Below are 72,089 nucleotides of genomic sequence, written 5' to 3'. Positions count from 1 at the left end.
TACCCTTTCTCCTCAGTCTCTAAGGAACAGGTGACCTCTCTTTCTTCCAAGCCGTTTCCACTTACCTCTTCAATGGATTCCAAAGTTACTTAGTCTCCTTAAGCTTCACCTGCGTTATCTTTAAAGCAAGTACAATTAAGCTTACCTATCTCAGTTTAACCTAGTTAAGCATTAAGAAAAAAATGAGGTCACGTACAGAAAAACATTTCTGGCCACATTAGTCAAGTGATACACAAATGTAAGCGGTTACTCTTGTGACGTTAAAACAGAATATATTTATCATAACCTAGAAACAATGTCCAGGTAGAAGATTCAAAAAAATATTTGCAAAGAAATATTCCACTTTGACATTACTGTTTTAATTTTGTATCATTTTTTTCCTTTTCAGTGATATCATTTATAAGTTTCTTGGTCTGTGAAGTGTTGAAAAACAGCATTATCATTGTACCAACCATCTTGCAGGCATTTTCTTCCTCTTTTGACTTCTGCCTGTGAGGGCTACCAAAGGGTGAGAGAGAGTTATTTTATGTCACTAGAACGCTCAGACCTCTGACGTGACTCCTCTGAGAAACAAATTTGCCTAATAGTCATTTGGGACTATCAGACTTCCATTGTAAAGAGAATGACATCATTTCTAATTTGAAGCTTTTGTGACTTATTAAGAACAGAAATAGCTTAGCTCCTCTGAAAAGTTCCCTAAATGATTAGCCTCAAAAATGAATATATGCACATGCGAGTACTATTTGTATTAAGGACAATCACAGAACTTTGAGGTGATGGTTTTTTTTTTTCCCTTCAGCTATTTATACAGAAAATTTATTTCACAATAGGTTTTAAATGTATTAAATTATTTGGTACATCTCCCATAGGATACCCTATTAAGTAGTAGAATAATGTGAAAAGTACAGATGTTTTAAAACCTGATGCTTGACAAATGATAGCAAGATGTGGTGGAAGGAACGAACACTGAGTGCAGTGAGCATGGGCAAGAAGTGGGTTAGAGTTTTTATCTATCCCAATTTTACTGAGTGACCTTGCAAGCCACGGCACTTCTGTGAGCATCTCCACAAGAAGTCTGGACCACGGTAGTGATGAGCAATCCACTGGCCCCAGACTGCCTATCTTGGCAGGTGCTTTCCAAAATGACCCATAATTTTGTCTACCATACATTTAATATTTATTGAGTACCCTTCCAGCCAGAGACTTAGCATTTTCTATGTAAGTTAACACTCCCAATTCTGTGAGGCAGTTAAAATAACCCCCATTTCACGGATAAGGAAACTAAGGCTCAGAGATACTGAGTCACATTGACATTGCCAGAAGAGGAAGAAACCAAAGATAGTTTATTTTAAACAAATGTTTCTTCTGTTCCATCAGACATTTCCCAAAAGAGAAAACTAAAATCTTAAAGAGGATAATTGTAAGAGAGAGTGCTAAAATAATAGAAAATAGATATTAGACGTAGACCATATGGATCCACATAGATGCTATGAGTTGAGGTTTCATGTTCTACATAAAATACAGATGTGCAATAAATGTACACATCTGAGAAGTTATCAACAGAGGGACGGGTGCCCAATCACATGATTCCAATGCCTCGTTTCCTTTTGGTACCTTTTCTTTCCTCAGCAACGTAACAGATAGCAGCTTGAAAAATATGATACTAATCTAGTTAGGGGAAATTTAGACACTCTAACTTGGCAAGGCATTAATAAATACTGGGAAATGTCTAGAGGGCCACAGGTGAGATCTTTCAGAAAATTTGTCAACAAAGAACTCCCTGAACACTCATACAACTGCTAAAAAGTCCTTCCAAAGGTAAATTCAGTGCTGGCAGGGAGGTGAAGGTTCTGAGTGATTTCTGGGGCCTCCAGCATTGCCTCTGTTATTATGGGTGATGCGGGGTCGGTGAGCCGAGGAGTCGAAAGAAAGATTTCTTAGACTCTCAAGATCTGGCAGTAGTGCTCTTTTATTTAGAGAATAGTGTGGAATAGCATGGGGACAGGACCCATGGGCAGTCAGAGCTTCTGCTGCCGCCGCTTCTGCTGCCCCCGCTGGCATGGGGACAGAGCCCATGGGCAGGCAGAGCTGCTGCTGCTGCCCCCGCTGGCATGGGGACAGGACCCATGGGCAGGCAGAGCTGGTGCGTGGGGACAGGACCCACGGGCAGTCAGAGCTCCTGCTGCTGCCCCGAGTTGAGGGTTAGGGCTAAATTTAAGGCATGGGTATGTGAGTCATCTCTTTACAAGACAAAGGAAAAAAGTTAAAATGGTACTTACTAGTGCCGGTAGGGTCCGGCCATTGGGCGGTCCCACAACTTTTAGATAAGAATCAAACCGGATTGAGTAAATGGCAGAAGTCACCGCTCAAATATTATCTTCAACTAAAGACAAAGGAGGATTTTGGGGTGGGGGGTCAGTTACATGAGGTTGCCAGACAGTAAGCGACTTAAGTTCTTGCCTTCCCCAGTAAGAGTTTCCAGAGATAAGGCCATCCCCCCTTCCTCCTGGCGCAGAGAGGGAGGCATGGAGATTTCCTTCACAAATGCAATTGTCTCTGATCAAAGGGCAAACAAATTCCACTCCTTGGAGCCTGCTTCTTATCTGTAGTTTTAAAAGTAACCAGCCTAAAAATCCTCATCAATGGGTACTGAGCTTATTTCTCTGTGGGGAAAACTAGAAAAAGCAATGAATTCAGACTCCTTGGTATCTAGAAACAGATTTGATGCCCACCCCACCTTGTTAGTGGCAGCATCTGTCTTAGGAAGGAAGGGTGTTGATTTACTCTGCCACTGAGATAAGGAAACACGAGCCATTTCAATTGGATACAGAGTATAATGAATTACTGAGTCTGAGAAAGTTTTGCTTCTCTGTGTAGTTTAGGAGAAGTTAGGTAGACTGGATTAAACCCAGTCTGGCCTCCCACCCACACTGGGGAGGTTTGGCATATCCAAGGCACAGCTGGGAACTGGGCAACATTAAGTCAATACTTAGAAGATGTAAATCAACTCTAGGTAAGACATGAAGACAATCAAGGAAGAGGGAGGAGAGTATATTCATGAAGAGATTTTATTTAGAGAGAGAGTTAGTCTGAATTTCATACCCAAATCCCAATATGGAAGGAAATATGGAATCTCCCAAGCTTATGCCTTGTGAAGTAGCTTTAGTGCGACCCTGAGAGAGCTCGATATGTGTCCTTGCAGTTGGGGAACAATTAGACTTGAGAAGGCTAAGGAAATCCACTGCAGCTGAGTTGAGGGCTGCATCTGATAACTAACTCTAGACCCATCTGTCCATAGATTAAATATGCCCAATACCCAGAGATCAAATACAGAGCATTGTGAAAGAACATAAGGTTGTAATTATGTTAAAAAGGATCTTGATCTTGGGAACTCTGTATTTCCTTCTGTTGCCTACCTTTCCCATCTGCCAATTTGGTATTTACCTCTTAATTATCACAATAATTTTCCAAAAAGCTAGGTCCCATCCAATGCCTCCCACCAAGAGCTGTAAACCCAGTGGCCACCAACCCAAACCCAGGTGGTGACCAAAAGGAAACAGGAACCAAGCTAACTGATTAGGAAGGAGAGGTCACTAGGAGGAAGGGATGGATTATCACATTCTAGAGGTTTTGGAGATGAGAATTCCGGCTATTTCACTCATCGTCTCTGGTTATTTCCCTGCCTTCCACCTCTCTCCCCTCCTCAGCTTCAGGAGGATGTGTTCACAGTATTATATCCATTTTCAGTTTCTGTTCCTACATCTGTGCTGAGCTCTCAATTGCCTTTGGAGGGCTCTGGCCTATTCTGTCAAATGGGAACCTTCCTTCCTCTCTTCACTTCCCTCCCACATTGGATTCCTTTCTCCCCTGGCCCAGAAAGAAGGGAAAAACAGACCTACCTCAGTCCCTTCACCTTCAGAAAGGCCCTCCCCAGCCCCTATCTTCCTTTGCCTACAGCTCCCCTCTCCCCGCCCCCACTAAAGGACCAGAAAAACAGCCTGATCAAAAGGAAAGGCGTTCATTGTCACTCATTGTGAAGAGAATATTCTCCAGGGGAAAGAAGACTGAGCACTCTCTATTATCCTTTTGTAATATTTCACCTCTTTGTTTCACTATTGCTTTTTTCCTGTCCTGGGTTTTATCTAATCTGCCTTCAAATTGCTGTTTTGTGGTGAATTTGTTATTCTTTTTTTCAGGTTGAAAGTGTGACATCGCCCCAGGAGCCAGAAATAAGCAGGAATTACCCAGGCAGACGATCTGCTAGGGCAAGAGGAGGCCCGCAGGCACAGAATGTGGGGTGCTGACCCCCCCACCCTACCACAGGGCAGAAGCTGCAGGGAGGGCAGGACTGGCCGGCAGGAAATGTCCACTGGAATTAAAAGGGGAATTATCAGAGAGGCCCGGGAAGTGAGTCTCCGAGTGCCTCTTCCATCCTGGCTTTTGGCAGGGTCGGAATCAGTACCCAGCCAACGCAAAGAAAGGTGAAGATAGAAAGAGAAAAGGACCATATGCTCCACCCCCACCTCAGTCCTCTATGGGTCGGGGGAATGACCTAATGATCAAGTTCCGTGCTTTGGTTAGAATTTGGAAGAGATCATTTTCACTTGCTAACATGAGATGGCAATTGTGGTTTAAAGTGACCATGAGACTTTCTGTTACCTAAGAGTGACTGGAAAAATCCTGGACTTTTTCCTTAAATTTCCTTCCAGAGGAAGAATCATTCCCACTGAATGCATTTTAAAAGGAGGGTAGGAAACAAAAATAAATGCATTTTCTGATGGCTTATCATAAATCTTTCTTGTTTAACACACTGGCTACAATGATTTCCAGGCCTGATTTATCTGGGTATTACCTACTAAAACATTTTTCTTCCTTTTTTGCACTTAGATTGGTTTAGATTTATAGATTGTTGATGTGGGAGGGGGCTGCGTTTGAAAACCATCTCTGGTTGATTCTAAGTTTACTTTAACAGAGTGTAAATTTGGCCCTTCATGAATACGCAGAGTGTTCTGCAGCTGGTGAATATTATGGGAGTTTCCTCAAAATGGTTCTGCCTACACAACTTGGCCCACAAATGAGCCCCCTCCCACCAGCCCCCTTTCCTCCTGCCATACACAGTGTGTACACATGCTCCCAGGCACAGAGAATTTCATATGCCCACAGCTTGGACTCCAGAAGAGCTCACAGTTTTGCAGGCATAATTGTTTGTGCTTTCCCACTCATTCCCTAGGACATCGGTAACCACAAAATCTGCATAGACTATGTCAAAACCAAAATGAAATTTCAGTTTCCTTTGGTTCATTTCAATCATCTTTTTACATATTTGGGGCTCCATTTTCCAAATAAAAAGTCCCTGTCCTCCATAAGTCATCAAATCCTCTCCTCGCCCTCTCTCCTGTAGCATGGATAGACTTTGGCCCCAAGGAGAAGGAGCTCTATGATGAGATAAACTATAGTCTCAAGGTCACAAAATAGGGTCATCATAAAAAAGAGAGGAATATATTTTTGTTGTTGTTTTTGCCTTGTATGTATAGGAGAAGTAAAGAGATTCTAGATAGAACAAGATGTAACCACAACTCTCTTTTCTTGGAACTATTTGATTCCTACCCTTTCCCTTCTCCTATGAAACTGGTTGGAGGGAGGCTGCCAGTGGCAGATGTGCCTACCCACCTCCTGCTCCCTATAGGCCAACAATAAAATAAAACAAAAAGCCAGGAATACTCCCAAAAAAGGGACACAGAACTTCTAGTACCAAATAGAGGCTTTTGAGTTTTGCCATAATTAAGCTCAGATCAGATAAGATGAAAATTTGGAACTGAAGCAATAAAGAGTGAAAGTTTTTCTAGAGTATTGTTTTTGCATGTGTTCCCTCACTGAGATAGCAGCAACCTTGGTAGGTGCCAGTCCAGCATTCAAAGTCAGGATGCTAGCTGTGTAATTACCCATAAGACAATTTGTCTGTATTGTTAGAGGCCTGGCCCATTTATTACCAAAACAAAATGGTTCCACATAATTGATGCCCAACGACTGTTAGTGATTATTTTGAGGGGAAAGGAACAGTCATGACAGAAAATAGAAATAGCACATAACATCCAGCTACTGTACAGTGCCACAGTGCTAACAGATTTGAAATGAATCTCATTTAATCCTTACAACTCTAATCCTGATCCTGTCTCCTTGATGTCTCAGTACCTGGTGAACTAAATGTATCAATCTGTAAGTTACTTGTTATTACTCTCATTTATCAGATAAAGTGAAAATTCAAAAAGTGTAAGTGACTTGTGGGAGGTTATACTTTGCTATCTTCATGAACTTGATCAATTATGTTTGCGTTATGTGAAAACTTCAGTCAAAATTCATTCTCTCCATGTATTGCTTCCTCAACAATTTGTCCAGTGAACAGGTCAAGGTGTAGAGGGAACAGACAACTGACACATTAAATTTTTCTTTATGTAACCTTTTATTGCAGTGTCACATACACAAGCAATGCCTGGTACATGACAGACAAAAAATACACAATTATCATTAATAACAGATAATACATCTGCATATGGTTGTCTGGATTTGACTGATAAGTCACAAAGAGTTCTCCCACATATACAATAGTCTTATAGGTCCTAGATTTTATTCTTTACCATAAAAACTGACCATTTTCTCAGGTGTATGAGCCCTGAGGTAGTTCAAATCTTGTCCATTATACTTTTGAAGAAAAAATGAATAAATATGCTAGTGTTAGAAGCTTTTACATAACAAGATAATGAGATTTTTTTCTTTTACTTTAGTTTTCTTCGCAACATATTCCTTTATTTTTTCCTTTCTCCATGACTTTTACAATTTTTTCTTCATGATCATTTTTTATCCTAAATAGTGTTTATCTTTGGGGCTCAAAAGAGGGATAATCTGGTTGATAGACCTTGAGAAGATGGACATTGAGATCAACATTCTCCACAAGAAGAGATGGAACTTCATGACCTACCTTCTCCTTTCCTTGAACTCCCTCATGTTTATATGTAAATTGTAGTTATTAGCCACAAAGCAAGGTGAAAGTAGATACACACCAAGATGCTCAATGGCAATGAATTCAACTCAGGGTAAAGACAAGATGGTACAGAGTACCCTGAAACACATGGTAGAGAGTCTGCAGAATTTGCAAATATTTAGGTACATATTGGCCAAGACATTCTTTCTCCAATCTTTCATCTCACTATTATCTCTCTGCAAATTAATAATACCCGATTATACCTGTTTGGAGTTCTACAATTTATATGACTCTTTATATATAATTACCAATTCGATCTTTAAAACGTCTAGTGAAATATTGACTATATTATTATTTCCATTCTATAAATAAAGGCACGAATACTCAAATAGATGAAATGATCTATCCAAGATTACATAGCAAGCTCTGAAGCTGGGACTCAACTTTAGTCCTGCTAGTCTGATGACTTGTCCAGAAGAGCAACAGCTAAGCATAATTCTCATACCAGAGATACTGTCTCTTATCTCTACACATACAAGCAAACTCTGGTGCCAACATCAATAAGCTCACAAAGGAAACACTCATTCATTAAAGTTCCGTATGAACAGTCCAAGTTCTAAGACACTTGACACAAAGTAAATGGAAAAAATGTGGCACGTGTCCTTAAGAAACTCATCAGTGAAGAAGAGAATTTTTGAAAGCCTCCTCCTGTGCCCGGTAACCTGAGGGAGCCCCAGAGAGATGGTCATCAGATAGTCAAACTTTTAAGGCTCCTGATTCTTAGAGTGAGGGGTCAGGCATTACAGGACTCAGGTATGCAGATATAGGACACCCATTAATCCTATAATGCATTCCTAAAAGACAGTTGCACTCTTATATTTCAAATATCGTGTATATCTAAGTCTTAGCTATTGCATTAACCTGTTTTATATTTAAGGGCTAGAGAGAGATTTTCTGATGACCCAAGGGAAAAAAGCATATTGCAAAGTGATGGATACATAAAGGATAGCTCTGAAAAGCAGGTCAGGATGCTCTAGGAAATCTTAGGAAAACAAGAGTTGGAGAAGTAATTGTTGCTTATGTCCTTCCAAGTTCTTTACCAGGATGACAGGATTGAGAAAGGCTAAGGCAGTACAGAAATGCAAAGAAGAGATGGATGTTTAGAGCACATGAAAACAATTATAATATTGGTTTAAGCAAGACAAAAACAAGGAAAATTAATTTTTAGTTGAAGCGGGCAGAAAATTAATTTTTACCAAGAGACTACTATTCTAAACACTTTATATAAACTTCTTTGAATATCATTTTTCCTTAGTTCACCACAAATAATAAGAACCCCTTTGCATTAATAATTACTTGCAGTTTCCAGTAATTAAACTCTAATTTATTTGTTTATTGAACTGCATTTAATGTATTCATTATGTTATGAGGAAAAGGTAAGCACAGGATTTCCTTGAAGAACTGATCAGAAAGAGGTAACTAAAAATAGTATACCCACAAACACAAAATTCAAGGTATTTACTCACTTAGGCATGTTCCAGTTGCCTTAAGTATTTGTGACATATCAAATAAGAAATACTTTTATATCACGAGTGATGAGAAATGTTTCTTCTTATATTCTTCTAAGCACTATGGTGCTGACAGTGATTCTCAAAGATCTCACTGTAACCCACCAAATTTCTATCTCCCTTTTTCCACTCCGCAAAGAGAAGGAAATCTCCAAGGGCTTGCAAATGACCTCATGCTCTTCTTTCTTCCAGTTTCTGCTGCAAACGTTGCCAGGCGAGGAATATGAATTCATCTAACACAATGTTTCCCCCTTTATTCTTAGCAGCTGAGGAGTTCTGAAACTGTAGAGAATTTTTTCCCCTGTGGGATTCCCCAGAGAAAATAGGAGCTGTCTTGAAGGATAGAGGTTATAACAGATTACATTTGGGCTATCCAGAGAAGGTCTGTACCAGTAAGATCCAATAAGGACAAGAGAAATGACTCAATATTTTAAATAGATAGAATGAAATTCATGGAATTGGTGGCACAGGTGGGTGAAAATAGGAGACAACGAGGAAGCTGGTGATTAAGGAAATCAGGAAGCCACAGGCACTTCTAGGATAAAGTGGGGTGGTGGAAATACCAGAACCCATGGGGTAGGTCATCCAAGGCAGACTGGGGCTCTGATGGGCTTGTCCGGCCTGATTTGGAGCCATGGGGGAGGTAAAGCCTGAGGCAGAAGGAAGGTAGAGATTTCCTGACTTCTCCCTTCTTCCCGTCCTCCAGTCTCTGGGAAACACATCCTAGGGGTTCAGCAGAGGAAGGGCAAGGAAGGGATCTAAGAGCAAACAGGTCCGCATCAGCAAAAGGCCTTAGAAACAGAACTATTTCATTATAATGAACTTCACATCTTATCTACTGGAATTGAGCTGCATGAGATGCAGATTTCAGTGTTGGCCCCACAAGGTGCAACACCATATTAGAAGCCCAGGCTAACCCTCTCCACAATGAGAAGCAGCTACAGGCCTGAAGTGGATACACAGAGAATTGTTCATGAACTCATGTTTGACACCTACAACATCCCCTTCCTACAGGGATTCTGGAAATCTCTGGGTGAGATTAGGCAGGGGTAGGGAAGAGACAGTGCTAAAGGTCCCCCAATACTCAAGAAGGCAAAGTCAGAGAAACTTCAATTATTCACATAAATAGGACCTGGATTACCTCTAGACTGACAATACCTGGGAAAATTTAGATTATTCTTGCACGTAAGCTAACCAAAACGATATACATCAAAGTGTCAGCAGTGATTATCGTCTGTACTTTCTGAAATTTCTGCAATGAGTATAACAGAAAGGTACATAATCCATTCTGTTTGAATACTTGCTGCTTTCTGTTTTCCTGGTTGGACCTTGACTCACATAGATCATTTCTGGGTAGCTAGCATCTGATCATCCATCTCAAGGCAGCTCAGCAAGGCCCCTGTTCAGAGTGCTGCTTGCCACGAGTCAAATTAATTGGCCTGCCTTGTCAAAACCAGGCATCCATGCTCTGACTCTCAAGTGCCTTTGAAATCCTCTGACCAAGATGGCTTTAACATTCCCCTCAGTGTGACTAAACTTAAGCAAGTTTCTCCCTGGTTACAGCCCCCTGTCCTCCCTTTTCTTAGAGCATTTACTTTAGAAAACTACCATTTGCAAATTCTTCCTCCAACCCCTCTGAAATGCATATACACTCCTTAGAAGCTTCTCACCGGAGTTAGGATCCAGGAAATGTCTTTCTCCAGGACCTGGGAACCATCTCTTTGAAATGTGAAAATGGAAAGAGAGAGCTCTCTATCCTCCACTCTGTGTGGGAGGAGCCTAACCTCAGAGGGGGCTTCCCTCCGGTCAAAAACTACCTCCTCCTGAAGACAGGGGAAACTTTACTTTTCCTTTGGATAAAGCCAACTAGCAAACATGGGTGACTACGACTGCCCCATCCCAGCTCTTAAAAACCCTCCAATGAGAAATGTCTGTGAATTTATGTTGGACACCTGCAACACCCCCTCTCCCACTGAATTCAATCTTTCTCCCCCATTGCAGTCATCCTGCATAGTCTTCCTTGCCTGTTTAACCTTTTCCAGTGCAATTCCTACTTTGACACCTCCCTGCTTCCTCCTGGGCTCATCCTATATTTATAAAGCATTAATGGCATTTTAACAAGGGGAAATGAAATTCTCAGTTGACTCCCTCATCTCTCTGGGAAGATCACTTAGGTTCCTCTTCGAAAAGGTCTTGCCTAAGTTAGGTTGCACCTTGTAAAACAAGTTTCCTTTACTCTCAAAAGGCCGCCAATTAAGAGAATGGTGTTAGGTTTCATTCTCTCTGCCCTCCTCTCTCCTCTCTCTACAAACACACACACACACACACACACACACACACATCTTTCTAGCTCATTTGAAAGAAGTGTGTACCTGTCTCATTTATTTAGGAAAGCAACTCTAGGCCTGGGATATGTGACGACAACCAGAACCCCCTGCAGTGCAGGACTTGCCACCCGGCTGCTGGGAGGGACCCTCGGTGGAAAGCCTTCAGCTGCCAGCCCCTTCAGTGACCGCCTCACTGTAGCGTGCTCTTCCCTAAGAATTCTTGTCCGCGGGACACAGAGCTTTCTCCTTCAATGACTGACAGATGTGGAGGGATAAACACCTCGGCCTCTTGGAGCAGCTCAGGACAATTCTTCAGCTTACCCGTCCAGCTCTGGAGCTCCCAAAGCTGTCATGGGGCCTGATCAGAGTTCACCTTCTCCCTCTGCCCCGTCCTGCTTCCTTCCGCCTCTCCCCTCAGTGTTGATCCCAAGAACACTTCATAATAAATATCTTGCCCACTAAATCATCTCAGAGTTGCTTCCCAGGAAATGCAACCTGCAGCAGGGTTGTTATGAGAATCAGATCAAATGTATGCGAAATTCCTGCAGTCCCAGAAGTGGTAACCAACTGAAAGGTAAAAATAATGATGACCACTTATTGAGCACTGTGTTAAGCACTTTAATAAATATTATTTAATTCTCCAAAAAACTACAAGGTAGATGTTTTCTCCTTTATTTTCAGGTGAGAAAACTAAAGCTCAGAGAGGTCAAAATTCTTGGCCCAGGTCACCCAGCTAGCTACTAAGTGGCAGTGACTGGTATTGGAGCTGAGGTCTCTGTGGTTCCCCTTCATCCTGCTGCCTCATAACCCGCCAGAACCTCATCTTAGTTGAGACCGCTTCTTGGCTGAGTGCTATCTATGGACTAAAAAGCTATAACTTTTAAAAAAAAATGGGAGTATTAAGATGGAATATAAAAGTGCCTCCAGGTGGGGAAAGTGTATTTGAGAACAACCAGTGAAAAGTTCAGCTGCCTCCTCCCCAGCAGCTCCAGGATGTGTTCCCTGTAGAGAACAGAGAAAGGTTGTCAGGTCTATTAACCTCAGCAAATGTAAATGGGGGACCCAGATGCTCTCATCTAAAATAAAATCCACCCCAGCAGATGGTCAGGTTTAACAAGTTGATATTCAGACTAAAGCTTCCAAACAGCTTATCTGTAAAACAGAAGAATCAAATGGAACCAAAAAATTTCAGCCAACTCATTTTCTGGGGCTTAGATATCAGTCCCAGGGATGACCAGCAGCTAAAAGTAGCATCTCTTACCAGTGCCAGTATCCGCATGGCAGAGCAGATTGTTTTATTATCTGATCAAAGGAGGCTTGAGTTGGTGACCAGGAGACTGTCTAATATGGGACAGTCCAGCAGAAAGAAATAATTTACCCCTTTGAACAATGTTTTTTGGGCAACTGTCATGTGCCAAGGACGGACTCTGTGGCTGGAGGTACCAGGGGATGAAGAGGCAGCACTTGCCATTAAGGAGGTCATGGGCCAGTGAGGATAAACAGCCAAGTAAATGGGCAATTTCAGTTCGTGTGATTCAAAAAGGCAGTAGAGATGGGCAAAGGTGCAGTGGGAGAACACAGAGGACATCTCCTGAGCAGCTTTTCTCAGTCAAGGACTCATTCCCAGAGGAGGAAGCTGAGAGACTGAGACTTGAATGATGAGTAGAAGTTAGCCAGAAAATGTTTGGAAGGGAGAAGGAGAACTCCTTATAGGCATAAGCAAGTGTTTTCCAAAGGTTCACAAAAAGAATAGCATATCTGGGACAATGTGGGTTCATTTCAGGGCCAAAAAAAAAATAAAATCACACCTAGAAGGACCTGCAACTGAGATATGCAACTATGTACCAGAGGGGATTTGAGGAGATAAAGCAGAAAAAGAAAAAAAAAAATTTCAGGGCCAAGTCCACACTCTACCAATTAAATCCGAATCTCTGGGGAAGAGACACAAGCACCAGTATTACCTAAATCCCAGGTGATTCTAATGTGCAGCCAAGTTTAAGAACCAGTGGACTAGAGCAGTGGTTCCCAAAGTTTAGCATGCATCAAAATCATAGAGGACTAATTGAGTAGGTCTGGGGTGGAGCTCAAGAATCTGCATTTCTAACAAGTTCACAGGTGATGCTGCTGCTGCTGATCCGGGGACCAGACTTGGAGAATCAGTGCACTACGGTACGGGAACTTATCTGTAGTTATTTCTCTCACCAGTAAAAGATAGCTTCCTAATAAACCTATGCGTTAATGATACTTCTCTACTTCAGTGACAGATTCCCCTTTTTAAGGACAAGAACTTAAAAAGTACTGTTGATTGTTACATTAAGCCTTCTTTGCTTGGAGAGTTTCCAGAGAGGAAAGCACCATGAAGAGATATGGAGATGGGCTCTCCTTTTCTTGGCAGCACCATACAGAGGTCAAGAGCAAGGACTCTGGAGCCACCTGGGCTCAGAGCACATTTCTGCCACCTACTAGCTTTGTGATCTCCAATAAGTTATGTATCTTTGTGTCTCAGTTTCTTCTGAAACTGTGAGGGTTGAAAATACCAATAAAGGGTTTGGAACAGAGCCTGGCCCAGGGAAGACTTACATAAGCGTTGGTTATTGCTACTCTACTCAAATCAGCCCAATGCTCTTCTTGTTTAGTTTGCGATAATATTGCAAACTACAAACATCCTCCTTTCTTTCTTAATGTTCCATGGTTCAGATATCAACCAGAGCTTTCAAAGATTGTACCAATGTGATAGCGCATCCTATGAAGAAACAGAACTCATGCTGAACACCAAGTTACAAATACCAATAACCTTTTATGGGTTCAGTAGGAGTTAACATGGATAAATAAGACGTAATATCTACCCTCAAGAACTTAATCCTGGTAGAAGAGACAAGGCATCTTTGCAAATAACTGTTTCCTAAAGTAGACTTTATAAGGATGTTAAGAGAAATGAGAATAAAGTTCTGTGGCTCAGAGAAGAGAGAGCAGACATCTGGTTGTAATGACAATGGCCCACAGCTGTAACTTCATGGAGAAAATGACAGCTGATTTGGGTCATGAAGGATGAATAGGAGTTCAATACACAGAGATGGTGATGGGAAGGGTACTCCAAGGAGAAGGGATAGAATGTGTGTAAGAATTGAGGCAAAAATACAACAGTCGATGTAATTCAGGAAAATGGAAAGCACATGCATCAAGAGCTAGAATCAATCTCACCGTGTTTATTTTACCCCTTACAGCCTGCAGAACCAGCCCTGGCTTGGTTCCTACTCTGGCAGGTGAATGAGTCCCCTTAATAATAAGGTATTGATGTATATTGATGGATAAAATTTCTATTCCTGCAATGAAAAAAATCAAAGGAACAAGCTATGTATGTGTATATATCCTGGAAGTCAGCCTAGCGGTGTTTGATTTTTATAAATGGGTTTTGGTACTTTTCCAAAGCAAATCTTAATTGGTCTCCACCTCTCCTAATTGTATACTTAGTGTACTGACAGAAAGTGCTGAGGGTGACTTGAATCAAATCACGAGGCTTTATAATTATTGAGCGTTTGGAAATTCTCACCCCGTGGGGATAAAAGCAATGACTGTCCCATACACTATTTTGCCTGGTGCTGCGCTGCTCAACTGCATTGTCCAGAGCCGATAGGGTCCTGGCTGTGTGCGAAAAAGAGAAGGAGGTGGAGCATCACGAAAGTCATAACTCTGCCTGGAATCTGGACCGGAGCATTTTACAGAGCCTCCAAACAGGCCACTCTTTGTGGAGGAGGTGGAGGGTCGGGGTGGTTGCGGAAGGTCCAAGAAAGGTCAGAAGGGCAGGGAATTAAATGTCCTGTCTTGAATGAAAGTCAAGGTCTCCCGCACTATTTCTGATTCTTCTCTCTGTGATAAACTGCACGTTGTCACTTCTGCTTTATGCTACTTGTTAAAAATAAGTCACTAAGTCTAGCCCACAATGAGGTAAGGGAAATTAGGCTCTATTTCTGGAAAGGAAGAGTATCAAAGAATTTGTGGTTGTTTTAAAACCACCACGTCAAGTTTGCTGTTTTGAAAATTTCATATGAATGGAATCATACAGTATGTTATCTTTTAATCTGGCTTCTTTCACTTAGCATAATGTTTTCGAGCTTCATCAAGTTGTCATAAGTATCAGTGATGGGTAGCTTTTTATTATTGAGTTGTATTCCATTGTAAACATGTGCCACATTTTGTTTAACTATCCATCAAAATGTGCTTATATTTTCAGGCACTTTTTTTATTGTTTTGACGAAAATTAGCCCTGAGCTAACATCTGCCGCCAATCCTCCTCGTTTTGCTGAGGAAAACTGGCCCTGAGCTAACATCCGTGCCCTAACATCTACTTTATATGTGGGATGCCTACCACAGCATGGGGTGCCAAGGGGTGCCATGTCTGCACCCGGGATCTGAACTGGTGAACCCCGGGCTGCCGAAGCTGAATGTGCGAACTTAACCACTGCACCACCGGGCCGGCCCCCAGGCACTTTTTAAGAGACATGTTTTGGGTTTTTTCTATCTGCAGAATCCACACATTCTCAAATATTAAACTACACATTGTCAAATACTAAAAAGACTTTTTGGGTTATGTAACAAACAATAAAGTGTATGGAACATAACTTTACTGCAAGGGCAATGACTTCAGCTTATATGTTCTGGAATGTGTAACACAGTTGCTGTTTGGGCAATCAGATGGCAAACAGTGTCACCTAATCAGCAACCTGTGGTTCTTTTATTAGACGCTGATCACATGTACAGAGTTTACCTCAAATAGCAGAATCTTCTGACTTTGTATTTGATGAAATTGTATTGAGATAAAAAGGAGAATTTTTGAGATACGTATTTTTCATAGTATACAGGGTTGGGAGCAATTCAGGCCATGTGAGAAAATTTACTTTCTATCGCTAAATTTCTAGAGTTTGGCTAATGAATGGACTTCCCAAACCAAATTTCTTCCCAGAATTTAACTTTAACATTATATCTTTAAGGGAAAAAAGATGAAGATTTTCACAAAGAGCTTGGATGGAATTTGGAAGGTTGTTTTCTATGCAGGAAATACTTTTATTTCTCCCTTGCATCTGCCAGGATCGACTACTCAAAGTCCTTCTCAGATCTGTAAAAGCATCATCTTGTACACAAGCTTAGACTCCCTCCCAGCTGATCTTTGTCAGTCAGAGGCGGCCACCTGAAAGCTCTCCAGTCTCGCTATCTCGTATCCACTGATGACAGAGCAAGGACTCAGTTTAAGTCTCAGGAGAATAGTCCAAACTGTAACCCAGTGATGTCTGAATCTCCTCCCAAGATTTAACCTGGATCAAAACTTCAGCAGCTGTTGAATAAATCAATGGTTATCTTAGCAGGTGCATTCACAGGGTATATGGCACAAAGAGAAATAACTTAGTAGCTCTGAATGTTGTGTGGAAAACTTGTTGTTGTGGAAAATTACCCTCATGCATTTTTAAATATTCAGGCTCTGGGCCATGAAGCTCAAACTCAAGAATAGGAGAAAAAGCTGCTGGCCTAGTTACCCACCTGATAAAGGGCAGGGGTCGGAATCCCTTGGTGATCTCTTACAGCTACACAGGATCACCCATCCCAAATTCATATGTAAACCTCCGGGTGGGATGAGGACTACTGCCATATGGAGTCACTTTTATCTAAAGGAGCGTGTTATAGGTTTCATCCGCAATGGGATATAGGGGAAAAAGGAGTTTGAGCATCTTTTCCAAAATTGCTTTGATTTACTTTTAGTCATTATTTATTTTATTTTTAAATGTCAATTAATATGAAAGCATGTTCCCTTTATCTTTTTCATAGGAAGAAAAAAGATTGGGAACCATAGTGTTGAATAATAACATATGAGCTATGAGAAGGGGGATGGAGAAGTTTAAAAGTGTTACACTTTTAAAGTATTAAGTTGAAGAATCATCAAATCGAGAGAATTTGGCAATTCTGGATACCAATCCAGAAATTAACTTTCCTTCCATAGGAAACAGAAGACTTCCTTCCACGTCCCTCAGTGTATGCATGCATGCATGAACCCTCTCATTGCCTCTTAAGTTTGCTTGGGACAGGAGCTCCCTTCTCATAAAGACTTCCCTTTCAGGGTCAGCCTGGTGATGCAGTAGTTAAATTCACACATTCTGCTTCAGTGGCTGGGGTTCGTCAGTTCGGATCCCAGGTGTGGACCTATGCTCCGCTTGGCAAGCCATGCTGTGGCAGGCATCCCACATATAAAGCAGAGGAAGATGGGCATGGATGTTAGCTCAGGACCAATCTTCCTCAGCAAAAGAGGAGGATTGGCAGTGGATGTTAGCTCAGGGCTAATCTTCTTCAAAAAAAAAATAAATAAAAGACTTCCCTTTACAAACACTTGTGCATTTGCTGCTCTCTCTGTTCCAGAACTCCCCTTCCAATCTCACCTGCGTGAGTAATGAATATTTCTATGATCCTCCCAAAGGATTATGGTCATGAGTTTACCATCTGAAACCAAACTTGGGAGGGAGCTTCTCCAATCACAGGGAGGTTGCTGCAATTCCTGTCTAGCTGTAGTTATATTAAGAAGGGAATTGACTGAACAAATATTTGCAGAGTGCCTACTATGTGTCAGACACAGTCCTAAGCACTGGGGTTGCAGCATAAACACAGAAGACAAGGCCCCTGACTTGAGAGAGCTTACATTCTCTAATCTGTATCAATGTTTGGACTATACGGACCCCACCTGACCAACACAGCCAACCTGAGATTTGTACACATTATTTTGCCCTAACTTTCTACTCCACCGTCTGGCCAGGTCTGCTCACACATACAGATCAAGAAGCAACACTGCCACAGGGCAGCTCTCTGTGACATGGGCTGCAGACATCAGCCCCAGTTGATGTGCAACCAATCTTACTCTCTGGAGCCAGCTACAGAATTCTTCCTAACAGTATTGGAACTCTGAAGTTTCTCCCTCTCTCTTTTTGTAATCACTTAAGTTTCCAGGATACGTCAGAATCAAATTCTCAGGGAGTGTTTCCATGGTTGTTATCTTTAAGGGAAGTTCTATCTAAGATACTGGGAAAGTAGTTAGAATTAAAAGGCTTCCTACTAGAGATAGTTGGAAGCATAAAAATCCTAAGAAATGGCCGAACAATTAGAGAAATTCATGGTTTAGACATCAAAAGATGTAGTCTAATTGCTTGAGCCAATTAGGCTCTGCTTGAGCCAGAGTCCAGAGAGAAGAATCAAGGTGAGAATCAGAGAGCCAGAAAGAAAGGGGTAGAGGGGGGCGGAGGTTAAGTGAGAGCAAATTGGTAATAATGAGCGACAGCAGGGACTCCAAGGCCGGTCCCTCAAGCCCCGGGGGACTCGTGACCTACTTCATGTACCTGAGGGAGTATAAAAGTCTCCCGAAGACCAAGGTAGAAAGTGAGCCAGCTCAATGTGAATGCTTTATCCATCTTAGGCTCCTGGTGTTCCTGCTTTTCATCACCAAGACTGATGTAAATTTGCCTTTAGAGCTTGAGCCATTTTCTATAGCTGTATTAACCATCTACACTTTAGAACACAAGGTTCTCACCGAATAATAGTACAATTAGAAATGAGAAGTAGTCAAATGTCCAAAATGTCCTTTGTCCTTAAACAAGTCAAACAGACTTGTTTAAACAAGAGATAACCTAGAAGCTTCTTGTGTATTGAGGACAGGGAGGGAAGAGAGCTGGGACTTGAAAAAGGGCAGGCTAAGGAAATGTTGCTGTTACATTACAACCTACAATTCTTGGAAGAGTGACAGAGTACTTTATAGTGTAGGATAAAAGATTTAAACACTCAATTTGTCAATAATGGGCTGAGAAGAGTAATACCTGAGTCACTGGGAGAATCTCCTTTATTATGCTCACGTCTGTTACTATGTAACCTGTGCTTGCATTCTCCACACAGGCAAAGAAAGGGAATGAATGAATGGATATATATTTATATTTATGTGCTAATGAAGGCCACTGAAATTGACAATCACCCTGAGTATCATTTAATCATTTCACTGAGCAACAGAAAAAGAAAGATGACAAAAAAGCAAATTCCTGTTAACATCTAGAAGGAAAACAAAAAGGTGCAACAGATGCATGAGAGCAAGTTTGTCTCTACAACCCAGTAATGTTTTAGATACTTCTCTCCAAAGCACAAATAAAACACAGGAAGTTATTCTGTCTCCTTTTCCAAAAGGAAATCAGTGTCTCCAAATATTCCAAAGCCAAGACTATATTTGAATACCTTAAATCAAGTAGGTACACGATGCAGGGTTTGCTAATACCTTGAAGCTATATGGTTCTTTATAGCTTAGCAAGTGCTTTCACACACCTTTTTTTTTAAATTCTTACAATCAATGAACAGAGGTTCACATTTTTTCTTTATTTGGCATATAAGAAAACTGAATCTCTGAAAGGTTAAGTGACCTACTGAGGCTCACAGCTATTCATTGCCAGATTCAAAGTGAGTTTTCTAATTTCAATTTAAGTATTGTTTTTATTATTTTAATCTGTCTTTTAAAATAAACTTTTAATATATTATATATATGTATCTATTCAATATTGTATATGATAATAGCTACTTAAAGAAAATTGCCCTTAATGTGTCTGTGTTAATGACGATATTATTTATCAAATTTGAGTTCCCAGAGCAGATGCAATAATCCACTTTGTTTCTTTCAGCTCCACAGCAATGCCTGCACTACTCACACATAGGCTGTTGGAAGATGTGTGATGAGAACAAGGAAGCCCTCAGTGATGCAAACAGTGAGGATGGTGTTAGTTGCCTGGTGTTTAATTTCGGTCATTATTTACCTTGATTAATTTCTCTTTGTTGCCTTGTTTATTTTGTTCCTTCTCTACTTTTAAAATTGGCAGGTAATTCATTTACTTTATTTTCTTCTTGTGAAGTAATAAATATGATTATAGAATGACCCACTGATAAATGCAATCATACGAGTGAACCTCAAAAACATTATACTGAGCAAATGAGGCAAGACTCAAATAAGTACACCCTGTGATTCCTTTTGTATGAAATTCTAGACAGGCAAAACCAATCTACACTGACCAAGAGAAAATCAGTGGTTACCTGGACCAGAGATTGGGTTATGAAATAACAACAAATGGGCACAAGGGAACTTTCTGAGGTAATGGAAATGTTCTGAATCTTGCTTCTGGTTGTAGTTACACAATTATATACCACATTTGTCAAAACACGTCAAACTGTATACGTTAAATTGGTGAATTATTGTACGTAAATTACACATCACTAAGTTTAGTTGATAAAAAAAGAAGAGACGAGTATCATTTTCAATAATAGTAATATTTATAATGAGGTTTTTATAATGTATTTATAACATGTGCATTAACATAATGTGTATTATGTAATACAATAATGCATTTACATAAAGGTTCTCATTTGAGCCTCATAATAATCCTATGAGGTTTATTATCAGCATCCCTATTTCACAAATATCCGAACTGAATTTCAAAGAGTTTAAATAATTTGCTAACAATCACACAGCTAGTAAAACATAAATTAAGATTTGAGTCCAGGTGTTTTGGATCCAATTTCTCAAAATTGAAATCCCATTACAAATCTTTCCCAAATAGAACTTTGTATGCAACCCCAGTAAGGATGGATAACACAACACAATCTAATTTTTGATAAAGTTATATGTAAATAGGAACACTGTAAAAGCACTTAGCCAGCATTTTAAAGCTGTATTGAAAATGTTTTTGAAAACAACTAGCTCCCTTTAATTTACCGGTGCTGTGGGTTTGCAGTTTTGCTTATATTTCAGGACTGCCCAGAGGCACAGTATGTCTTGACAGCATCTTGGTTTTTTGCATATCACATTCCCTCAGCCTGTAAATGCACATGCCCTCATGATCCCCAGACTTCCACTGCTCTGTCACTCACTGCCTGTGTTCCCACATCACGCCTCCTGTCTCACGCAGGCTCTCTATCATTCTGCTTCAAAATATCCACTGCCCTCAGAGGCTTACCTAAACTAGGTGTCAGTGGAAGAACAATATAATAGAACCCATCTACACTAAGGCCTTAATTGTTGATGGTCTGTTTTATTGTCTCGCAAACTTATATTTTAAGGATGACCACATTAAACTTAATGAATCTCTAATTGGTACAGTTTCAAGGAATGTGGCAGATTTAAAGGCAGATTCACCAAACACATTGTTTTCACTATAACATTTTTATTCGAAAGGATTCAATGTTATGCTTGCTAATATGGCAGCCATGACTCCTTTTCATCAATAGCAGATTATTCTACTTCTGGGTCAACAGAAGGGTTGTACTGCCTTGCCCCTCTTAAAGTTAGGCAACATGGCCCATGTGACTGACTTACCTTGGTCAATGAAACATGAATGGAAGTGAAATGTGTCAATTCTGGCCTTTGATTGCCAGTGCTATCAGGACCAAGAAGTTCTACATAACGAAGTCTCCGTTAGCCTGGATCTCTGAACGATGTGATGTACAGCAGAGTCCCCACTAACACTCAAAGCAAATGTGGCCTGCATATAAATTAATGAATTATATTAATTTATATAATGAATTTATATAATGAATTATAAGTTAAAAGTCTTTGATTTTTTGGTTGGTTAAAGCTCATTCTATTTTGCTGAGATTCTTTGTTATGACAGCATAATCTAACCTATCCTAAGTAATACAATTAAATCCCAATGTGTATGTTTCTCTTTCTTCACAATTTATTTAATGTTTCCTAAATTGGGACAAGTATAGAAATTGACATAAACATCGCTTTTAGGGTTTCTAACCACCCCACTCCTCAAAGGAAGTTATCAAATTGATGGTGCATCCTACAACCCACAGTGCTTAGAGATGGTATAGGAACCTGCACAACTCTTCCTTCATTTAGATGGCTCTTTTCTTCCGATACATTTTGCTATGTGTGTTCCAAGATCCAAAGCAAATTTTTTTTCTTCCAATTTCCATATCCTGGAAGCTCTCAAGAATCTCAGACCTTCACCCTATCTTTCTACCTCATAATGTCCCTACTATGACCCTCTGATATTTAATTTAAAGATGCATATTGTATACATAGAGGCAGTTTAGCTTTCCTCCCATTCTCTCTGTACTCTACTTACTTCCATTATTAAATGCTACACTCATTTTAAAGAAGATAGTCTTCCCTTAAAAGAAAGGACTGCATATTTGGTCAAGGACATCCCTGTAAGTAAGCCCTTCTCGTGTGTGTTTGTGTGTGTGAGGAATATTCACCCTGAGCTAACATCTGTCTTAACCTTCCTCTATTTTGCATGTAGGACACTGCCACAGCACGCCTGATGAGTGGTGTGTAGGCCTGCCCCCAGGATGTGAACCCCGAACCCAGGCCACCACAGCGGAGCGTGCAAACTTAACCACTACACCACCGGGGCAGCTCCCAAGCCTTCTTTTTTGACCCTAATTGAATGTCATTTTCCCCATGTTTATTCCATCTCCCTTGTACACTGCCTGTTCTCCAAGGACAGAATTATCCTATGCTTATTGGCATTCCCATAGTTTTCTACAGTGCTTTTATGTTAGTTAAATAAAATAACTTTAGTTAGTATTTTGGGAGATCTGTTTCGTGCAGAGCGGTTTTCTTATAAAGGAAGAGCTGGTCTTGTCGGGTTTTCTTCCCTCCTTGCTCTTCTCTCACCTTTTTTATTTCTTTGACCTCTAGCTCATGTCTATTCTTTTAGCACACAGACAACTAACAAAAACTTCCATTTCACTGTGTTTCTTATTTGAGATGGTGTTATCTGCCTGTCCCACTTGATGAGTCATCTCTTTCATTGCTCATGCAGAGGTCTCTCTATCTCTGGGTAATAATTCCTATAAAGGAGAGGACCCTCATCTAGAACCTAAATGCACCTTTGAAGGTAACTTGTACATTCACCTGACCCTTTGTACTCCAGGGGCATTCATGACATATTCATTGCTGTTATGGGCATTCTGATAACAAGACCTGTCCTTTGTCAACAGTCAGGATGAGCAAAGCCTGCCTCTTCTTCTGGCATTGCTCTTGCTTGCCTCTTTTTCCAGAGAGGCTGGCCACACTCCCCACTTCTCCTTTTCCTTGCATTGCCGGGTCTTAGCTGCTTACTTGTAAATTTTTTTTTAAGGTTATTCACAAGTGAGTTGAATAGAACACCAGCTCTGAATAACCCTATGACTGAGGTAAAGAAAATGATGTCAAATGAGACTAATTTTAGTTGTTTATATGACAAACAGTGGTAATTAGAGAAGAAGCATCATTCTGAGAATAGTTTTTCCTCAACTTCAAACTCTTCAGTGATGTTACACATAGGTTACATAAGTCTGTGTAGTTGGGATAAATAAACAATGCAGAATATAAAAGAGATTCTTCCCATAAGAAAGAGAAGAAGCAATTTCCACACTGAAATAGAGAAGAAGGTAGAAATTTGAGCCATATAACCTTGCATTTGAGTCCCAGCTCCCTTATTTACCAGTTTTACGGCTTTGGGTAAATCACTTAATCCTTCTGACCTCATAGTCCTTATCAGGAAAATGGGACTCATTCATAGCTACTTTGCGGAGAAATGCATAATGCATGCAATACACTGGCACAGGGCAATTCTTCAGTCAATGGCAGCTATGAGTGTTATGGTGCTGGATTTATAATACAAGGTAATAATAATACTATCCTCCAAGCTAAGCATTTTGCTTACATTATGCTATTTAATTCTGTCAAGAGTTCTATAGAGAAATGCTGTTAATATCATTTTAAAGATGAGAAAACTCAGGCTTATAGGGTGCAGTAACTTATCAAATGTCACAGAAATGAGAACTGGGATACTCAAGCAGATGTTCTGGGGAGTAGCTTCAAACAGTGATGTCAAACATTAACGTGCCCACGAATCACCTGCAGATTTTGTTAAAATGCTGATTCTGATTCAGTAAGCCTGGGATGGGGCTAGAAATTCTACTTCTCTAACAAGGACCCAGGTGATGCTAATGTTACTGGCCTACAGACAGCAGCGAGGATGTGAAATATGTTCACGGTGGCTGTTTAGAAATATGAAAGAATTGTGCTTCTCTCTGCCCCATGATTCACTCTTAGAGGGAATCAAGATAACTTGAGCAAATAAACAGACTCATAACTCCTCATATCAACTAGCCTCCACTCCACCCCACCACCATGATGACGTTAATGCTGACAAAATGCCAACGTTTAGAACTTCAGTGAGATAACAATTATTCATATACCTAGCTGGTAAAAAGAGGTGAAAGCTGCAAGTTTTTATCAATTTAGATACTTATAAACTTCTCAATATAACCCCGAGACAGAATTGACTAATTATTTTACTTCCAACTAGGTGAATATACTTTTCTCAGATGCCACAGCTATAGTTACTCATTGTTAAAAGTTTAGTTTTGTGTTATTGAAATCCACAAGAGTCCCAATTTCGCTCAACAGAGACCCTGTGGCCTTGGAGAAGATATACACCTGAAAAATACAACTGATTTCCCCTGAGTCTCTCCCACAAAGCTCTAGAAAACACCAACTGATTAGAAATTCTGCTGGCTATTTCAGACAGTAATAAAACAATATGATGAAAACCGAAGAGAAGGTCTTTAAATCATTAGCTTGAATAATGTGTCATGGTTATTTCAGCCCACATACGTGCTTCTGTTAGAGAGAACAACGAAAACTTATCTTCTATGCAGGGAAACAGACAGGCTCCTAGTCAGCTAGAGGGACTGGAAATTGGTAAAATCTTTCTGTAGCAATCATGCAATTCATATAAATAAACCTGAAAATAAACATATGTTCTACTTCTGGAAATTCATAGTAACAAATGATTGAAAGGGGCCCACAAATATTTATTCATCATGCATATTCATAATTTATTAAATACTCATTAACTTATTTATTTACACACAATATGTATTATGTATTATGTACCTATGATTTGTCATGTGCTACTCTGGGTAGTTTTCACCAAATTTACATTCATAATGGAAAAAAATGAAGATATAATCAAAAATATATTTTATTGGTTCAGTAAATTAAGGTCTATAGTCTAATAAATACTGCTATTAAAAAGTCTAGTATAGATAAATATTTATTAATATTGAGTGATAACAGCTAACATTTATCAAGTACATATATACTAGGTACTAACTTGATTATGTGCTTGACATAAGATGTCTCATTTAACCCTCATAACTCTTTAGAGTGGATATTTTTATTCTCCTCACTATACGGATAAGAAAAGTGAGGCTCAGAAAGGCTAAACCCAAGATTATCCAGTCAGTAAGAGGTGTATATAGGATACAAGCCCAGCCAGGGTCTCAATCCATATGTTGAACTACTGATGGAATAAGATATTGAATAAGATATTGTGTACTGGTAAGTTGAAAAAAATTATCAGGTTATGAACAGTAAGAACAATTTTTTAAGTTATGCAAAGATGAAAAGTGAATATTAGGAAGTGCTTTTCTCTGATGATGGAAATATTAGTGCTATAATTTGCTTCTTTTTATCTGTTTATTTTTTGTAGCATAAATAAATCTATGGTCCCTAGACCACTCACCTACAATTCAAATAATTGTAACTAAGAATAGGAATTTTCCTACTGAGAGAAAAAACTGATTACAAATACACTCTCAACAACCTTTTAATGACTTCACCATTAAGTTTCCAGAAAAGGGGGCTGGCCCCTTGGGCGAGTGGTTAAGTTCGCGCACTCCGCTGCAGGCGCCCAGTGTTTCGTTGGTTCGAATCCTGGGCACGGACATGGCACTGCTCATCAAAGCACGCTGAGGTAGCGTCCCACATGCCACAAGTAGAAGGACCCACAATGACCACAACGAAGAATATACAACTATGTACCGGGGGCCTTTGGGGAGAAAAAGGAAAAGAAATAAAATCTTTAAAAAAGAAAAAGTTTCCAGAAAAGACCAAGCAGTGGTATGAGCTATGACTGCTGGGAGCAAACCTGCTCTCTTCTGGCTAGAAGGGAGGACTCGCAGATTTTGATGGGCTTGAGGGAATGTGAGGCTGGTACAGTGGATGGGCCAGATTACAGCTCCAGTGAGACAGGGTGAAGTGATGTGGAACACTAAAAATATCTGCTTCAGGGGCTACACATTGAAGAAAGGGACATACCCAGAAATACACAGAGTTGGTGGGATTATTAAACATTGCCTCTGAGCTGATGTTAACTTCTGGGGACCTAGAATAAACACCACTAGGCCCACCAGTCAGAGTCATGGGGTTCATGTCACAAGTGGAGTTTTGACCTGCGTTTTTCTTTCAGTGGAACCAGTTGGTCCATAAGTCCACCTTGTGATATTTCTGAGTTCTTGAGGGCATAGTTGAACAGATGTACTCAGATATTGGCAGACCTCACATTGTTTTTCCAACATTGTGAACTGAGGGTTCTTATATAGAAAGTGCCAAGCTCCCCTCCACCAAAATTGAAAATCAATAGCAACACTGCATAGAGGAAGATCTCAGAGATTAGTGCCACCAGGAAAAAATTTTAAAGATGCCTAGGTACCAATCCTTGTAACATCCTCATTTAACACATCTGTTTGACTGTACAATAGACAGATGTACCGCCTTACCCCGGCAATCAAGGTTAACACCAACAGTGATGTCATGTTGAGAATTCAGACCCTCAATATGATATGATGAGAACAGCACTTCATTTCTGTGGCTTTCCTCCCCAAAACGCATTACCCCAATCCAACCGTGAAAAAAAATCAGACAAAGCCAAACTGAGGGATTCTACACATACCTGACCAATACTCCTTAAAACTATCAAGGTCATCGAAAACAAGGAAAGTCTGAGAAACTGTCACAGCAAAGAGGAGCCGAAGAAACAATATGGCTAAATATAATAAGCTATCCTGGATGGGATGCTGGAACAGAGAAAAAGAGCATTAGGTCATACACTAAAGAAATCTGAAATAAGTGCAGACTTTAATAATAATAATACGTAATATTGGTTCATTAATTGTGACAAACTATTGTAATAATGGAAGATGTATGTTGAGTAAATGCGAGCTCTGTATATACTACTTGCACAGGTTTTCTGTAAATTTAAAACTGTTCTAAAACTAAAAGTTCATTTAAAAAAAGAGTCTGAAAATGATTTATATCTTAATTAGGTGATGACTGAAGTTACCACTGCTGCTCGAAGTGCAGTGACATTACTGGAGCAAATTAGAATTATTCTTGACATCTGTGAACGTGATTTTTTTTATCCTAATAAGCAATTGTTTTTGTTGCTGTTTTGAAGTTACATATGAAAAGAAAGGCATCTATGGATGCTGAAGTGACTGATACAAAAGCTGGATGCACTCAATATCTTTTTCTGAAGTGCAAGAGCCATGAATTCATTTTAAGTAACAGATACTATAACAAATTATACTTCAAAATAATGCCATAAATTTAACAATAAAAATAATGTTCTGAAAACTCTATAATATGAAATGAAATTGCATTTTTTAAGAAAAACTCTCTATTTTCCAGAATCTCTTGAGGTTGAGGTTTCCAAATATTATTCAAGTTGCCCTGATAAGACACCCCATGAATTTCATGAATCTGGATTCAGAAACGTCTGAAGTGGAGAGGGGACAGTGGCATGCAAGGTATGCTCTGCTGATGGGGATCTAACAGGCGTGGCTTGGCCCTGAACTGGTAGCAGCCACCTTACCTCTGGATTTCAGCTAAGACAGTGTGGAGCTGTAGCCGACTGTCAAAGACTTCCCGATTCCCAGATCCCAGTGAGACTACATGATGCCTGTGCAGCAGGTGCCTCCTGGGTGTAGCAGCGGTACAGCTGGCCCCCAGTGGACTCAGTTCTGTGCTGTTGGCTTGCAGTCAATCCTGGAGAGCTGGTCTTTCAGATAGATGATGCTTTTGTCGACACAATTTCCTTATTAAATCACTTCCTTCTTAAAATGCTAGAGTAGTTTCTGTTATCTTTAACTGAGCAATGATTCATATAAGGGCCCAGAGAAGGAGCCATAAATAAGTGACTAGGACCTCATGTTGCATATTAAATACTTAAGAATATTTTTCAATTTTACAGAATAATATGATCTTCATCATTTTTTTTGAAATGGAGTATATTCTTGATCTATCTTTTGTTTCTCCTCTTTAATAGGCATGTTATAGAACTATCTCTCTACTAAGAGGATAAAGAACACTCTGCAAGCATGGTGCTAATTGGCATCTGATAATTGGCTTCAGTTTTGGGCATGTGTGGGGCATGGTGTGGACTGTGGAAAACTCACAATGGAACCATGAGATGAGAGGCTGTGACACTGGAGGATAAGGGAACCAGAGGAGGAAGAGGGAAGTTGACTGGAAAGTAGTATCCCAGACTGTGTCACACACAGCACAACCTCCTTCCCAGCACAGCAGGGAACAGTAGACCCCTTCCATCTCACGAGTGAGTATGGCATTGAATTGCATGAAGGAATGAAGCAGAATTCATAAATGGATGTCCTGCAGGCTAGACCTAAAACCCAACATCATTTAGTACTGCTAAAATCATATTTAAGAAATTTGAACCCACATTGCAAAATGAGAGTACACTCAAAAATATGGATTTCTAGTTTTGCTTGAAAAATCAGAAAATCTGACAACGCTGGGAACACCCTCTCACATGGCAATGAACAGCTGGAGCTAAATCCAAGGTTTAAATCCAAGTTTCTCATGACTCCATGCTCATCTTTATCACACAAATCATACGAGCTGTGATTGCCTCTTTGCTCACTGATCTTTCCCACTGGATTATGAGGTGAGACTGTTTCTTTTACACCTGTACCCCTCCCACCCTGACTTACACAGTATATGCCTCTTAAAATATTAGTAAGTGTTTATTGTGTGAGTAATGTTGGGAGTCTAGCTATCCGCTATTAATTCTGTTAAAAAAATATTTTTTGAATTCCCACTCTGTACCAGGCACTGAGCTGGGAGCTCTTCACACACCCTCTCATTCATGTCATAAACACAACGGCATTGGTACAAAGAAGTCAAGGACATCAAAGGAAATAAAGTTGACATTGACGAGACTCCTTCATAAATGATGTGAGATTTTAGTTAATCTTTAAAGGAAGGGTAAGATTTTAATAGACAAGGTAGGCATGGGGCAGGGTACTATTCTAGAGAGAAAAAGATAACCCTGATCCAAGGCACGCCTGAAGAATGAAGAACAGACCCATTGCTATAACAAAGATCCCAGAGGAGATAAAACTGGAGAGGAATGTAAGGGTTAAATGTTGGAACAAATAAAGGCCTAATTCCAAGATTCAGATCTGATCCTGTACACACTGGATGCCATTTAAGTGAATATGGTGAAAGGTAGGGCAGAAATATTCAGCTAACTACAATTTGTAGAAAGCATGACAGATGGAAAAACTGTGGCTTACAAAAGCAGGTGGTTTTCAAAGCGTCTACATGTGTAAACTCATCATTTTATACTTTAAATATGTGTAATGTATTGCTCCTCAATTATACTTCAATAAAGCCCAACAGACAGCAAGTGGGCCTTCATAAATATCTAATTTATATTCTCATGGGTAGCAAGGTTGCAGGGGCAGAAATGAGCTAACATTTATTAAAATCTTACCAAGAGCAAAGCATCATGCTAGGGACTTTATCCAAGCTATCTCAGGTAGTCAGCACAGCAGCCCTGCAGGTGAGACATTGTCATCTGTATTTATAGAAATTGAAACTCAAATATCAGCTCCAAAGTTCACAGAATTAGTAAGACATAGTTTAGATTTGAACTCAGGTCTATTTATCTTCAAAGCCCTCATATTCCAAGAGATCCCACACATATTAACATTGACCTTAGAATGGGGTTCATTCTCTACTCTGACGACAAATACCAGAGAAAGTTGGTGAGAGCATATCCATAACCCAAATTAAAGATTTAGACTTGCATTCATCAGAGATATTAGCTTATAGTTTTCTTTTCTTGTAGTGTTCTTGTCTGGCCATGGTATCAGGGTAATGCTAGCCTAATAAAATGGGTTTGGAAATATTCTCTCCTTTTCAGTTTCTTGGAAGGGTTTGAAAAGGATCGGTGTTAATTCTTCTTTAAAAATTTGGTGGAATTCACCAGTGAAGCCATCTGGTCCTGGGCTCTTCTTTAGTGGGAGATGTTTGATTACTGATTCAATCTCCTTCCTCCTTATTGGTCTGTTCAGATTCTCTATTTTTTAATGATTCAGCCTTAGTATGGGCTGGGGGATGGGGAGGAGAATGAGGAGATACTGGTCAAAGGGTACAAAGTCTGAGTTAGGTAGGACTAAGAAGTTCTGAAGATCTAATGTACAGCATGGTGACTGTAGTTAACAGCACTGTACTGCATCCTTGAAATTTGCTAAGAAAGTAGGTCTCAGATGTTCTCACAACAAAAACATATTGTAATTATGTGAGAGGATGGATTTGTTAATAGCTTGATTGTGGTAATCATTTCACAGTGTTTGCATATATCAAAACATCAGATTATACACCTCAAATATACGTAAATTTTATTTGTCAATTATACCTCAATAAAGCTGGAAAAGAAACAAATTAAAGACTTGGAAAATTTACTCCAAAAACATGTTTTACATTTTTTATAGACTTGTCAGATATTTAGATATTTTTAAACTGACTGGAAATTCAGTGAAATAGAGAGAGAAAGAGAGAAGAGAGAAAAGAGGGGAGGAGAAGGGAGGAAAGCAAGGAGAGGAGAGGAGAGAAGTGAAGAGAAAAAAAGAGAAGAGAGAAGGAGGGAGGGAGGGAAAGAGAGTGGAAGGGAAAAAAGTACAGGAAGAGGAAGATCATGTTTCTCTAGATTTTTATGTCCTATTCACACAGTATAGAGACTATTAAATGTCCTAGCCAATCCAATCCAATTATCATGAATATCACCAATTTCACCAATGAAAGCTCATTTACAACACCCATTATGCCAATTATGTAGAGTGCATACATAATATTTGGCTGCCCATCCTGAAGTATTTTAAAATAATCAAAAGTGTTTGGTACAAATTTTGGTTTATCTAAATTAAAAGGTGTCATAATTAAAATGTAAAACATATTGAATAACTCTGAGTATCAACATATTGTCACTGAGTTACAGAAGTTAGTATAGGCAGAAAGTCATTTTAATTATATAGCTATGATGAGTCAAATCCTGGATTTGGTTTGCTAACATTTCTGAATTTTAGAAAGCTAGTTCTTTCACTCGCTTTCATTTGCCCTCAGGTGGTTCAAATTGTTATTGTTTGTTGTGATTGATTTGTCAACAAATTATTGGCTTCTTGCATTTGAGAATTTTTGTTGATTCTCAATTTGGTACTATCCTTCTAGAATTTTTCTCTACTAAACTTCAACTTCACTGGAGCAAATGAGATACATTATGGTGTTGAAAATATTTTTTAATTTGGCTGTTCTTGTGTTATTATTAATCAAATATTATATGACTCAAAATCATTTATTTCTCAATTATCTCTTTAAATCAGCGTGAATTCCTTCCTATGATAGAGGAGATAATCATTGCTGCTTTGCTATTATGGAAAATGAGGCACAGATATATTAAGTGACTTCATTTTCCCCACTGAAAATGGAGAAGTGAGCATTGTGGTCTAGTGTGGAATGTCACATTAGGTAGGCAGTCTTGTCAAACATTAGGACAACGACTGAGATAACCTCTTAGTAATTTTAGTACATAGTAGAATCTTCTTCCCCATTCCCCATAGTTAATGTTCTATATCTTGTACTTAAAAATCTAGGAAGTGTGTCAGAAACCATTAAGATAATCTCAAAGAATATCACATCTAACCCATGCAGCTATAACACATTTGGTGGGGGAGGGGCACAGGCTACCAAATTGTACAGACGGTAAAATAATAGTAATTCTCATTCATGGCAGGTTTCTTCTTATAGCTCTCATTCCAAAAAATACTTCTCTTATATCATTCTTAAACAAAGGGGAAATGAAAACATGACATTTTCAAATTTCTACTTTATTCTCTCCTGAGACATTATTTTAGAGGCCCAAGGCTACCGTAAGATGGCAAAGAATTTGCACATTTTCTTTTAAATTAGCACCTTTTCAAGAAAGAAGATATATCAGTTTCCATTGTCATGACTGGAAATGAGATATCGAGAATGAAGATGAGTGGTGCAAGGGCTGATAAAAGAGTTGAATGATGGTCTAATTCTGAAACTGCTAAATAATTGATGGTGGTTTGTCCTTATTAGGGGCCGGTGTCAAAAATAACTCCCAAAATGTCATGAGAATATTGGTCAGAATTGAATTAATTTCCCAAAGAAAGAAGAACCCTATTTTGTCAATGTACAGTAATTTTGTCTTCTCATAAAACTTTTACCACAGTAAAAAGCATGTGTATCATTGCTAATGTTCCACTTTTGCCCAAGAGCTGAATAGATATTTTCCCTCTTATGCAACTGCTCCTATGCAGGATGTCCAGGGCGACTTGTCAATGTACTGAAAATTTCTTTTCCCCTACATTTTTACCATGGTATAAATTATGTATATTATGGCTAATGTTCACTATCTGAGAACTGCATAAATATTTCCCAAATTATACAGTTGTTCCATTTCAGAAGGTTATTTGTAGCTCAGATTTTGCAAGGTCTAAAAAATATATGCTTTGGGCCCAGTTCTGTGGCTGAGTGGTTTAAGTTCCATGCACTTTGTTTCGGTGGCCCAGGTTCACGGGTTTGAATCCTGGGTGTGGACCTACTCTGCTCACTAGCCATGCTGTGCTGGTGTCCCATGTACAAAGCGGAGGAAGACTGGCACAGATGTTAGCTCAGGGCTAATCTTCCTCAAGCAAAAGAAAGAGGAGGATTGGCAGTGGGTGTTAGCTCAGGGAGAATCTTTTTCAGGAAAAAAATAAAATAAAATTATATATATATACTTTATGTACTCAAAGTACATAATGATTCTGGCGTACAGAGTGGAAACTAAGAGAAAGTGAATGGGGATAAAATCTCCAGAAATCTTGGGAAGCTCAGAGAATTTCAGGGAGGAAGCTCAGGCCTGATCACCCCCTGTTCTTTTAGCAAGGAAGGGGAATTTTCAGGAACACGAGAGAAGCCACAGGATTTGGACACCACCCTCATTAAACTGGTCTTGACTTCTCTCTTAACTTGCAGGCTTGCACCATCTCCACAGTCCTGGACTTTAAAAATCACCAACGACTGGGAATAAGGTTTTCTTGTGTTACCTACTTGTTACTTGTAATCTCGCCTTCAGGCCTTCATTCACGCACCTGACAACTTTAATTTTCTGTGCATAATGCAGTATTGTCTGCCTCTAAAAAATAATAAGGCTTATAGAATAAATTGTACAGGATTTAATTCCTGTGCATCAAGAGCTTCCTGACCCAAGGAGCATTCGTTTAACTGCCAGGATAATGAGTATAGCTCAACACACACACATACACACACAACAATGCAACACACGAGCACACTTTTAGTTTTAGATTTGTGGCTGATAGATTTTAAAAATTGTATTTGGTGGATTTTTAAATCAGTCTGTGCAAAACATGAAGAGAAGAGCACGTTTTGAAATCATTTTGAAATTATGTTGATCGTTTAAACAATTGAACTTTGGCAACAATATTATTATGCAAAATGTTTAGCAATTGGCAAATATTTATCTACAAAATATCTATTGGACGATAGATCAACTAAAATTCAATGAATTACAGATTATTTTCATTGTCCAGGTTAGTCAAGAAAATATACAGTCAATGAATTAAACATACATTCATGTCTCAGTTGAGTGTTTTACTTTATTCTAAACAGTAAAATGACCCAGTCTTTTTTGTCAGCTGAACTAATATTCACACAAACATAACAATAACTGAACAACCCCTCTCCTTGTATTCTTAGATCTCTATGTTGGGGATATATGTCTGTCAAACTTGCCTACCATTTTGTCTTCCCTCCTGTAGAATAATAATCGAAACCAGCATTTCTCCCTCTCCGTCTAGTGTGGATCGCTATATCAGGGTTCACTCTGGGCTTGTGATTCCCCTCAGGCAATATAGACACATATATATCACCACTCTCCTGAAAATGTTTGGAAAAGGAGCTGAGAAAAGTGAATGCCTGGAACATGAACACTAGCACCGACTCTAGCATCAAATTTAATCCCAGTACTGATTCTAATCTTCACACCAACACTTGCTGAGTGTCAAACAACTAGTTATGTGGAGTACATGAAGTATCCCCTTCCTTGTAGGGGAAATAGCTCTTATTAATTTCACTTTTCAGATGAGGAAACTAAAATAATGAGGCCAAGTTCCCATAACCAGCAGGAGTGGAAGCTGATTTTGAGTCCCTATCTATCTGAATGTAAAAGACATACATTTCCACTCTATGTCAGACAAAACCAAGCAGTCTGTCACTTGTCATTTTCTATTGCATAATATTGGAAATATCGTTATTTTCATTTTAACGTGTTTCCTTAAACTCTTAGTTTTTTCTTTCAGTGCACTCTCTTGATATCAAGGATTTCTAGCTTAAAATATTTCTACCTTAAAAAAATAAACCTTTGCAATATTTCTTTATATTCTGTAAAACTTTACTGGTTTATATTCCCTGTTTTCATTTCTTTGTCTTTCATTCAAGATTTGTTCATCACTCCCCGGCTTGCTGTCTGCTGATATTTGTCAGTCACTGATTGTCACTATCCCAGTTATCTTCCTCATCACCTTGACCCCAGCCCACCTTTGTAATCATTTCTGTAGTGTACTATGTTTTTGGATTATCCAAAATACTGATGCTATTGCTTTTTGCTCTGACCAGAATGATGCTTGGTTTGATCAGTAAGAGATTTCTGAGATTGTTTTTAATAACTTCTGTCACATATATATATGACCTGGAGGGTTGTTATAATCCCCTCCTGTCTTTTCAGAAAGGACCCTCAATAACTAATCATATAATTAGAAGTTTAGTCGTGATCTGTCTAACAAACTCTCTTCCTGGGACACTCTCTAACATTGTGGATATCTTCAGCCTTCCCTGACTTCCCCCGGTCCTCTTTTCAGGGTGACAACAGCCACATGGAGCTTAAAGTGTGCTTGGTGAAACTTAGGACAGGATAGGGCAAATAAGCCCTCCTTCTTCTTATCATTCTGCACGTTTAGGCTCCATAAGCCCATCTGAGCGTATGAAAATCTCTTTACTGACAGGGTCAACTTCGGAAATAGTTAATAACATAAAAGGTTCTAAGTATAAAGTTGAAACCAGTTTGGACTTTCTCTTAGATCTCAGAAAGTGAAGGCTCACAAGGAGGGGGTCTCCTGGTGAATGGGAGCCAATAGGAGTGATAATCTCAGATTTGAACTTTCCTTTCAAATCTCATACTGAAAACTTCACTTCCTTACATCAAGAAAAGTCCCACGTGAAAAGATGCTCCAGGGGCCAGCCCCATGGCCAAGTGGTTAGGATTCTGCACACTCTGCTTCAGTAGCCCAGGTTCGTGGGTTTGGAACCAGAGTGCAGACCTACTCCACTCTTCAGCCATGCTGTGGAGGCATCCCATGTGCAGAGTGGAGGAAGACTGATGCCAATGTTGGCACTAGTCTTCCTCAAGCCAAAAAAAAAAGGAAGATTGGCAACTGATGTTAGCTTGGGGCAGATCTTCCTCACCAAAAAAAAAAAAAAGAAAGAAAGAAAGAAAAAAGATACTCCACATGATATGTCAATGGAGAAATGCAAATTAAAACAACAGTAAGATACCACTACACACCTATTAGAGTGGCTAAAATCCAGAACACTGACAACACCAAATCCTGACAAACATGTGGAGCAACAGGAACTCTCATTCATTGGTGGGGGGATGCAAAATGGTGCAGCCACTTTGGAAGAGAGTTTGACAGCTTCTTACAAAACTAAACAAACTCTTACCATATGATCCAGCAATTGCACTCCTTGGTACCTACCCAGAGGAGATGAAAACTTACATCTATACAAAAACCTGCACATGGATGTTTATAGCAGCTTTTTTCATAATTACCAAAATTTGGGAGCAACCAAGATATCTTTTAATAGATGAATGGATAAATAAACTATGGTACCTCCAGAGAATGGACTGTTCTTCAGTGCTAAAAGAAATGAACTATCAAGCCATGAAAAGACATGGAGAAACTTTAAATGCATATTACTAAGTGGAAGAAGCCAATCTGAAAGGCTAAGTACTATTTGATTCCAACTCTATGACATTCTGGAAAAGGCAAAACTACAGAGACAGCAAAATGTTTAATGATCACCAGGGGTTAGAGGGGAAGGCAGAGCATAGAGGATTTTCAGGGCAATGAAAATATTCCGTATGATACTATAATGGTAGGTATATGTCATTATACATTTGGACAAACCCACAGAATGTACAACATCCAGAGTGAACCCAGAGTGAACTATGGATTTTGGGTGATAACAACGTGTCAGTGTAGGTTCATTAGTTGTAGCACACGTACCGCTCTGTTGCAGGATGTTGCTAGTTGGGGAGGCTGTGCATGTGTAGGGGCAGGACATACATGGGAACTTCTGCACTTTCTACTAAATTTTGCTGTGAAGCAAAACTGCTCTAAAAAATAATAACATCTATTTCAAAGGAAAAGAAGTTAAGGACTGGCCCCACAGCATAGTGGTTAAATTCACACATTCTGCTTTGGTGGCCCGGGAGTTCATGAATTTGGATCCCAGCTGCGGACCCACACACTGCTCATCAAGCCATGCTATGGTGGCATCCCACAGACAAAATAGACGCAGATTGGCACAGATGTTAGCTCAGGGCCAATCTTCCTCACCAAAAAAAAAAAAGGAAAAAAATTAGAAAAGCCCCAGCTTTTTACTCCTGGGCTATTTTCTTTTCACTTTCTACCAGTGACAACTGAACCTGAGAGTTTCCTTATCAGAAAATCTCTAAGGTAGGAATACCATTCAAACACAAACAGCCTTATTGTTGTTTTTCAAACACACTCCAAGATAAGCCCATATAGAGGGCAGATTGTTTTCTCTATTAGCAAGTACTTACCTGCCCTTGGAGTCAAAGGGTCTCCATCATTATGCTTTTTAGGACTTTTTGTTCCTTTTCTTCTGCTGAAGTCCCAGAAGCTTTACTAGCCTTGAATGTCTGATCTTTGGATGCTTGGGGAAGGATATTAGTGTGGGATAAGCTCCTTTCATTCTGAGGGCCTCTTATGAAGCAAGTTGAGAATGAAGAATTTTTCCAGCCCTGCTTTATATTTTTAAACTAGATTTAATCCTTCTGCTAAGGGTGGCTTAATTTTATTCCCTTCTAATTTAACAGCAGCAACATTGAAAGAAGGGATGAAAGCAGTTCACCCAATTTTCAATCACTTTCTTTACACTACAAGATGTGTTTTACTGAAAAAAACAGCATTCGCTTAGAATACATGAGAATGTTAGTCCAAATTTACAATAGAACTATGTTAAGAATTACAAATCAAATACAATAAAAGTTGAATATAAGAGTTTCAAGGCCAAGCAAAGGCCATTTCTTGTTCAATATCAATATCTACCACCAATATCTAACTTTAATAGAAATTAGACTTAATTTACTAGAATTTGCTTTTTCAATAAAAACATGATTATTAGCAGTGGCTGGGAGTGATGGTAATAAAGGAAAGTCAAGAATCTAATTTAGACAACAGAGAAGAAAAGATAGACAGAATTCAGAAGAAAAGATAAATTTATAATGTAGTTTACAGTTAGTGTCTGGATGAAAAATGCCTCCTGGGGACTGAATGTAAGGTCCTTCATTTATCTACAGTCATAACAGTCACTTAGCAACAGGGCTCCGTCCTGAGAAATGCATTGTTAGGCAATTTCGTCATTGTGTGCACATCATAGCATATGCTTACACAAACCTAGATGGTATAGTCTACCACACAGCTAAGCTATATGGTACTAATCTTATGAGACCACTGTCATATATGCGGTCCATCACTGACTGAAAGGTCACTATGAGGCGCATGACTATGTATCAAATAATGGGAACTATTATGTATATGTATGTCAGTCTTTCATTTATTCGGTTAATCAGTCACTCCACAAAAATTTGTTGCAAGATACTGTACTGGATTGGGCGAGATATAAAAATATGTTTGAGACCCAGATTGCACCATCTTCCATGTTTTATCCAGTAGGCAACATAAAGCAAGTATACATATAATTCAATATAGGTTGATCAATGATATATGAACAGTAAAGTGCTCTAGTCTAAACCATTGCTACTCACAGTGTGGTCTACAGACGTAGGTGGGTCTGGAAAGTGCTTGTTATCATCATGGGCAACCATGATGAATAAAGTACAGAATCTGAGAGTAACTGTGTAGAAACGTTGATAGCATTTGACATTGCAGCAACATTCCATGTGATCAGTGGTCTTGAGTGTTGAATTTAATAGCAAAAATCAGGGGCTAATGTTTTATATGGTTTTTATTTTATTTTTCTAGTGCTTCATTTTTATTGTGTCAGTTACAAATGTATCAGTCTGCTGTGGATTGGGAAGGAAAAAACACTTGCCTCTCATTAATATTTTTTAGAAATACTGTGAAAAATAGAAGTTCAGAGGATAAGGAGAGCAGCTCCACCCCAAGGCAAAAATAAAGACTTAATGAAGGAACTGACATTTTGAAGGGGTCTTGGAGGATAGTGAGGACTTTAAGAGGTGGAGATAACGTTAGAAGATATATTTCAGGAAATAAAAATAGCTTGAATTTAAAATGTGCTTGAAAAGCAGCAGGTAAAAGACTTTGGCAGCAATGGAACAACCACAAAGATAACTGGGATGGTAGGTGAGGGTTTGAGGCTAGAATAAACAGACAGGAATCCGGATGCATTCTTAAGCTTTTTAACAAGTGGGATATCTAGGTAGTATAGTATTATAAGAGGAGTATCTTTCAGTGATATGCAAGATGGATTGGAAGTGTCACTCCTAGAATCCAGAAGTCCAATTAGGGAACTGTAGTAATAGCATGGAATTGGGTGAATGGGGCTTGATTTGAGGGCTGGCAGAGAGAATATGGCAAGGGTTGATGAATGCAAAGCTTTCAGGAAGACCTAAACTGCAATTCCTTTTCAGCACCATGAACAGCACATAAACAAGAAGAGACACCCACTACTGTTGCTTTGTTGACCTGGAGAGAAGAATTAGAATTCTAATAAAAATCAGGGCATGAGAAAAACAAAAAATGCCCAAAGGACTATCAGAAATTAGAAAATTTCTGATCTGAAATGAGGACAAGATGGGATCCATTTTAGACACGATCAAAGTCACACCTATTTGAAATATGGCATTAAGAGAAGAGATAGGGATGGAAATATCAAGAGTCAACTGTTGAAGTTTCAGTGGTGAAAACATAACATGTCTAAGGTAAAGAAAGTAGGGACAACAATAACGCTGAGAAAGACAGAATGCCAACCGGAGAGGTGAGAGGAGGGCAAGGACTTGTCAGTGGGGAGTCTGAAAGGTACAATGGTAATAAGGCAGAGCTGCAGGAATCAGGAACGAAACACTTCAGGAGCCGCCATCAACCACACTTTGTGGGGATCATGAGGTCTCTGGCTGGAAGATCATTGGCAAGTTTTGAGGGAGACGTTTTCTCAGTGTGGCAAGGGTTGAAACTGAATTGGAGCAGTTGTAGCAAGACTAAATAGTAAGAAAGGATATGCAGAGGTGACAGGTCGACATTTTTTTTTAAGTTGTGACATACACCTGGAGTGGGGAAGGCGGCAGGACTGAGGGAAGGTTGCAGGGGATGGAAGCAAGGAAGAAGGTAAGGAGGGGGCGCTATTTGGAAAGGGAAGCTAACTGAAGGAACAAGTGTTTGCAGGAAGAAAGAGGAGGAAGACTCAAGAGCAGAGCAGAGCTGGGAAGTGAGGATTAGGAAGGTGTCTTCTGAGGAAGGAAGAGGGCAGAAGAGCCATCTATACAGGTGGCCTTCTATAACCTGGAAAATACAAAGGAAAACAAAGGTTTGGTAATTTTTAAGAGAAAATTATTTAAGTGACTCAACTGGGGTGAAAGCCCCGATTCAGCTGGTACACATCAGGCTGCCCCTGCTGAGCAGGTGTCTCCCACACTGGAGCCTGGCCAAGGTTTACGGGACAGGAGGGGACAGCTGAGAAGCTGTCCTTGCGGTGGGGCATAGGATGCAGTTTGTTTAAGCAAAACTTGGGGTTGGAGAATCATTCCTGATTTTGTGCTCCTTGCCCAAGCTTCCATAAAACATGAGGAGAGTATTTTCCAAGAACTGTTTTTGCAAGCCTTGAGGCTTAGCAGCCAGTCAAAGTTCATGGAGCAGGAGAACTAGACAGCAAGAAAGAAAATAAAGGGAAGGGGAGCAGAATATGCCACCCCAAAACATGCCTCTGGCATATTGATTATTTTGAACTGGTTATTTTTAAGAAATAGCAGACACAGGAGAAGTTCTGAAAACTGAGCAATAGTACCCTGTTGTAAGAGAACTTTACATTTATAAGGGAAATCTCCATTTGTAAAAATGTCTCCCTCTCTGTACCAGGAAGAGAAGGATGACTCTAGATATCTAGAAATCCTTATCAATGGAGAATGCAAGGATTTAAACCTGCATAATAACCTTACCGTTGTTTACTGTGTTTTTCCTAGTAACCTCCCATAACTGGCCTCTCCCAACCCCCTCACATCTTCTTTTGTCTTTAGCTGAAGATGATACTTAAGATGGTGGCTTGGGTCATTTGGGGGAGTTACTCAGCTTTCCTGGGTCTCTCCCATGTATATAGGAGTTATACACGTTATGAAACTTCTGTTTGTTTTTCTCCTGTTAGCCTGCCTTTCATTACAGGGGGTCTCAAACAAGAAGCTAGAAAGGTAGAGGGAAAATATTCACCTCCCCAACAGAAGTTAGAAAGCAAAGGGAGAACTGAGGGCCCCTCCACCATGTTTGTTAAGCCCTTCTGCCTCTTTATTTCTTGTATTTCTTTCTTGTCCTCTCAGCTACTGACTTTATGATTAAAGACTGACATAAACAAGCTGAAGTCACCCTCTCCTTGAACAACCTCTCTCCTCACATCCCTGATCACCCCTCCCTACTGGTTGGGCAGTACACAACCCTGGCTGGGCTGTCCTGGACTTGCAAAGCCCAGTTGATCTTTTTCTCTCTCTGCTTTCCCTTTTCAATGACAGAAAAGCTCCATCCTTTTCTAGTTTAGCCACACCCTTACAGCCCATTAGCAAGGACAGTATCATCAAAACAGCATTCATTATTCATTGCCTTTGGAGTCAAACAAAATGGAAGCGTTACACGTTGTGTAACTGGACTAACGAGTAAATTAATTTCTCTGAGATTCAGCCTTTTCATCTTCAAAGTGTGGAAAATAATTCCTTCCTAAAATGTATCACAAAGATTAAATTAAATGAAATAACAGTGGTAAATTCCTTGTTACGCTGTAGAGAACACTAGAGAAATGATAGTCTTCATTATTCCTGCAGGCATATGGCTCATTTTATACATGCCAGTGTCCGTCTGCTGCTGCTCTGCCACAGTTAGCTATAATATTCATTGGACATATGCAGACACAGTTCTGTCCAGTCTTGGAATTAACTAGAGACAACCCTAAAAGGTCACTAGTAGCTTCCTCTTCAGTAGCAGATGCAATCTAGAAAGAGTTGACCACTGTCTTCACAATGTCCGACCACAAGGAGGTGAACAGACATAAGAGCATCTTACCATTCGTAGACATATCTCCCAGCATCCCTTTTCCCCCTAGGCCATGGCTGCCTGATTTTTCCACCTCTTCTCAGTGTAGCCACTGGTCTTTTTCCTCCAAACACTTTCTCTTTTTAATGTTTCTCCCTTCTTCTAGAATGTTCCCCTGCTTCCAGAGCCACATGGAAGACTTTAACATCACCCACACTGCTGGTGCTGAACTTAGCAGCAGCCTTTCGAGATGGCTTACAATAAACATTTATTGGGCACCTACTGTCTACTCAGGACACCCCTCCATATTAGCACATCCAGGCTTCCTTTTGGAAAGTCGAGGTCCCTCTTAGCTACTCAAACCACATCCTCCCATCCCTTCCATTACTCCCCTGCATTACTCAAATATATTTTGTTTCCTCTGGGGGATCCTAATGTACAGGTGCACACACAGCACACACACCACAAAGGAGTATACACAAAAAGGTACCATCAGTGAGAAATCCTGCAAGTGGAGACAAATGTCGACACCCCACTCGCCTCCATCCCAGGGGCCTCAGTCAGGATGGGCAAGCCCAGATGTACAGAACAGAAGGAGCCTTTTCTCCAACATCAATACTTGACACAGAGCAAGAAAAGCCACACACAGGGTCTCCTGATGGCAAGGCTGAGACATTAAATCATTGGTGTCCAACAGCTTGGAGGCTCAGGCTCAGCAACACATGCCCTCTGACTCCCAGGCTCTGCCTCTGTATAATTCTCCCCCATTCACATCATTGAACCCAGAGGTTGCAAATTAAACTAGCTGCTCAGATGCTAAATCTAGTCAGCAGATGGCCAGAAGGATGTAATAATGTGTTTTGGATTAGTTGCTAAAAAGAAGAAGATTAAACACGAAAATCTGAAATTCCAGATTCCCTCCTCAGTCATTTCAACATGCCTAGCCCCAGGATGCACTGGGCCTTGCAACCCCAATGTCAAACCAGGCTGCTTCCTAAAGAGAGCTCCTCTTTTTATGCGCCCTCACTTGGGGTACTGGGAATCTCCAAACAAAACTCTCTCCCAGTAACCCTCTTAATGGCAGAGACTTCCTCTGGCTGACAACTCACTGCAAAACGTTTATCACACATGATTCCCTCTTTCCCCAAGTCCACAGATCCACCTGGCCCTTTTGTCAGAGCATGACAAAGAGGGTAGGAGGCAGCCACCCAGGCTTTCACAGGAAGCAGGAACCAGAGGGAGCCAGGCCTCCTTGCTCTAAACGGCTTCATTAAATAATTCATTTAACAACTGCTGCCAAGACCCTGTTGCTGCTTAATTACTTGCTTGCTTTCTTCTTCTTCTTTTCAACTTTCTTTTAATTGAAAATCCAAGCCAGGCTTGTCGCAGCCTGGGAAGTCAGATCGCTTGGAGACATCTTCTGATTCTGTCTCATTAGGTGTCCAGCCACTGAAAAATGTATGATGGTTGGAGAAAAGGATGCAGGAGCAAACAAATGCAAAAAAGCAGATTTACCAACAACGTCTAACGAGGGAACCAACACTTTGAAACACAATTTGGCTTTCTATTTAACAAGCAAAGCAATAAACGGCAGTCACACAAATGAACGGGGAGCTGAAGAATGATTTCTGGCAAATGATGGTTGGAATCAGTAATAGGGAAAACAAACAGCAGGGAGTGGACACAGTGCGGAAATCATTGTTGTCTTAAAGGGATGTGAGACCAAATGGGGAGTCTCAAATCTCCGCTGAAGAACAGAGACGGGGGGCCCATCAGAGCAATTAAATCAGAAATAGGAGCTCAGCGTTGTGGTAGAGGAGAGAATACTTGGGATTAGATCCAAATTCATGGGTGTCAGGCTGGGTTCTCAAGATGCCCAGGCCAGGTTGGAAAGCCAGAAGCGGCTGAAATAAATCCTCTGGATCCCGCAGTCCTATAGCATGCTTCCTATATAGAGTACCATGAAAAATTTGTTTTTCAAAATAAGCTGTTCATTCTAAAACCGCAAAAATAAAAAAGTTTGGAAACAAATGCAAGCTCTTTGAATATAAATCGATCTGGAATCTGGTGACCCGGCTCTAGTCCCCCGACTCACTTTTCTTTTTTCCATGAAAGCCTACGTATTATTTCCCAAGAGACTGCTGTTTCCTCAGCATAAAATGGACAGTTGGGAGAAAGTGAAAGGTGTGCGGGAGGTCTGTCTCCTGGAGTTCACACAGGGCAAGGCGTCTGGTTGGCTGAGCAGAAGTTCCATACGTCCGATATTTAGAGGTTATGCCCTTTTAGCTCCCAAGGCAAAATTGTTACGGTGAACAAGAAAATATAGGTTGACACAATTAAATTAAAAGCAATCGTCTTTGGGCTGAGAACCGCTTGACGGTGGATGGAAGCGTCTGGGAGCAGCCCGCCTTGGGTGGCCGCTGTGAAAATGAATGACGGTGGAGACTGTGGGCAGAGGTCCCTCCTCCAGTGCCGCAGCACCACCCAGCCCTCACCGCCTCCCAGCAACAGTTCAGTAAGAATGAATTTCAGAAGCAACACATGGTACGGTACGCGCAAAGTGGAAAAATGAAATAGTGCAGATTGGCTTATCATAAAAAGCAACAATCTCATTTCCAGGACTACCTTTACTTTTACCTCTTTCCCTAGTTTTTCTGGTGATTGCTGCCGTAATGCTAAAGATTACATTTTATACTGCTATTCTTGATCCACCTACTTTAGACATTGTTGACTTCTCTGTTTTAAAAGACAAGATTTGGGTGTCTTTACACTCGCCTTCCAGCTGCCCTCTTTCAATTTTTTGGTAGTTTTATTATAACTATTCGATGGGTTTATTTTTGGTAAATTTGTTTTTCTCTCTTTCTCATGTTAAATGAGATATCTTAATCTACACCCTCTTCTGTCACTTCTAGACACTGTCTTGATTCCCTCCCACCCATGTAGGCTGTTGTGATTGGTACCTTATCTTCCCCTCCACTTCCCAGCTTTTTCCTTCAACTTTCATCATCTTATATTTCAGCTTTTACATTAAGTATGATAACAAACAATCTATGCTGTTTTGTATCGAGTCTTCAAAATCCTGTATGCATTTAATAATTACAGCACTTTGGACCAGCCACGTTTCAAGCACTCAACAGCCACATGTAGGTAAAGCCTCCCATTTGACAGCACAAATCTAGAGCCTGTATCTTTTCTTTCCTATTTTCTATTTGACTATTTTCTCTACATTACGGCAGAGCACCTCAGCTTTATCTTCCAACCCTCCTTCTGGATGTTTTAGTCCTGCAATCACTTAGAATTTCCCAGAAACTTTTTGTTCTCTTACTATTTTTGAGTGAAAAAAATTGATAGAAGACATCTAGCTATTGTTTAATAAATCTTATATCTTCTCGCATCTGTGTGCACTGATGGAGAGATTTTGTTGTCTTGTTTTGCTTTCCGTTTCTTCTGTTCCAGTTGTCTTTCCACTGGAGTCAGTTTTTGTGTTTGTTTACTTTGGCCTTCATGTGCCTGGTGGTCTGTGTATGTTCATATTTAAAAGTAAAGGACTCCATTGATTAATCTAGGAAGGAGATGTGGGTTCTTTTGTCCGGCATATACAAGTGGGCAAGTTGCTGGCTATTAATCTGAGGAACAAGGGGAATTTGAAGGGCTCTACCATGGCCACATTGTTTAAGGATGAGTCTTGTGGTTTTTGGCTGGGGCAAAAGGCTACGCTACCTAACTCTATGGTGGAGGATATGTGTTGGGGTAGGGGAGGCACTACCTCACAGCTTTTCCAAATTCAGACTTTCTATTAGCCCCCCTACACGCACACTTCTTGCTCTTCTCCTGCCAACCTTGAGCCCCAGCCTCTCTACATGGATGGCTTCTGCCCTTTTTTATTTATCAGTAAACTTTCTCTCTCTGAGAAGCTTATTAGAAACTCTCATCCACTGAAGCCCTGGACAACAGTGCCTCTCACATACTGTTTGTTCACTGTTACAGGTTGTCTTGGTTTGGGGACCCCAGAAGGAGGGCCTGAGATGGGAATTCTTACGCAAGTGACTTATTGGGAGAATGGTCTCTGAAGAGGAGAGTGAGGGTAGCAGCATTAGGGTAAGACAAGGAGCTAAGTAGGATGAGATCTTAGCTGGAGCCTAGCTTCAGCTTGACCCCCCCTAGGGAGCTCTGGAGCAGGAGTTGGCTTGGAGAAGTTGTGGGCCTTTAACACACACACAGCAGCTGGGGGAAGAGTGCACCTCTGGTTAAGGTGATCTGGGAAGGTCACCAATAACCACAGCATGTGATTTCTCCATTTAAAAAAATTCCTTTTTGTTATTTGAATGTAATCTTAAGAGTAAGGGGAGACAGATACATGTCTTTAGTGTTCAATCTTGAACCAATAGTCCCTTGATAATGTTTTGGGAAGCTTCGCTCTTACTAAGAAAAAAAAAATCCTTGAATACTATGCACAAAGCTGTTATCAGGGAAAAAGATCTAAATTTGAAAATATCCCAATTTTTCTAGGAAAGAAAGTAATTGTAATGCAGATTCAACATTTATTGACTACGTACAGTCGTGTTGGCCTTTTTCCAATATATGATGTCATTTAGTCCCACATCACTATCTTCATTTATTCCTAACAAAGAGCAAACGGAGACCCAATAAGTGTCTCCCTCAAAACAGGACTTTTATCCTTTACCCTTTATCCTATTTGACACCATACCATCAGCCTCTCTGATAAGAGAATAAGAAACTGCACCTTGACTTAGTAGCGGCTGTGTGAGCTGAAATTCCAACAGAGAGGCTTTCTCTCTGACCGAAGAATTATTTGTCTCCATCGTCCTATTTTATTTTAAAAGGAAAACAGGGAGAATCCTCATCTTAGGTCACATGCTATGCATTTGCATATAGTCTCATTTAATTCTCTAAACAATCGTATAAATTACTAATTTTTATGTTAGAAAATTTCAAATTCTGAAAGACTAAGTAATTTGCCTAGAGTAAAACAAGCAGTGAATATTGGAGCTAGAATTTAAAACCCACACTTTCTAATCCCAAACTGATGTTGTTTATTAACAATCAGTAGGCACTAATTTAAGAGGTTGAAAATCCCCTTGGTGTTTGATGGATCTAATTAAGTCCAGACACAGCACCAAATCAAATCAGTTCATTAAATTTGTTTTTTTCAAATTTTGTAATTGACAGAATAATGTCCAATCACAATTATTGAAATGTAAGCAGTTTAATGATTCATATTCGTCATGAGGGTATTATTCTTGGCAGTTATCTATAGTCTATTAGCAAAACAGAAACAAATCCAACCACTGTCATCTATCTTCCAGGGAACTAACAATGGGGATAGTAGTAGGATTTTCTGTTTACTTTCTGCACCATTTTCCTATTAGTGAACACAATTTATCTACCCCCACAATACTTCTCTCTGTGCCACATGGATCAATCATCAGCCACTCCCATTAATCTCTCATCAAGTTTGGAAAGATCACCATAAGAGATGGTTTCTAATATACTCTTAGTTTGGGCATGTCTCTGATAAAATATTTTCCTCCAAGAATTACCTGGGTAGATGATTACCCAAATCCTCTCATTTGCACCTTGCTTCCAAATAAATTCAATTCAAAAAATAAACAATCAAAACCTTTACATCTTTTCCAGACTTTAGACTTGAAGTATTTCAGAATGTATCAATAACTCTTTTCACAAGCCCATGAGGATCTAACCCTCTTTACATTCTTCATGATTAATACGTTTGCCACAGGAGCAGGTCTCTAAGTGGTCTTTAAATCCTAGAGGAAGGTAAGAAACTCCTAAAATAAAATAATAGCTCCCGGGTTTTCATAGGCTAGAACACTTGTTCCAGAGAATGGCACGAAAATGATAAAATGGTATCCTTCAGCAAATTTCAGTGATGGCATCAGAAGAAGAGCAAAAACTGACTCAAATCTGTTGACGGGTAAAGTGAAATTTGATCTAATTGAGAGATTACAGCTTTCTGTACCCAGGGAGCTGAGAAATCGGTATGGGCGCCACGCTTCAGTAGCAGAACACAGCAGCGACTGAACGAAGAGATGTTTTGGGGTTTCCAGAGGGTCCTGTTGGCATTTGCTTTCATATGAAAGTTCCAAGAATAAATAAAGAATGTTAGTAAGTTTACTGAGGGGAAAACTCATCAGAGGCAAACAGTAATAGAACAGGCAATATAATCAAAAGTGCTGTTCTCATTAAGCACCCTGCCGCTTTCTGCAGGACGTTTTCAACAGCTACGTGCACTTCATATATTAAAAGTAAGACCTAGGGGCTGGCTCCGTGGCCGAGTGGTTAAGTTCTTGCACTCTACTGCGGCAGCCCAGGGTTCGGATCCTGGGTGCAGACATGGCACTGCTTGTCAGGCCACGTTGAGGTGGCGTCCCACATCCCACAACTAGAAGGACCTGCAACTAACATATATAATTATGTATGGGGGAGTTTGAGGAGATAAAGCAGAAAATTAAAAAAAGGAAGATTGGCAACAGTTGTTAGCTCAGGTGCCAATCTTTAAAAAAAAAAAAAAGTAAGACTTAGCTAATAACAAGAGAAGTGATAACTGAAACCATTATATACACGGTACTGGGACTGAGTGGATATACTTCCTTACCCCTGTAGTAAACAATACTGGGACCGAGCAAAAATGACTTAGCTGCTTGTTCCAGGAAATATCGGCACCTGGAAGTTAAGGCTGTTAGCCAAGCAAGCAGCTAACTCATCAAAACTAACAGCTTGCTCATCAAGACTTGCTTCAAGACCTTCATCTCACTGTTATCACCAAGCTAAATGTGCTGCGTCATAAACTCTGCTCAGTCCTAACAGTTACTGCCTGCAAGACCTACCTTAAAGTCACCGCCCCCCAGACCCTAAAGCCCTGTATATACCCTGTCCTAATTTCCCATGACTTTCTCAAGGCGGTGTTGTCCCTCGATGCGGTAAATCTGATCAATTTGGCTTTGCTGATCAACAGGTTTTTTTGGCCGTCGGTAGTCAACAGTAGCTACAGCCTTGTTGATTGGGAGTGTACGATGTACCAGGTTCCAGCTTTGTTCATTGAGAGTCTACGATGTACCAGGTACCATGCATTGTGCTTTGTATACATCATTTCTAATCCTTACTACAAGCTGCAAGGTAATGTTATTTCTAATGTCCCAAAAGGAAATTGAGACTCAGGGAGGCTGGTAAACTGCCCCACTACGCAAATAGGAAATGGCAGATCCAGATGGCAATCTGAGTCTGTCTGGCTCCAAAAGCTTTTGACCCACCAGATAAGTCACAAGTCATTTGAAAATATAGCATGGAGAAAATATAGCATCCTTACCTCATTCCTTACGCTACAATTGATTTCAAATGCGCCAATGATTGAATCGTGGAAAATGAGTTTATTATTCCATCCTTTCATTAGATTTTAGTTATATATTCTCTTACTACTTTTATGGTAAATACAGATGACACCATGTGTTTTTGACTTTTATAGTGTTATATAATTTTAAATTTCCCAGAAACACACAAAAACTCCAGATATCTTCAATTCTACTTATTTCCACCTACTTTATGCACTATTATTGTCATGAATATTAATTCTACAGTTTAAACTACATAAGACTTAATATTACCGTTCTATATGGCCAATATTTCTTTTTATTCACTTGCATATTTAACCTTATCAGTAATCTTTCTTTCCTGCAATTTTGAGCTTCCATCTGGGATAATTTTTCTCTTACTTGAAAAATTCTCTAGTGTTTTCTTTGCTGTCAGTCTGCTGATGACACATTCTCTGTTTTGTGTTTAAAAACTCCTTTGTTTTACCTTAATTTGAAGGAAATTCTCACTTGATGTACAGTTTAAGGTTAGCAGTTGTGTTCTTTTATCAATTTGGAGACATCATTTCATTGTCATCTTTATTTCTGTAGCGAAGTGAGCAGAAATCAGAAGTCTTATTTTTGCTGTTTTGGAGAAAATCTGTCCTTTTCCTCTCTGTTTTAAGTATTTTTTTCTTTGTCTTTGGTTTCCAGCAGTTTTACTATAATGTACTTAGCTGTGGTTTACTTTTTATTTATTTTGCTTGGAGTTCACTCTTTCTCTTACAACTGAGGCTTGGTTTTTCGGTGGTTTTTTTTTTAGCCATGGGAAAATTTTGACCATGATCTCTTCAGTTATTGCTTCTGACAAATTCTCTCTCCATTATTTTTGGTATTCCAACTGCATGTCCCATGAGTCTCATAGATATTTTTTATACTTTCCGTCTTTCACTTCTTTGTTCTTTACCTTGAACATTTTCTTCTGACTTAACTTCTAGTTAACAAGTTTTCTTATCAGCTGTGAATCTTATATTCAATGCATCATTTGAGTTTGTAATTTCCATTATTGCATTTTTTATTTATAGAATTTCCATTTGATTTTTTTATAATTTATAAATTTTTCCTCAGCAATGCCTTCTAATTTTCTGGACATGTTGATCATAGTTATTTTAAAGTCCACATCTGCCAACTTTATCATCTGAATCAACTGTTGTTATTTCCTTTATTTTCTCTTGATTTCTAGTCAACTCTTCTCTCTCTGTATACCTGGTTATTTATTTATTTTTGTTGAGTTCTGGAATATATTTAAAATGTATAGAGAAAACGTGAGTGTGGATATTAACTTCCTCTAGAGAGGATTTCCTTTTTGTTTTGGCCACAAGGAAAAGACTGTCTTAATCCAATCAGTAATTGACTTGATTGGCTTCAATCCTTGCGTAGGCTAGTCTGTTTCCGGTTCCTTCTTACTCCTAGTATGGAACCCTTTGGAATGCTAAATAATTTCTTGTGTCTTGAAACTCTAATTTTCATAACTTCATGCCTGAGGGGTCACCGAAACTCTGTTCAGCTTAACTTTTCAGCACCCTTCTTCAGCATGAGCAATGGTTTTGAGGGCTGCCAAATACTGGATTTGCTTTCCAAATTTTTAGTTGTTCTCAGAATGAGGAGTGTTCCAGGACAACCTAGTTCAGCATTCCTATGAGGAACTCCCCTTTTCCCCCTTTCTTAAAAAAAGTAAACTTATTTCTTATTTTTCTATATAAAATTAAGACCAGGATTTGAGTAAGTCTAAAATGCTTATATATTTTAAAATATTAAAGTTCTTCAAAGAGTAAAAATAAATCTAAAATAATATCTGGGGGAAGCCATATTTGTTTCCCAGGTAAAATGGGAAGGAATCTGCCGGCAAGTTTTCTTCTCTTTCTAATAATAATATACACCCAAGCATGATTGTGACTGTGTTTTCTCAGTCTATGCAACCATTCCAAACAACACATTCATCTACCTATCGTTTGATGATGATCCCCTGTCGTCCTCCACCTCACATTGAATCCTTATAACTAGTCATCTGAGAGAGTAACAGGTGTAGGAGTTCACTACATAGGAGGAGGGGACCAGAGGAGAATTATTTTTGCTGTTATTTTTCAGAATGTCTTGCAAATGAACTGACTTGGGATCACTTAAATGGCAATACTGATGGCAGGTATGGGTTCAAATAAACTTCTAGAAGGTAGTTTAGACAACTCCCCACTTATGCTTTAGGCATCCCTTCCACTGCCTCAGACTTCCTCTACTGTCTGAAGTGTTGATCTCTCAGCGGATCAACTTTTAGCCAATTATCTTCTTATCCTAATGTGACATGAGTTAATTATGTTTACTTGGCCCACGTATTGTCATTTTAAATGTGGGACTCATAAATGCTAGGGAACTGAAAAGTGGTGGGATTTTAGTAACTTTGACAGATTCTGAGCATAAGTCATGGGAGGTGACATTCCTGCTTTGTGGCACCTCACAGAACATGTAAGTGGCTATCTACATTGTTTCCTCATTTAACTGATCTTGTTAATTTTTATTTATTTGGTTGCCCAAATTCATTGGTAGTTAATGCCTGGATCTGCTCTTCTTTTCACAAATTAATGACTGATGAAGTGTTAAACTTGCATTCATTGTAGAGAAGGTCAAAGAAAGTACCATTTTGTGAGTGTCAGGCATTATAACAGGGGGTTTTATCAGTTTCATTTAATTTGATATTATTCTCTCATTGGTTATGAAAGATAAGCATTAGACTTTCTATTTTCAGTTTAGGAAACTAAGACTCCAAGAGATTGAGTACCTGGGACAAAGCTAATCGTAAGTTATGGAACTAGTATTCAACCTTGGCCTATCTCACCCAAGGACACTCTCTACTAATTCCTATAATGCCATTGGTCTACTGAATTTTCTCTTTTGAATATAGCAGAATAAAACATTCTGAGCATGCTTATTCTTTTGTTATCAAGAAGAAGAAAAGAGGTTTTTAAAAACCAGTTGGGTGGGGGCTGTCCCCGTGGCCGAGTGGTTAAGTTCGCGCGCTCCGCTGCAGGCGGCCCAGTGTTTCGTCGGTTCGAATCCTGGGCGCGGACATGGCACTGCTCGTCAGACCACGCTGAGGCGGCGTCCCACATGCCACAACTAGAGGAACCCACAACGAAGAATACACAACTATGTACCGGGGGGCTTTGGGGAGAAAAAGGAAAAAATAAAATCTTTAAAAAAAAAAAAAACCAGTTGGGTGATTCAAAATATGGATGGTTAAATAAACAAACCATTGGATAGAAGTATCAGTAAGGGATTCCAGCAGTGACATTAAACTACTGTGCAGCAGAGATGCACCATGGGGAATGCAGAGGTTAGATTTCATATTTGTCTGTATTTTAGGACTTAATTTTTATCATTTGGGTTTTTTTCCCAAAATTAAATGGCTGATAAATGTTCTGATTATATAAATTATGGATTCATTGTGTAAAGAAATATTAAGCAATATAAAAGCTGATAAGGAAGAAAATCATCAGAAATCTCACCATCCTGACATAATCATCATTATATTTCGAAGAACACATGTCATAAATATGTGTTATTCTAGAAAATTGGACTTCTAGAAAATTGGACTGTTATAATATACATGCTATGAAATATGCTTTTGGAACTCCACAATGTGATGCACAGTTTTCCATTACTATGGGGTTACCAATTGCATATGAGTACTATGATTTTTTCAACCTGTCTTCTATTGATGAAAACTGTTTCTAATTTCTTAGAATTATAAATAATCCCCAATTCAACATTTTCCACACTCTTGTCCATTATCCCCTTGAATAACTTCTTAGAAATGGATTTGAAGGTAGATCAAAAAGTATCCACGTTTAAAATTTATATATATAGATTATGAAACTAACTTTCATAAAATCTGCATATATTTACATGTAACCCAAATTGTTTGATCTATAAGGGAAGGCTTCTTCCCCTCCCCTAATATTTCCTTCCAGCTGAGGGAGCTCAATGAGTATAACACTGTTGGCCTCTATCTTCTCTGTTTTATTCTATCCTGGGGGAGATTGAGTAATTTATATGACTGATGACTTTGAAAAGAATCAACTGGACCTGCTCAGATTTTCTGCACCCTTTTTCATCTTGGAAGTCAGTTTGTTCACAGAAAGTACACATTTCCCTTGCTCCTCCATGCTGTAATTCACACGTAGAGGCAAGCGCTGGTCAGGCAGTGCATGTGTCTGGGTGGGTGAGTCAGTTTAGTTCTGGGATTTGGCATCAGGAAGGTCATTTGCTTCACATACTAAGCTACGTCCTCCAGCTTAAACTTTGTTAGAAACAATGGTAATTATTTAGTCTTCACGTGTCTTACTTTTATTTTTCAATTTGTTCAGAACCCGGATGGGGAAGATATGTGCTATTTATTGGAGCTTCTTAAAAGCCCCAACATTAGAAATTCCCATTTCCCACATCCATACCAAACCAGGTTATTAATAATGTTTTTAATTCTTGCTAGTTTTATAGGCAAATAATAATATCTCATTATTTTAATAAGCCACTTTTTGATTACTAGTGTGATGCACATCTTTTCAAATATTTGTTGAATACTTTTAACTACTCATGTCATTTTCCATGTTACTATTGAGATGTACATCTTTTTGTTATTGCTTTACAAGAATTCTTTGTAATTAAAACTACCAACACTGTCATATATTACCATTGCAGTCTAGGCTTCTAGATTAACTCAAATAATGTATAACAAATTTATTTCAACTCTTCCTAGGATACCTTTATATTTCCACCATGATTAGGGGGATGCTGCAACTGGCCTTGCATTCATCCTTTTTGGATGATACCCTGAGACTCTATCCTAGTCTTCCTTCTTGTTGGTATAGCAGGTTGGTCCATGGTTCAAAAGACAATATTGAACCATTCACTATAATTTCCATCTATCTCAAGGAAAAAAATACTGGTCTGTAAATTTATCCAACCCACATACGCAAGTATACATGAGAAATGAGGTACAGATAATTGGTTTAATTTTTTTTATAAAGATTTTTTTTTATTTTTTCCTTTTTCTCCCCAAAGCCCCCCAGTACATAGTTGTTTATATTCTTCGTTGTGGGTCCTTCTAGTTGTGGCATGTGGGACGCTGCCTCAGCGTGGTTTGATGAGCAGTGCCATGTCCGTGCCCAGGATTCAAACCAACGAAACACTGGGTCGACTGCAGCGGAGTGGGCAAACTTAACCACTCGGCCATGGGGCCAACCCCAATTGGTTTAATTTTTTTATTCACACTACCAAAGTAAATGGGACTCCTTTAAAAATCCCTGACATAAATCATGCTCCAATTCTTTAAAATGGAGCAGGGATAATTTTATTTCTATATTTCTAGATTTTCTTAATTTTATTTTAATGTGACTTTTATTGAAGTATAGCATTATACACAGATAAATGAACAAATCATAAGTGTAAAGATCAATGAATTTTAACAACGTGAACACATGCATCTGTGTAATCAGCACCCAAATCAAGAACAGAACATTTCTTCACTACCAGAAGATCACATGTGCTCCCTTTTAGTCATTCTCCCCAAAAGTAAGACAATCCTGATTCCTAACACAATAGATGAGTTTTGACTGTTTGTGACTTTATATGAAGAGAATCACTGAAAATGTACTTTTTAATATCTACCTTCTTTCCCTCAATATTTTGTTTGTGAGTTTATCAATCTTATTTGTGGTTCATAGTCAGCTGTGACCTAATTCAGTGTGCCCAAAGCTTCAGACATGTGTTTATATTTTATTTTTGTCACATCCACATACTAATGGTTCTATTATTTGTTTAATATGTTTTCTTCAAAATGATTCAGTTTTTTAACATAACCTAATTCTTTAACTCTGAAATCTATGAAACAATGAGCTTTCTTCTGCTAGTTATATTTTTCTAACACATTTAAAATAAACACAAACTATTAAGTTTAAAAATATTTTTACATGAAATATTTAAAATAACCTCATACCACAGTTTGTACCAACTGGCCAAGAGGTTCAGTTGCAAAAGAATTTCTCTAAAAAGTGCATTTTCTAAACAATTCATTATATTCCAAGGCAGATCTTTGCCTGGCTCAGAAACTCACAAATTCAGATCTTGTCAGTATCCCCCAGTTGCTCAAATCCTAAGAAGCTTAATCAAACTGACAAGTCTTACAAGACAACTGTAGAAAGCCAGAATGCCAATTTGAAAAAATGCAATGAAAAGTACAACTGCCAGCCTGCCTGGGAGCTCACATCAGTATGACCAAAACACTCTCTCCCTATAGACAAGCTACTCCTGGAGCTAACTAACAACCTGAAGGTTTCCTCCTGAGTGTGGAATCAGAAGAAGGAGGCTTAGTAATGATAGTCAAGGCTCACTGGACTGGAAGCAAGAACTCCTGTCTCTCTGGGGTGACTTGTAAATCACTTCTTCAGCACATATAAAGTCCACTCCATATCTGTTCTCAGCCACCAATACCATTTCCAAGTAGGGGGGTCGGGAGGATGAAATACTTTATAATTGATTTCATTCACTTTTGGGGGAAAGCGATACTCAAAGAAGGTCATTAATTATACCCTAATAAATGGTGAGGCCACAGTTCTTTCACAGGTATGTCTAATTATAAAGTGTATGGTTTTTCCATTATATTATGTCTTCACTAACTAGCGAGGCCAACTTCTCCAATCCATTTCAGTTCTCTGGAATTCAGTTTCTAAAGCTGTAGAAAGGTGTGGGTTTTTTTGTTTTTGTTTTTGTTTTTACTTGCAGCATCTCTTGTTTAGCAGCTGTAAAAACTGAATCCTTGAGAAATCAGAGTTCCAACATGGAGGCGTGAACTCATTACAGCCCATCTTTTCTGCTGATTACAACTAAAAGTTCTGAACAAACTACCCAGGGATGCTGAAAAATAAACAAAAGCCGATGGATTGAGGATGGATGTCAAAACTTCGAGAAATGATTAGACAGAGTGAGTTTCCCTGTTTTCTTTTTTCTTTCAACAGCTTCACCCTAAGAGTGAGTTCTCAGCGCAGAGCTGTGAGATGGTGGCAGCAGCACAAGTAGCTAATATTTATATAAAAACTCTGTATTTCAAGCCAGAAAAAGCAGGGAAAGGAGATTTTAGTAGCCACAGAATGACTGGAGGATTCCGGAGTGAGGAAAGCCAGAGGGGGCATCTCCCAATTCTGTATACAAACTCGCTCAAGTCCTCAGCCTCACTCTTGAGCTACACAGCACTGGTCAGACACAAACCAGCATGGCAAGGCATAGAGATCTGAACTGGAATTTAAACTGCCTCCCACAGAAGGCATGCCAGAACTTTCAGATTCAATCTAGCCACATTGATTGTCTGCTAAAACAAAAGCATCAACATTCCCCAGAAGATTGTAACAGGACCTAGAATCTAAACATCAAACTATCAAAATGTTCAAGATACAGTCCAAAGTTACTCAGTATGCAACGACACACACACACACACACACAAAGCAGTAAATAGAAGCCAGCCCCTAGAAGACCTAGATGTTGGAATTATTGTTAAAGCAACTATTACAACTATACTCTATGAGACAAAGGAAAGCATACCTGAAGCAAACAGAAAAATGTGTGCTCTTGGCAGAGAAATAGAAATTATAAAAAGACACAAGTGGAGATTTTAGAACTGAAAAATGGAATATCTGAAATTTTTTTGAAAAATCGCTGGCTGGGCTTAAGAATCAAGATGAAAAAAGAATCAGTGAAGTAAGATATATAAATAAGATTATTCAATCTGAAAAATAGAGACATTTTTTCTAAAAGAAAACAGATCCTCAGAGACCAGTGAGATAATACCAAAACATATCACATATGAGTTATTCGACTCTCAGAAGGAGAGGAGAAAGGGATGGTGGAAAGAAAATATCTGAAGAGATAATGGCCAAATACTTCCCAACTTTGGTGAAAGATATAAATGTACAGATTCAAGAAGGTGTGTCATCCAAAATAGGATAAATTCAGGCAAAACCACGGATAGAAAAATCGTAATCAAACTGCTGTAAAACAAAGATAAAAAAAATATCTTGAGGGAGCTACAGAAAAATGACATTGCATACAGGGAAGCAATGATTTAAATGACTGTGGATTTCTCATCAGAAAATATGGAGGCAAGAATATAGTGGAATAATACCTTAGAAGAGTTGAAAGACATGAATACTCAACTCAGAAATCTATATCCTGTGAAAATACTTTTCAGGAATGATGATGAAAGAAAGACAATCTCAGGTAAAGAAACTAAGAGAATTTGTCACCAGCAGAGGAGTTCTAAATGCTTAAGGGAGTTCTTCATGCCAAAGGGAAATGATATCAAGGGGGAACTTGGACCTTCAGGAATGAAAGAAAAGCAACAGAAATGGTAAATATCTGGGTAAATATAAAATATAACATATATGACTATTGAAGGTAAAAATCATATCATTGTCTGATGGGGTTTTCAATGCATATAGATATAATCCGACTGTAACATAAAGGTCAACTGCAGAGCACTAAGCGGACCTATATGGTTACAACATGTCTACATTTCACTTGAAGTGGTACAGTAGTAACTCTAAGTAGATGCTGAAATTTAGCTATGTATCCTGCATCCCTAAATAAATACACATGGAGAGAGTCAAAACGTCAAAAGATAAATTAAAATGGAATACTGAAAATTATTCAAACATTCTAAATAAAGGCAAGAAGGAAAACAGAAACAAGAATCAGGAGTAAGAAAAAAAGGAATATGATAGATCTAAATTGAACTATATTGATAATTTCATTAAATATAAATTATCTAAGCAGGACAATTAAAAGATAAATCATCAAATTGGATAAATAATGAAGACCCAATTAAATGCTGTCTACAGGAAATCTACTTTAAAGATAATACATAGATTAAAAGTGAAAGGTCAAAAATGACATAACATGCAAGTGTTAATTAAAAGAGAGATGCACTGACTGTAAATACCAGACAAAGCAAACTTCAAAATGAGCAACACTATGAGGCACAAGGAAGGACAGTTAAACAAAAATAATTAAATGTCTTGGCTCTGGGGCTGGCACAGTGGGGTAGACATTAAGTTCGTGGGCTCTTCTTTGGCAGCCCGGGTTTTATGGGTTCAGATCCTGGACCCAGACCTACACACTGTTCAAGTCATGCTGTGGTGGTATCCCACACATGAAATAGAGGAAGATTGGCACAGACGTTAGCTCAGGGCTGATCTTCCTCATCAAAAAAGATAAAATAAAATAAGAAATAAAGCAAATTTTAAAAACATAAAAGTCTGCCTCTATATGCACTTCAACAGAGGCTTAAGTAAAATGGAATAGGAAACTGACAGAAGTAAAATGATAAATAGAGACCAATCTACAATTATAGTTGGAGATTTCGACATTCTTCTCTGAGCAATCAATATAACATGTGGACAGAAAATCAGTAAAGATAATAGAGGACTTGAACAACATTAGCAACCAACTTAACCTGATTGATATTTATGTTACACACTACCAAACAAATGCAGAATATGCATTCTTTTCGAGTGCACATGAAGCAATAACCAAGACAGACAATGTTCTGGACCAGAACACAAACCATAACAAATTTAAAACAATTAAAATCAGACAAAGTACATCCTCTAACCATAACAGAATTAAAGTTGGAACCAATAACAGAATACATCGGGAAAATCTCCCAAATAATTGGAAACTAAAGGATTCTAAAAAACACAGGGTTTAAATAGGAATTCACAAGGAAAATCAGAAAATATTTTTAATTGAAAGAACATGAAAACACAACATACAAAATTTGTGGGATATAGCTAAAAAAAAAAAAAGTGCAGAGAAACTTACCGAAGTTCAAATTGATTATTGAATCAATAAGTTAAATTTCACCTTATCAAACTAACAGAAGTAGAGCAAATTAAACCCAAAGCAAACAGAAGAAGGAAATAATACAGATGAGTAGAAATCAATGGAATTGAAAACAGAAAAATAACAGAATAAATTAATGAAAACAAAATCTGATTTTTTGAAAAGATAGGAAATTCGATGTTCTTCTAGACAGATTTAACAGAAAAAAAGAGAAGGAATGTAAGAGGGTTCATCACTACTCACCCTACAGACATTAAAAGGATAATAATGGAATGTTATGGAAGACTTTGTGCCCATCAATTTGAAACTAAGATGAAATGGATAACCTGAATAGCTCTAAATAAATTAAAGAAATTGAATTCATAGTTAAAACCATTCTAGAAAGAAAATATCAGCCCTTTTGAAAATGCTACCATACATTGGGGAAAAAAATGCCGGCTCAACACTAACTCTTCCACAAAGCAGAAGTGAACATTTCCCAACTCATTTTATGATTCCAGGATCATCCTGATACCAAATCTAGGCAAAGTAATTACAAGGGAAAAAATAATTCTACAAAAAAGATAATATCATGATCAAGCAGTGTTCATCTCATGAATGCAAGATTTGTTCAATATTTTAAAACCAATTAGAATGGCCAAAATCTTTGCAATAAATAAATAAATAACTAGCAATACCAACCAGAACTTGTGTATGTCACTGATGAGAATGCAAAATGGTATTTCTACCTTGGAAAACAGTTTGTTTGTCATAATGTTAAACATGTAGTTGTTATGTGATACAACAATTGTTGGCTAACACTCCTTGGTACCCTAAAGATATGAAAATCCATATTCATGAGCAGATGTTTATAGCAATTTCATTAATAATCTACAGAAACTGGAAACAACTCAAATGTCCTCAAACTTGTGAAAGGATAAACAAACTTACCTGTGGTCTATCCATCCAACAGTATACCAGTTGGCAGTAAAAAAGAATGACGTGGGTGTGTAACAGCATAGAGGATCTCAAATGCATTATTTCAACTAATAGAAGCCAGATTTTTGAAAAAGCTATATACGACATGATTCCATTTGTATAGTATTCAGAAAAGACAATATTATAGGAATAGAAAACAGGCTAGGGGTGGACAAAGGCCAGTGGTTGATAACAAAGGGATCTGAAAGAATTTGGAGGACAGGTGGGAGTTTTATATCTTGATTGTGGCTATTGTCATATAAATGTATGTTTTTGTGAGTAAATTTTAGCTAAATTTAAAATTTTTAAATAAAAAATACTGTAGTGAATGAGACAGAATAGGTGGGTAAATATTTGGAGTTCATAAGCCCCAGAAACAGAGAAAAAAGAAAATCACAGAACAAATATTGGAATTTAAGTATCTCTCAGGACAGAGGAGTTTTAACTAATGAGGTTTGAGGATTCTTGAGATCAAGCTTTCAGTTGTCTAACTTAGTCATTTCCCAACTCTGGTGTGAGGCCGGATATGACTCTGTGGTGATGTTGTCAGTTTTATGTTGTTTTCTTTCTTAATGTTAGTGCATTTGCTAGGCAAAACAAAATAGGTGACCAGAAGAAGACGGAAAAGAAGAGAGAAGAAGGAGAGAGAAGGAAAAGGAATAGGAGAGGATACTCTGTATAACTTTATACCAGCAAATTGAATGGCTCTGATGAAACAGGCACATTTCTTGAAAATTACAACTTACCACAACTGACAAGAAGAAAGAAAAAAGTGAAGATTCTATATCCATCAAAGAAATTGAATTCGTTATTGAAACCAACACTCCCCACTACACACACACAAACACACACACACACACACACACACACACACATAAAAAACAAGAGCAAAAAACCTTTCAGGTCTGAGTGTATTCCTACAAAGTGCAATGTGTATCATTATCCCGTTTTAGGCAGAATAATGCCCCTTCCTAGCCAAAGATATCCTCCCTCTTATCCCCAGAACCTGTAACTACATTAGGTTGTATGGCTGTAGGGGCTTTGCACATAGGAACAAGGTTAAGAACTTTGAGGTAGAGAAAGGATCCAGTTTTATCCAGGTGGGCCAGATCTAATCATATGTGTCCTTAAAAACAGAGAACTTTTCCTGGCTCTTATCAAAAATAAATGTGATGACCCATTCAAAAAATGGGCAGGGGACATGAACAGACATTTCTCCAAAGAAGATATACAGATGGGCAATAGACACATGAAAAGACACTCATCATCACTAATCATCAGGGAAATGCAAATTATAACTACAATAAGATATCACCTTACACCTGTTAGAATGGCAAAAATAACCAAAACAAAAAGTGACAAATGTTGGAGAGTTTGTGGAGAAAAAGGAGCCCTCATACACTGTTGGTGGGAATGCAAACTGGTGCAGCCACTATGCAAAACAGTATGGAGATTTCTCAAAAAATTAAAAATAGAAATACCATATGACACAACCATCCCACTACTGGGTATCTATCCAAAGAACTTGAAATCAGCAATTCCAAAAGTCCCATGCACCCCTATGTTCATCACAACATTATTTACAATAGCCAAGATGTGGATGCAGCCTAAGTTCCCATCAACTGATGATTAGATAAAGAAGATATGGTATATAGATACAATGGAATACTACTCAGCCATGAAAAAGGATAAAATCATCCCATTAACAACAACATGGATGGAACTTGAGAGTATTATGTTAAGCGAAATAAGCCAGATAGAGAAAGACAAACTCTGTATGACTCCACTCATAGGTGGAAGTTAAACACAGAGACAAAGAGAACTGATTGGTGGTTACCAGAGGAAAGGGGGAGAGGGCACAAAGGGCGAAATGGTTCACCTACAACATGACTAACAACAATGTACAACTGAAATTTCACAAGGTTGTAAACTATCATAATCTTAATAAAAAGTTAAAAAAAATAGATGTGATGACAAAAGAAGGGTGAGACTGATGCTACTTTGCTAGATTTGAAGATTGAGGATGGGAAATGGCAGCCATGGAATACAGGCAACATCTGGAAATTGGAAAGACAAATCAATGGATTCTCCCCTAGGACCTCCATCAGGAGCACAGCCCTGCTGAAACCTTGATTTTAGCCCAGGGAGACGGATGTCAGACTTCTGAGCTGCAGAACTGTGAAATAATAAATCTGTGGTAAGCTGCTAAGTTTGGATAATCTGTTTTATCTGCAAAAGAATACTAATACATATCCCAATTTTGTTAGATAACGTACATAAATTTTATATGAAGAAGAGGAAGGGATATATTTGACCAAATGTTAACAGTGGTTCTCTCAGAAATTATGGAAATTTTTAATATTTTTCATCATATATTTCCAAGTTTTTCCCGATTTCTCACAAATAGAATGCTTTAAGTTTTATAACCAGAAGAAACATTAAATTATATTTTTTAAAAATAAAAAAACATCTAAGTGATAATTGTGAAACATTATTCCTAAGCAAATAAGCCACATCTTTCAAATTATTCACTTCCTCTTTCAACAGGTACTTATTAAGGCCTCCTAAAATGATCTGAATTAAACAAACATATGTTTTGTTTTCTGAAAAAAAGGAAAGTGAAATTTCAAGTGAATCCCATAATCTGCGCTGTCTGTCACTTTCAAGGACTGAGATATCAGACCCATTTGGAGAGTGACAGGTGTTTGGAGTTCCCTCTTCAGTAGGCGTGAGCGATGCATTAGCACCGAGCCCCCCGTGGTCTCCCCGCAGATCTCTCTCCAGATCAAAAGTACATTTTCCAGGTGGCTGCCTGAGTTAAAATAAATGTTTGTTCCAAAAGGACAGCGCGGTCCTGAACAGATGCTCCAGATAATAAAAATGATGATATTTTATTGGTGCACTTCCATCTCTGATGTGCTTTCACATATGTCTCATGTGATAACAGTCCAGAAACTTGGGACGGCAGCAACACATCACAGAGCAACTTTGTATGGAACATAAGAGCTCATCATTACCTCATCCTCCCGACCACGTTTGCTTCCAAACTGCAGCAAGAAACTGTACCAAGGAAATCAAACAGATGGGCCTGGCTTGAGGAGGCGGTAAGGTGGAGAAGGAAGAGGAAATAATATCTATTGGATGCCTATTAAGTATGATGCAGGACCAGTGTGAGGCACTGTTAATATTTTTTATGACTAAGTCACGTTTATCCTGAGGACAATAAAGTGGGTGAAAATAAATCAACATGTTTCCAAATCAAAGTATAGAAAAGTATAAAATTTTGTTGCTCTTGGAGTCATTTGAAGGATGCCCAGAAATCCTCCATCGTTACCCCTCAAAATACCTCCCCACTAACTTAATAGATCCTCACTATTTTGTCACGTGGCTCAGTTTTGTGTTACTGTGCAAATCTTACCTGTATGGGCAATACTCAGAGCCTCAGGCATCATTTACAGCAGTAGTTCTCAAGGTCTGGTTGCTGGGCCAGCAGCAGCAGCATCACCTGGGACTCACTAGAAATGCAAAGTCGTGGGCACCAAGAATTCTGATTCAGACCTACTGAATCAGAAACTCAGAGGTGGGAAAGAGGGGGACCAGAGTCATCCGTGTTTTTTCCAGGTCCTGAAAGTGGTTCTGATGTACCCCGAAGTTTAAGTATACAAGTTAACATGTTAATAGGAGTGATGGGAGAGTATTTTTTAAAAATATAGTCACTGGAATCTGGTATTTTCTTATTCTCTAGGTCCTACCCATTCAAAGCAGGATTTCCTGCTGAGACAAAGATTCCTGTGCAAGGGATTTATGAAGGAAACGTGCCCAGGAGAGGCTGCAAAGGGTAGAGGAAGGTCAAGAAGCCAAAGGAAGAGATGATCCTGGAAAGAGTACCTTTGCCTGATCCTGCAGAGAGCTCTGGGAGTGTTCATTAGTCTTCAGAGTTGTCCTTACCTGTGGTAAAGGAGCAGGGCTTTCATACTCCCACACCTGTCAGTCGTTGGCTAAGAGAGAAACTCCCGGTCATTTCCAGCTCTCTGCCAGTGCAGGCAAAGCAGTGCCAATAGCCTGAGAGCAGACTTCAAAGAAAGAGCCACAGGTCCTGGAAGCAAAGTGCACCAAAGCTTGTGAAGGGCACACAGCAACTGTAAATGGGATCTTTGGGAAGAAGGACACAGGGCCCACACAAAGATTGGGACAAAAACATCCCAAGGAATGGTCATTTCTCCCTTATGCCCTGTGATCCCCAAATAAGAAAAGGAGAGAAAGAAATTGGAGGGAAAATGAGTGGAGAGATGTAATGAGAGGATAAACAATGTTAGATCCTAAAGTGTGAGGTTCTGCACACTATCATCTGGGTGTCGTTAGCATGACCTCAGACCTGTGACTTCAGACTCATACAAATAACAATAATGTTAATAACAATAATCATGACAATAACAATAGCTCACGTATATAAGGCACTTGATATGTGTCAGACACTGTTCTGAGTCCTCTATATTTATTAGCTCATTTAACACTGACAGCAACCCTGTGAGGTAGGTACTATTATTACCCCTGTTTTATACATAAGAATATTGAGACATGCAACAGTCGTGATTCTTGGTGAAGTTCACACAGCAAAACAATGGGTTAAGTGGGATTGGAACCTAAGTAGTTTGGATCCAGAATTCAAGCTCATAACCACTTCATTATGCTGCCCAACACCGAGGTCATATGAACGACTGACTTGAGATTCATTTAGATATCTGTAAGTTGTGGCACTAACACATAGGAAGAATATGAATAGAATTTAGAGGACAAGAAGGAGTAAATAGATTAATCCAGTCAAGTGGTGTGCCAACTTCCATGAGGAGACATAAGAAATAGGTAACACGGAAAGCGAATTCAGGATCTGCGGGCTGTGAACTGAGACGGAGACAGAAGGAGCAGATATACAATGTAGCTCAGCCTGGCAGTTGTGAGGTGTGGGCAAGAATCCCATCCGTATCTCAGACAGAAGTTTCTCAGGTCATTGAAAACCTCGGCCAGCTGAGAATGTAACCTCAAGAATTACTTGAAAAGATCACCCTAAATATTTTGGCTTAGCATAATTGTTTCATTAGTTGATAGTGTCTTTCAATGTAGTGAAGATTTAGAATTAGATATAGAAAATTTAAGAGAATCCAAGCCATAATACTAATGTTTTGTTTTAAATTTGTGCATATTTGGTGTTTGAGTATTTACAGTGATCAGGAGAATTTGGTCTGTTAAAGTACTAGATTAGACGTGTAATTCTAATTCAAAATTTAATGTGCAATTTAATTATTGATTTAGACTTTTTTCACTTGTTAAATCATACCTTTAAAAAAATGTGAAAGAAATATGTTAACAAATAGTTAACATTCCCACAATTCTTATCCTCTTCTTTAGTCTCTACATCAACCTCTTTCGTCCCTAGGAGAAAATACTGTTAAAATTTTGTTTCTATACTCATAGGCTTATGGTTTTAAATTGAAATCTTACTAAGTTTTTGTAAATAGTATTAGAATACTAAATAAAACTTAAGATCGACCACATATATAAATTTAAGTTATTGGATTAATAAGAAGCACTTAAATGCTTATTTGAAATACTTAAAAGGAAATAGGATATATTAAATTTATAGATGCAATTTAAAATATTTAAATGAGTTTAATTAACAAAGTTTGTAAATAGGGCCAAACAATAATTGCAGTGAAATAATGTTGCATTTATTACACTTTTTTGCCTTCCTGCAAACTCAGGAAAATTCCATTTCCCAGCCCCACTAATGTTTAGGTTGGGCTCTTATAATTGAGTTCTTGCCTATGGGAAGGTGTCACTCTGGTCTAAGATGGTTAAGAGCAGGAGTGAGTGGAAGCAAATCCTCTGAGATGGGAAAGTTGTGAAAACAAAGCAGCCCAGAGCCTTCAGTCAGCATAGGAGACACACCCAGAAAAACCACCTTACCTGTATCAGGCTGTGATCAGATGAGGAATACACTTTTGTTGCATTTAAGCACCCAGGAAAATACTCAATATCACTAGTCATAAAGGAAATGCAAATCAAAACCACAATGAGATTCTACTAGAGGGTGATGGTGTCAAGAAGGCAGTGTAGGTGCCCTCTGAACTCACCTCCTCCCACAGACACAACAAACTTACAACAACTCTTGGAACAATTATCCCCAAGAGAGAACTGAAAACTGGATAAAAAGAACCCCCACAACAAGGGATGGTGCTGACTGAAGTGTGAGAGGCAGAAATTCCTTTCTGGAGAGAAGAAAGCTAACTTTGAGCCACAGTGATTCATGGCCAGCTGGGAGCAACTTTAAGGTATGAACCCTTCCCTGGAGGAGTGGGGGACCTGAGCTGGGGAGCATTACCACAATAAGCTTTTGGACTCAGCAGAACTGAGACAAAGCTGATAATATCTGGTGCTGATGACTATTAACTGCAACAGGGAATGCCTCTAGAAAAGCGATCAGACATAAGGGAACAAAACCCCACTCTTAAAGGGCCGACACATGAAGTCACCCACTTCAGAAAGCAACTTAAAGTCACCAGAAAGAAAAGTGCACAATTCTTTGGTGAAAAGAGACTCATTTGATAGTCTCTGAGTGTATCTTGGTGAGACATAAGACCGCCCCAGGGACTGACACATTGGCAGCAGCCATTATTGGGACCTAGAACAGGCATGCTCACACAGACACTGGCAGATGCCATTGGAGTTCTTCCAGTGGGCTGTTAGCACAGGGGTCTGCCATCCCTATGAGAACATCAATTTAATCCAGCTCAGCCAGGGCAGGCAGCCCACCCTAGGGACTGACCCCACCTGACAGAAGCCCTCAGGCAACTTGTGAGCCTGCATACTCAGGGTGCCTGGAACTTCTGCAACCTGGTGAGTGGGTCAGCCTCTGCAGGGCAGTGTGTGCATGAGGGGCAGACCTGCATTGGTGGAGTGTGTGGGGCCTCTGCAGTGGGGTGACTGGATCCACTTCAGTGGGTCAGGGCACATGCATAGGGGCAAGACTATGTTGACGATGTGTGTGTCCCTGTGAGCAGTGGGACTTGTCAGCTCCAGCAGACTTGTGCTTCTCAAACAGTCACATAGGGGATTGGCATCACCTTCCAAAGCCTGAAACAACTAGGTGCTCCCATGCCTGGGGTGGCCCCACTCAGCTGCAATCCTGAGAGAACTGACAATGGCCTTGCAGGCCAGAGGCCTACAGAAATTGTAAGCCCCTGAGCCTAGCAACTAGCCATGCTGGGGGCCTACTCACTTAATGGAAAAATTGCAACAGGAATGTGCTATTAGACCTTGCAGCCAACTGTGCTAGGGCTCCCCCAAACCGATAAGCTGACTGAAGAGTCCATAGCAGCCACAGACAGCTGAGCATTACAACCAGCTAACCAGGGAAACAGCATAGCCTCTCTGGGAACCTGCAGCAAGAGCAAGCCTGACATAATAGACGGACACATGTACCCCACACAGGAGACACTCTGAAACATTTAGAACTGGTGACAAGAGGGAAGCACACTCCTGGGCCTCATAGGGCATCTCTTACCTAAGGCCACCTCCCCAAGATCAGGAGACATAGCTGACCTACCCAATACATAGATATAAGCACAGAGAAAGGGCTAAAATGAGGAGACAAAGGAATACATTCCAAGTAAGGGAACAGGACAAAACCCCAGAAAAAGAACTAAATGAAACAGAGATAGACAATCTACCTGGCAAAGAGTACAAACTAAGAGTCATAAGGATGCTCACTGATCTTGGTAGAAGAACGGATGAACTCAGTGAGAACGTCAACAAAGAATTGGAAAATATAAAAAAGAACCAATCAGAAATGAAGAATAGTATAATGGAAATGAAATGTTCACTAGAAGAACTCAAAAGCAGAGTAGATAATACAGAAGAACAGATCAGCAAGCTGGAGGAAAGACTAGAGGAAATCACCCAAGCTGAACAGATAAAAGAGAAAAAAATTGAAAAGAAGAAGGACAGTCTAAGGAACCTCTGGGATAACATAAAGCACACTAACATCCATATTATAGGTGTCCCAAAAGGAGAAGAGAAGGACAAAAGGACAGAGAATCTATTTGAAGAAATAATGGCTGAAAACTTTCCTAACCAAAGGAAGGAAACAGACATCTAAGTATAGGAAGTACAGAAAGCACGAAACAAGATGAACCCAAAGAGGCCCACACCAAGATACATCGTAATTAAAATGTCAAGAATTAAAGATAAAGAAATAATCCTAAAAGCCGCAAGAGAAAGGCAACAAGTTACATACAAAGGAAACCCCATGAGGCTATCAGCTGACTTCTCAGCAGAAACCTTACAGGCTAGAAGGGAGTGGCACAATATATTTAAAGTGCTGAAAGTAAAAATGCTACAGCCAAGAACACTTTACCCCAGCAAGGATATCATTCAGATGGAAGGAAAGATAAAGATTTTCCCAGACAAGCAAAAACTAAAGGAGTTTATCACCAAGAAACTAGTCTTACAAGAAATGCTAAAGGGACTTATTTAAGTGCAAAAGAGAAGAGCACAAATAGGAATAAGAAAATTATCCAAACAAAAAGCAATAAAATCACTGGTAAAGGCAAATATATAGTAAAGGTAGCAGATCAACCACCTCTGAAGCTAATATGAAGGTCAGATGACAAAAGTACTAAAATTATCTACTTCCATGATAAGAGAGTGACAGATATACACACACAAAAAAAGAGGTTAGAGGGACCAGCCCAGTGGCATAGTGGTTAAGTTCACATGCTCTGTTTTGGTGGCCCGGGGTACACAGGTTGAGGTCCCAGGTGTGGACCTAACTCCACTCATCAAGCCATGCTATGGTGGCATCCCACATAAAATAGAGAAAGATTGGCACAGCACAGATGTTAGCTCAGTGACAATCTTCCTAAAGCAAAAAGAGGAAGATTGGCAACAGATGTTAGCTCAGGGCCAACCTTCCTCACAAAAAAATTTTAAGAAGATGTTAGATATGATGTCAAAAACATAAAATCTTGGAGGTGGGGAGTGAAAGAGTACAGCTTTTAGCAAGAGATCAAACTAAAGAGACCATGAACTTAATATATATTGCTATATACATAGGTATTATATATGAACCTCATGGTAATCACAAACAAGAAACTTATAATAAATACACAAAAAATTAAGGGAAAAGAACCCAAACATAATACTAAAGAAAGCCACCAAACCACAAGGGAAGAGAGACAGAGAAGAAGAAAGGAACAGAGAAGAACTACTAAAACACCCAGAAAAAAAAGTGACAAAATGATAATAAGTACATTCTTATCAATAGCTACTTTGAATGTCAATGGGCCAAATTCTCCAATCAAAAGGCATAGGGTGGCTGATTGCATAAAAACACAAGACCCGTATATATGCTGCATACAAGAGACACACTTCAGACCTAAAGACACTCACAAACTGCAAATGAAGGGATGGAAAGAGATACTCCACACAAATGGAAAAGAAAAGAAAGCTGGGATGGCAACACTTAGATTAGACAAAATAGACTTTAAAACAAAAACTGTAACAAGAGACAGAGAAAGGCACTAAATGATGATAAAAGTAGCCATCCAACAAGAGGATATAACATGTGTAAACATTTATGCTCCCAATGCAGGAGCACCTAAATATATAAAGCAATTATTAACAGACATAAAAGGAGAAATAGACAGTAACACAATAATAGTAGGGGACTTTAACCAGAAAAGGATGCCCACTTTCACCACTCTTATTTAACATAGTATTAGAAGTCATAGCCAGAGCAATCAGGCAAGAAAGAGAAATAAAAGGGATCCAAATTGGAAAAGAAAAAGTAAAACTTGTCATTATTTGCAGATGATATGATTTTCTATATAGAAAACCCTAAAGAATCCACCAAAAAACTTTTAGTAATAATACCGTATTGTTGTACTGAATACAATAAAGTTGCAGGATACAAAATCAACATATAAAGATCAGTTTCATTTCTATACACTAACAACTAGATAGCCGAAAGAGAAATTAAGAATACAATTCCATTTACAATTGCAACAAAAAGAATAAAATACCTAGGCATAATCTTAACCAAAGAAGTGAAAGACCTGTGTACAGAAAACTATAAAACATTGTTGAAATAAATTAAAGAAGACACAAAGAAATGGAAAGATATTCATGCTGAAGGATTGGAAGAATTAACATAGTTAAAATGTCATACTCCCTAAAGAAATCTACAGATTCAATGCAATCCTGGTCAAAGTTCCAAAAGCGTTTTTCAGAGAAACAGAACAAAGAATCCTAAAATTTAGATAGAACAACAAAAGACCCCGAATAGCCAAAGGAATCCTGAGGAAAAAGAACAAAGCTGGAGGTATCACACTCCCTGATTACAAAATATACTACAAAGCTATAGTAACCAAAACAGCATGGTACTAGCACAAAAATAAACACAGAGATCAATGGAACAGATTCAAGAGCCCAGAAATAAACTGAACAGCCACATGCAAAAGAATGAAAGTAGACCCTTATCTTATACCATACAAAACATTAACTCAAAATGGATTAAAGTCTTGAATGTAAGACCTGAAACCATGAAACTTCTAGAAGAAAACATAGGCAGTATGCCCTTTGGCATCAGTCTTAACAGCATATTTTTAAGTACCACGTCTGACAGGGCAAGGGAAACAATATAAAAATTAAACAAATGGGACATCAAACTAAAAAGCTTTTGCACAGCAAAGGAAACCTTCATCAAAACAAAAAGGCAGCCTAACAATTGGGAGAAGATGTTTGCAAACCATATATCTGATAAGGGGTTAATATCCAAAATATATAAAGATCTCATACATCTCAACAACAAAAAAACTAACAACCCAATTAAAAAATGGGCAAGAGAACTGAACAGATATTTCTCCAAAGAAGATACCCAAATAGCCAACAGGCACATGAAAAGATGTTCAACATTGTTAATTATCAGGGAAATGCAAATCAAAACTAAAATGAGATATCACCTCATGCCCATCAGAATGGCTATAATCAACAAGACAGGAAATAGTAAATGTTGGAGAGGATGTGGAGAAAAGGAAACTCCTACACTGCTGGTAGGAGTGCAAACTGGTGTAACCACTATGGAAAACAGTATGGAGATTCCTCAAAAAATTGATCCAGCTATTCCACTGCTGGGTATTTATTCAAAGAACATGAAAACATGAATGCATAAAGACATATGCACTCCTATGTTCATTTCAGCCTTATTCGCAATTGTGAAGACGTGGAAGCAACCTAGGTACCCATCAAGGGACGAATAGATAAAGAAGATGTGGTATATATACACAATGGAATGCTACTCAGCCATAAACAAAGATGAAATCTGGCCATTAGTGAGAAAATGGATGGACCTTGAAGGTATTATACTAAGCAAAATAAGTTACAGGAAGAAAGTCAAATACTATATGATCTCACTCATAAATAGAAGATAGAAACAACAAACGCATAAAGACAGAGATTGGATCGGTGGTTACCAGAGGGGAAGGTGGGTGGGATGATTGGGCACACATGTGTGGTGATGGGTAGTACTTAGTCTTTGGGTGGTGAACATGATGTAGTCTACACAGAAATGGAAATATAATGATGTATACCCCAAATTTATATAATGTTATAAACCAATGTTACTGCAATAAAAACAATGTAAAAAATAAAAAGAAGGGGTTCTACTACACATCCACTGGAATGGCTAAAATTAAAAAGATTGATAACAAATGTTGTTGTGGACCAAAGAGTATCCAAACATCAGCTCGATGCAATGTATGGACCTTGCCTTTTGTAAAGTAAAAAAAAAAAAAATTAAAAAAAAAATTAAATCATGAAACAATAAGAAAAATTTGAATATTGACTAGTAATTTGTTAATATTAGGGAATTATTGATAAGTTTTTTAAGTGTTCAATGCTGTGGTAATGCTAAAAAAAGAATCTTATATTTTAGTGGTATATACTAAAGTATTTATGGATAAAATTATATAATGTCTGGGAATTTCTTCAAAATAATCCAGTTGTGAGGAGTGGTAAGAGTGAGAAGATACAGAAAAAATAAGATTGGCCATATCTGATAACTGCTGAAGGTGGAGAATGGGTAAATAAAGATTCATCAGCCTATTCTGTCTACATTTCTTTGTGTTTTAAAATAAAAAGCTTAAGTGGTTTTAAAAGCAACCAACAGGAATAAAGTACA

General features: G+C 39.0%; 1 long non-coding RNA gene across 1 annotated transcript; it reads left to right on the top strand.

The window, feature by feature from the left end:
* The first annotated feature begins 17,866 nt into the window (after positions 1-17,866).
* On the top strand, positions 17,867-28,970 carry LOC138918123 (uncharacterized). The gene is made up of 4 exons (XR_011427119.1): positions 17,867-18,105; positions 19,562-19,756; positions 27,409-27,527; positions 28,046-28,970. It is a non-coding gene; the product is annotated as an uncharacterized lncRNA (long non-coding RNA).
* The last annotated feature ends 43,119 nt before the right edge of the window (positions 28,971-72,089 follow it).

The sequence above is a fragment of the Equus caballus genome, chromosome 16 (assembly GCF_041296265.1).
Source record: "Equus caballus isolate H_3958 breed thoroughbred chromosome 16, TB-T2T, whole genome shotgun sequence".
NCBI lineage: Eukaryota > Metazoa > Chordata > Mammalia > Perissodactyla > Equidae > Equus > Equus caballus.
The sequence above is the reverse complement of the archived record's forward strand: the minus strand, read 5'-3'. Positions and strand labels throughout refer to the sequence as shown.